Here is a 72,089-nt window from a genome sequence, read left to right on the forward strand (position 1 = left end):
TTACTGCGCATTGGCACTATTTATTCCTTTCTGCAGTAGCCATAATATAGTGTATGCTCTTTTGAAGGATCACAGCCGCAGAAAAAGCTAGCCAGTATAACATTGTCAAAGTACCTCCTCAAGGACATCCCGAGCCTTTCTCCTGATGTGCAGACTTCAAGCTTGGAGGCATTCCACAGCCTCCTCATCAGGTTTGCTCCAAAGTCTGTTGGGTATGGCCCCAAAACCATGAAGTGCAGGTATGTAGGCATCATCAGAGAATGTTTATTGGTTGTTAATGTGTAGGACATATCTCGCAATCCTGCATTTCAATGAGAACTCTGCCAGGGCGCATGCTTTCACGGAGGACGGGGAACTACGCTACCTCCTGAAACGGTCCAAGGTGTACTCTGGAGAGTATGTTGCACTGCCCATCAAGGAGGAGCCTACCTTCAGTATGTAAACCATACATAAGTCAGACATCACTATTAGTTAAGTCAGTGGCATGATATCCAGCTTAACTCTTGCATTCTTGTTGCTTTCAGACTATGTGCACAAGCTTCTCAAGAAAGTGGTAGAGCTGTGCGATAGGTGGCCTACGTTTGATGCAGCATGGGCTGCAAACCCTCCTGAGGAGCTCCCCAGCCTGACAAGCAGCCAGCCCCTCATGGATAAGCAGGCACTGATAGAGGCCAGGCAACACCGCTTATGGACTTGTGCATGCTGCCTGTGCTGCAAAACTCCAGGTATGAGACAAAAACAAGCAACATTGTACTGAATAGGTTAGAGTATATATTTATATATACATCCTACTACTATTGTGCAGGTTTGAACCCTGTATAAAACGTAGACGGAAACTTGTCCCGGATGGCCCACACTACGCAGGATGGCAGCACACGCCTATCTCCCTCTTCGAGGCGCCCCCAAAGCCACGATGCACATTGTTTGTAGGCAACATGGCGGTATCTCCTGTAATGGAGAAAAAGCCATATCATTAGGTGAACAACAAATTTGTTTCCTTTATAGCAAGGAAAGTGTTTGACGATCACACAAGAAGCAGCACAATTTGAGATAAGACATGTAAGGTGAGTGATTGCTTCGGTAGTCGGATACTCAGTGAAGAGGGAAATTGTACTTCATGCTGACACACTCACTCTTCAAGAACAAACTCAAGAAAAAGACTGCATAGTGACAACTCAAAGAATAAATACAGCCACCGATGAGGAGCAAAAAGCAAACTTTACTCAAAGCTAACTCAATGGCATTTCTTCTCTCAGGCAAATATTGGAAACTGCTAATTTTGTTTTCCACTTTCCTCGAGCGTAAGAGCCCCAGAATTCCAGCAAGGCATCAGTACCAAATTTGTGCCAAATTATTTTGGGGTAGGCACTTTTCAACCACGTTGCTTGTTACGCTTCCCCTTCGCAGTGCAACTGTATGTCCCTAGACTTATGATTATCAATACCAGATTTCATCAGGTGTCACTGCAACTAAGGAACAGCATTTCATTGCCTGGAGAAAGGCATACAGCCACCGATGAGGAGCAAAGAGCAAACTTTACTCAAAGGTAACTCAATGGCATTTCCTCCCTCAGGCAAATATTGGAAACTGCTAATTTTGTTTTCCACTTTTCTCTAGCATAACATCCCTGACATTGCAGTCTTCCAGCAAGGCATCACCTGCATTATCACCTGGAGTTGAATTTATTCTAATGTGCTTGATGTTAAACATACCTTATGACGGTACATTTTGTTTGTTGATAGTGTAACAAAGCCAAAGTAGGCTTTAGGAGCAACAATAAAAAATAAAAGTCAATAGTCTCTTGCACTCAAACTAGCAGCGAAATATCTATGAACCTTCATATAATTCGTGGCGTTATGTTTTGAGGGAAATTTTATCTGACTTTATGCATCCAAACAAGCGAAAGCGATGCTGACAGCAGCACAACATAAGTATCGTACCATAATGACAAGATGAGCAACCTACTTTACATTGGGAACTTACTCATGCAGTGGGGTGTTCCTGAAAACTCCCTGGTTTTCAAGCATCTGCAGTGCTAATTGCACCACAATTTCTGTGAGGCACGACGCCTGAAATTCTGCGGCTGTTGCGACGCACCCCACGGGCATTTTTTGCATTGCTGCCGGCACGTCCTGACAGCAGACGTCTTCGCGTCCCGTGTCCATTGAGCGGCACGAACCGCATGTGCACCTGTGACGGAGATGAGAAATTACATATAAGCCAGTATAAAATGCACGTATGTTACGTCGACTTACCACTCGGCCGCGCTGTCTCGGCGTTTTCGCTTCGTAGCGGCGGTCGCTGTCGCGGACGCCGGCAAACTGAACCCGTGCCGGCATCACAGGGGTATCGCCGTACGGCCGTGTTTTTTGTGCCGCACACCGCCGCAGTGTGCGAATTTCCCAGAGGGAAAGAGGCATTAGATGCCGGTACTCTGGCGGGACCTCGAAGTCGTCCATTGCTGCGGCCGCTCCTTCCATCCCCGATTCTCCAAAGGAACTGTCAAAACTGGTTTACGCCGGCAAAGGGACAGGGCGCTGACCCCCATTGACCAGCGAATCAGAACGAGCCCCCCCTATCGCGTCATCATCACCTCCTCATCCTCGTTTCACCCGGAGTAGCGAGTTAAGGGTGAACGCGCGCAGCTATGTTTATGTGAGTTTTTTTCTGGGAAACAAATTGCACACATCAAAACTTTTCGCGCTGTTCGGTAAAATGACACACACACTTTCATCCGACGTCTTAATCTGAATTTTTTTTGGATGGCCCTTTGTACTCCTTTAAGGAGAACAATGATAGAACCAGATACCTTCCAGCGTCTAAATCTGAAACCTAGTACTAAATCGTCTGATTATATATCACAACTACCAAGTGCAGGAGCACTACAATTGTGGCATGGTTCCAAGGATCTCAAGGCATTAAGGAACAGATTGCTCGGTACAAATGGTATAAAAAACTCCTGCACCAAAATATTCCCCAAGGAGAAGAAATCAAATTCCTCCTACTGTGACGTGGTAAAATGCAAAGATTTATAGGACCAGGATCTCATTTAATCTTACCATCTCAACAGCAGTTAAAACTAAAAAGTGAAGTATTGAACAAAACAAAGTAAATGCAAATGCCGAACGTCTATGATAAATGCTGTGTGAGATCTTGCTGAAAATAGAATCGACCGCAAAACTGTAGGACTATTTCTGCTGTTGAGACTAGAGTTCTGAGCAGTTTTTCATTCGTACATTCCGCCGAAATGTTTGGTAGTCCTCCGAGGAATCCTGCTTCAAAAGTTTTGGCAGTGGATTCGTTTTTAGCGGAACCCCCTCTAGCCGTGCTACAGAGCGTGAGAGATCTGCCCCAGCTATGGTGGTCGGGAGCAGCGCGCTCGACAGATGGCGCTATATCGCATATCTCCTATTGCTGCTCAGAAACAATACGCTTGTATTATAACTTCTGATGTAACTCTTCAGTTGCACTGCAAACATTCCACACAGCCAGCGAGAGAGAGAAATAGGAAGAAAAATAGTACTGTAGAGATTTTGGCGTCGACAAAACTGCTCTTATCGCATGAATGGCAACCATTCTTTTGGCATTCAACTACAAACACTATGCACACGTCTTCTTATTGAAAGCATGAAGACAGTAGAAAACAAGCATCATTTCAATGTGTTCCGGTATAAAATTCTGTCGCCTATCACTACGAACTGTCCTACATGATGACTACCGATGAGATCTCCAACGAGGACGACCTATTTGATGATGCATGCCTGTACAAACACAAGGACTCGCGAGAGATATCGTCGTGAACAGAAGGAGCCGATGCGTAGTCGGGAGCGACGGCTCAATCTCCTTTGAATAGACAGTTGCGCATGATCATATGTTCAAATTACTGGGCATTTCCCCCACTGAAATACAAGACTTTGACAGGACCAGAGCACCAGTTGAAATTAAAATACGTATTTCGAATTAACGGGATCGCACTTGATATTCTCAGACAGCTCGCAAATACCTGTTATACTCCCTGACTAAATTTAATACGTTTTTTCCGTTATATTGTGCTTTTTCAGCTCCTGTTGTTGGCAAGTAAACTTCACTAAATAAAATACAATGAGCATTCATAAAATGCATTTGTATTTGCATAAACTTGTAAAATACACATCAACCTCCCACTCACGTATGAAGTGTGGTGTGCTCTAATCAAACATTAGTGACATATTAAGCAACATAGTTGAGCTTGAATTAAAGCTCAGCATGCACAGAAGTAAATGAAGCTGGTAGGTAATGCCTTGATCTGTCACGCAGCACCATGCTTCTTGATTACACAGCTTCACAACCTGGCTGAGAGAAATTGAAAAGGAAAAAAAAAATCATTCACTTGACTCCAGTTTGAAATGCATGGCTGATGATGAAGCATGCAGTACTATGTACCACGATTTGACAATTTCAAAATATATGTCCCTCTGTGACCTTGATAGTCTTTTGAAGCATGAGGGTACAAAATCACATGCAGGGACAACTTTCATCTTGGCTTAACACAAAAGAGTAACAGAAAATGATTAACAAGGCAATGATTTGATGCAATGTACAGGTTAGATTAAAGGGGCACTAAACAGGTTTACAAGGTGGACTTTTTGCTAATGCATTGTCCTATGTTGCCGGTGGTGAACGTTTTCCAAAAATTATTGGCATAAAAAGTAAATAACGGCTCTAAACCGACACAATATTCGCTGCACCCTTTCGTGCTCATGTTCCGCCCTCCGATGCCCTGCCAAAAATAGCCACATATCATTTTGACGTCGCGCTCCATCAACCAGACAAAATACGAGATGCTTATACATTGCTTTACTGTAATATCGGGAAGTGAGGTAAGCATCTCTCCACTTTCAAAGCACAAGATAGCCAGTTTAAACTGTACCAGATGTCCACAATGTTCCATATCATGTGTGCATTGTATCTTCAGCGCGGTATTGCTCCACGAGTTCACCGCAGTGTTCCCACGACCGGTTCTTCCCATGCACCGCAGCTTGTTTCAACAAGACCCGTCATTGACTAGGAGCCCGAGATCTCCCCGACCTCCAGTGGTTGAAATGGAGATTTATGGGTACCAAACATCTCTGTCAAAAGCCCTTTACGCTGCGCTCCCACGTCACGGGGTTATGGCATTTTGAATATGATAAGATCCTTTCACTCTTGGCTCGCCTCTTCCTCACCCGATTTCGCTATGACGTAATGCCGAGTGCGCAACGGAAGTGCGTATTTCCCGTCCTCATGACGACACCTGTAAACAGGGACGCGGCACTGAGAAGTGCTCGGAACGGAAGCAGGAATAAATGGAAGCGCTATGACGTAGAGCCACAGAGCAACCGGTCAAAGCATCACCTTTTGCCTATTTCATGAAGCTGCTCGGCACCAATTGGCACGGTTGGCACGATCAGCGGAGGGCTCAAAAATGGGAGATTTTTAAAACATAGCATAAAAAATATTAGGACGCGAGAGGTGGTACTTTGCGTACGAAGTGTGTGAAGTGAGGCGTACAGACCCTGCCAGAGACAAAGTTCTATCCATGTGTTTTCTCAAATCCTCAAACTTTACAAACCCTTGTCATGTTCAAGGGTTACGTTCAGTACAGGGACAGTCAATTGGTCAGTTGGCAACATACAAGGGGTGTTCAAGTCAAACCGGGACTTTCTGTCTCCTGAGTGTACAAATGGCTCACGCTACTTCTTTTTTGTCATTTTCACACGCGACAGGCATTCGCGTTCACCACGTGGTGGTCCAAAGTTTGTGCAAAACAGAAGACACGTACTGGACAAGATGGATGACCGACAACGAGGTGAGCTCGAACAGCGAATAATCATGAAGTTTCTCGTGAATGAAGGCGTAAAGTCATCTGAAATTCACAGAAGACTTCAGGTTCAGTATGGCCACGATACACTTAGCCGCAGCAAAGCGTTTGAGTGGTGCAAATGGTTCCGAGACGGCCGTACATCAGTGCAGGATGATCCCGGACGGCTCAGAGTCCAGTGTCAGAGTTCCTGAGAACATCCAACTTGTGGAGCGCCTGATCCTGAAGGACCGACAGATAACATGTCTCGAACTGGCTCGAAAGACGGACATTTCTGTGGGAACGTTGAACACCATCATTCATGAAACCCTCCAGTTTCTGAAAGTTAGTGCCCGTTGGGTCCCAAGGCAGCTCTCCGTATTTGACAGGCAGAGAAGACTGGAAATCTTCCAAGACCTAAGGTACCGTTTCGACACTGAAGGACAGCCGTTCCTTGATCGGATCATCACGTGCAATGAAACGTGGGTGCACCATTTCACTCCTGAGTCTAAACGCGCGCGCATCAAAACGGTGGAAGCATCTGGGCTCGCTAGTTCCCAAGAAGTTCTGAAGCACCCTGTCTGCAGGTCATGGCCACGGTTTTCTGAGATAAGGCTGGCGTTGTTCATGTTGATTTTCTGCCCAGTGGTACCACCATCAATAGTGCATATTACTGACAGGTTCTCAGGGGTGTGCATAAGGCGCTGAAGCAAATGTCGCCGGGCATCATCACCAAAGGAGTCTTCCCCCCACAGGACAATGCACACCCGCATCTCACGACACGCACCTTACACGAACTTGGCTGGGAGTTGCTGCCACATCCCCCTTACAGTCCAGACCTCGCCCCCAGCGATTTCCATCTCTTCGGGCCACTGAAGGCGTTCCTTGGGGGCCGCCACTTCAGCTGCGACGACGAGGTCAAGAATGCGCTCCGATCATGGCTGCTACGCGCCGGTAAGGATTTCTACGCTACTGGCATTCAAGCCCTCGTGAAACGCTGCGACAAGTGCATTAGTGCAGCTGGAGATTATGTTGAAAAATAAAATTTAAAATAAAAAATTACAAATAAAATTTCTCGCCTGTAAGTTCATTTTACTTTTGCGAAAAATGAAAAGTGCTGGTTTGACTTAAACACCACTCGTAGATACAATGCACAGAACTTTCCTGTAGTACATAATTTAATTCTATGTTTATAAACATATCTGTACACATTTCTAATGAGCTAATTGTCACCATTACCCATTTTCCATTTGTCTTCACTCTACAGGTGCTCACATTTGTAACTGCATGTGTTTTGTTTTGGTGTCCAGCTTGGGCATGTGTCCCAAATTTTATTACAGTAGACTCTCATCAATACAAGCCCGGAGGGACCGCAGATTTTTGTTTGAATTATCAAAAGTTTGAATTAGCAGTATTTTGCCTAGACACATGCTGCATGACAAAATTATGATTCCTTATGTATGTAACTGCACATATAAAGTAAATTTTTCAATGTTTCCTAAACACGTCTATCACGGTATCATCAATGTCCTCACTTGAAGTTGAGAACGAAACTTCAGTACTTCCAATACTCAAACATAGTTTAGTCGAATATTAAAGGGTCAGCTCTTGCAACGAGTCTCAAGCGGAGCGTTCAGGTCGGTTGCAGTAGCGCACAAATAAGCTCTGCCTTTTCACAAGCGCATGGTGCCCCTCTCCACATGCACCATGTCGGGAAAGGCCTTAGTTTTAATACAGTACTAAAATGTGGGGAACATCGGGCATTCGAGAGAGACGCAAGTCCCAAAGCCACACAGGTTTCAAGCTAGATGAGCGCAGCCAAAGTTGTTGAAGGCGGAAATACGCATTGGTTGTATGGAGCGTTTACGGTGCCAACAGTTATGTCCGAAAAATCAGTCGGTGGCTGTATTTCCCTCGTGAAGACAATGTGCAGCACACGTGAAGTAACCCAGTGAGGAAGCAGGCAGTGGCAGACGATGTCTGTGTATGGGCAACCTAAGCAGCCAAAGTTTTGTTTTATGCAGGCATTTTGTGCTCGCGCATTCGGCGTATGGTTCACGGTGCCCCGTGAAATCGTGTAACCATTGAAAAACAGAAGTCGCACTCGCACTTCGCGGCATTTTGTCGCTTCCTGCAGGTAGAAACACGTTGCGAACGAATGAAAAGTTTGAAGTAAGCAAAGGGAGCATTCGAATTAAGAAGGTTATCATTACATTGAAAATATTGCGGGCGAAACAAAAATTCGAAATGTGTTTGAAGTAACCGAAAGTACAATTATTGGGTATTACAATTACAAGTATTGGGGGTCTGAATTTTTGCGAGTCTACTGTTTTTCTCGCAAAATTTTTGTGAGCACACATTTGTACCTGCCTCACTACACACATTACATCCACCATGCATGTCGTGAGGTATTCAAGCCTACATTACACGAGATAAATCACATCTGCAACACTTTGTTGCGTTCATCTAGTACAAAGCAATGTCCCATCTTTCTTGCATGTGTATTTCCCATGGGTACCTGAGATTTTGTAAAATGCTGTGTACAGCTATGTGAATGATATAAACCTTGCAGGTGCCTTGTTCTGATATTCACTTTGAGCTAGCTTCACCATTTGTACACTGCTAACCCTCACTTTTCTTTTTCGTTGAAAACAAATTGAAGTTTGGAAGCAATACAAAGACCTAGGAGCATACCTGCAGAAAGTGGTGTACTTTCTTCTGGGCCATACTGTGGCCAGATATTAAGTATGCTTCCCTTGCCCGCAGTAGTCGGCATAACTTGGGATGCTTCAGGAGCTTGCAGCAATGTATGGCTCATACTGTCTGCATGATGTTCGTAGCCGTCCCAGAAGTCCTTGTGCCAGCGGCCCAAGCTAGCCCATGCCCAAGCTGCAGCCTTCCCCAAAGAGGTGGTCACACCTTTGACTGCATTGCACAAGTTGTTACCCAAACTGCAGAGCTCTGCTTCTCCCCACTGGCTCCTGGGAAACACCTGGTTAAGAGCAGACTAGTTACTGAATACAAATGTTACCACTACTACACATCATGAGGAACAGTGCATAACTTTTCTAAAAAATAAAAAAAAAACACTGAATACAATATAACTACTATTGCTCAGAGCACCAACGATATTTTTCTTTTTGAGTAACACCAATCGAATGAGTGCATAGTCTGTTCACTATTTTCAAAGCTGGTATAAGTCAACGTCTGAAACTACAACCACCTCTGATGTTTTGATGCTGGTCAACGCGCAATTTCTGAACAATTAACGTTCCTGGAAGAATCGTTCAGAAATCGAGGATTGGAATTGGCACGGGGAAGTGTCCTGTCCCAGAGGGCACCGTTGATATCGCGACGAAATTTGTACACAGAGAGTTGACTATACACTGTGATGGAAATGATACGTGGTTAACTCTAAAACTGAGTTGGGGAGGCCATATATAGATGAATTTATAGTCTGTAAACCCTAGGGTCAAGGCCCACTATCAAACAGTGTTTCCACAACACCAATTTGAAGCATTTTCCATGAGTTTGAAGCGAAGACCGGATTTCTACAGTAAACACAACAACACAATCTTCTCATAATGAGTCACAGTTTGCATTTGTGATCACACTATATTGTGCAAGTTCATAATCATGTTAGCATGTTATCTGCTAGCTACCAATAGAAATGTTCAAAGCTACACCAGTTGCATGCAGCAGTTGCTGGAATGTTCTAATATCAAATTGGAAAATTGGAAGATCTATTTTACTTAGTGCAGAACCTGGAAAGCGAATTGAAAAAGGCAGGAGAATGGTTTGATTAAGTAACCTTGGCCATGTAAGCAATATTACCTGGAAGGGCTCAATACCAAATGGAACTTTGCATGGAACTTTGAATGGAAGTTTTGCAGTACAAGGAATGTGTCTCCCTCACATTACATATTTGTTTATTTCACATGCATTTACCATTACATTTGAGCTATTTCAGAGCTGGACTAACTAATACACTAAACTACTAACCAAACCCTAACTAAACTAACCCAATAAACCAGCTAAAAATATTGTTGTCATTTATATTTTTTTCTACTTAGTTGGCCTACTGTTACAACACAAAAGCATGGCTTACAAGAGCTGACAAGGAGTTGCAACTCAGCTGAAATGCCAACAATTCTGCAAGAAACAACTGACTTTTATGTAACTGCACTGCTGCAAACGTAGCTTCCGTTGAAACAACTCTTTGTGCAACCAAAGTCACTCCTCCGAATAACTGCTAGCTGAACACTCAGCATCAAGCATCATGCGTCGACCGGTAGTGCAGTGTTGCCAACAGTTTGCTGCAAAAAAATGTTTCTTTAGGAGCATGCTTCAGGAGCTTACAGACATCCATTTAAGGAAGACATCTAATGATTTGAAGGAAGTGGTACAAGTTGCTAAGAGAACAGGCAGCTACAGCCTTCTGTTCCATAGTGTCGATGTGGACATACGCCACACGAACAGTGCCATGAACAGTGTTCCCGTGTACAGTAGTGTAAATTGGATATTGACATGGGAAACAACTGTTAGAGCGAAGAAGAATGTGTTAAGTACGCAAATTATTTTTGGCTACGCGTGGCAAAATGTCTGTTATGTGCCCCTTTGTAGGTATGCGATACTGTCTGTACGAGAAAATCTGCCCAAACAACACGATTTGGGACCTCCTATACACGAGTGCAGATGGGAACCAGATCAGAGCCAATGGTAGGTGACATGCAGTACAGAAACCCATCGTCCCAGGGGAAAATACTCAACTATTGCAATGCAGCCAATGAAACACAACACAGACAAGCCACAACTTTCAACAAACTTTTACTCACAGTGAAAACCAAAGGTACAACAAAGCAACGCTTGGCAGAAAAAATACAGGCTTCCCCATTCATTGGTTCCTTCCCTCCAATCCATCTCCCTTGTACCCGAACGAAACAGAGCTATTGATAAGCTCAAGCTGTTCGCCCATCAAGGCCCCTGTCAGTTCAGTAACACACATTTCACCGCGTTGTTTAAACACGGCAGTCTCCACCACATGCCTCACGTGCACGTCTCATAATCAACGAATCACATCTATCGAATCTAATGCTGGCGCGCAACCGCACTTCTGGACATGACGTGCCAAATGGGACTCACTGATATCGATTTTTTTTACCTTACCCCAATGCAAGCACAGCCTTTCATTAACGTATTTCCCTAACGTACGTTTTTCCACAAGACAATGGAGTGGAATCAGTGTTGTACATATTGCCGTTACCGTAATCGATACTTTGTTCGGTATTGAAATGCAGATTGCGATACTTTTTTAGATCAGTATCGGAAAAGTATTTCCTTTACAAATGTATGGTAACACGATCTCCGTATCGTTACCAATACTTTTTTAGTGTCCCACCCTTTCTGCACCAACCATATTTCTTACTCTTATTCATTGTCACTGGTCTGCCTAGTGCTTGACAAGAAGCCTGTGGACATGCCTACATGCTAACGGGAAGTATACCAAATTCATTTCATTTGTTTTTTGTTTTTTTTTGTCTACGAGCCTTGAGGAAATAACCACACTGGGCACAACAAAAGAGTTGAGGTAAATGAACAGAGGTCAAGTTCTTGACAGTGCGCTCAGGATTCCACTGCTAAGCTGCTGTGTCACACTGAGTCACGCTGCCATATACAGTGTACTGTGCTCTTGATAACTTCGGATAACTTACAAGACCAGAATTTTCGCAGTTTCCACTGCATGGCTATTTTGTAGCGACACAAGTATTTCCTGCGGGCACTGCGCTTCGGTTCAGTCCATTGAAAAGCTGCGCATTCGGAATATGGCTTGTTGTTTGGGCGCCCCGTTGGCTTTAAAGATGCGGAAGTGTATATTTTTCTATATATGAATTGCGTTTCATAAGGCTTAGAGATAAAACAGAGCAAAAACCAAAGTCAGCAAAGGGTGTGCCATCAGGAAACTTCTGCGATACCGGAGGGGCTACATGCGATTCCTAGTTTGTTTAATCATATATCGAACATATGTTCTATGTATGTTTTTTTTATGCACACGTGATGTAGCGCAAAGTTTTTGCAGTGTGGCGCAACAGACTATAACATTACGGCTAGTATTCAATGAACTGTTGAGGGCATGACACGCTTTCGTTCACGCTTTCATCTGTCACTGTTTCCCATGTTCACCGTTCTCACTTCCAATTAAGTACAGCCGTTCTTGACTACCAGAATATTCCTGTCACATACGAACACATACAAACAGTTAAATTTGTCTCACAGGAAGGCTTGCTAGTGTTGCAGTGAAAAAATGACTGCTTTACAGAATAAAATAAGTACACCTGTTAAGCAAGGATCCCACACTCTAACAATAATATCAACAGCATCATTATTACTTATTGTTGTTAAGAGTTCATGGTAGAACAAGTTGTTAGCTCATAATGCCCCATACTTGGATTTTTTCATGATGGTCTTCGCTGGAAGCAGTCCGCCCACCGACTGGCATAACAGGGCAAAGTTACACTGACCAAAGCGCTCAGCGGAACCAAAGAAAAAATGTTTGTTATCACTAATCCACAATATAGAATTTAAAATGCTCGCTAACTCTGATACATTGCATGAACAAGATTTTCATCATTTCATTTTCGGCGTTGCTTACTCAAACTTGTTTGTGCCGTGCACACTAGGAATTTGGTAGTCTGCGATGAAGACCGGGCAGTTCGCTGTGGATCCTGAGTTAAAATTCGCTTGAAATTTAAACGATGACGACTATTACGGTGAGCTTAATTGGTGAAAGCATTGTCTGTTGTGTACACATTTTGCATTGAAATGTGTAATGATTTACTAATGAAACATCTTCGAACTTGAAATAACTGTTTGGCGGACGCGGGCAAAATTAACTCGTTATTAATTTCCTTGACACACTTTCCTTAACACAATTTCCTTAACACACTTTCCTTGTGAGCAAATACGTAAAACAGTGTGCATCAACATGAGAGCAGTTACGAATTCCCGACGCCTTTCAAGAGCTGCGAGAACTCTGTGCAGCTGGTGTACATGCAATGCAAGTAGGCCTTTTGCCTTCATTCGCATTACAAATCTTGTCCAACTGGACATTTTGCTTGCGTTAATTGTTCGTAGAATCAACCACAGAGCAGTGCCATCTAGATAAATATATGTTGTTGATTGAGAGTGATTCAGACTGTACAAAAATAGCACAAACCAATATCGCGCCCACAGGGAACTTGCATTCTGACAGCTTCACACGGAACCCCGTCACCGAACATGCCCGCAGGTGGCGCGCTGTGTCGAGAGTACAGGGAGAGTCTCATTCGCGCTGGTTCGTAGCTAAAATTCTGGTCTAACTAGTGTTAGACACTTTTAGTGTGCACTAGTGTTAGACACTTTAGTGTAGACACAGTCACTAACTCTAGTGTCTAACGACACTAACGTACACTGACACTAACATAATTGGCATATCCGCTTCTGTCAGCTGCTGGAGAGACCACGGCCTGCTAGGATAACAGAATAAAGCTTTGAGAACCAGCTATTCATAAAAGTCGAGCAAAGTCTCCAAGCTACTCCAAACTACTACCAAGCAAATATGCCGTCGTTTTGCTGCAAGAACTGTCTTCTAATTTGCTATTACACAAACGTGGTGTTCACGTAAGCGAGATTTTGATGTTGCATCTCCTTTGTATTTCCAACAAAAGTACCGGGCAAAGTATCGTGTTACTTTCTTTCAGTAACAGTTGCGGAACTCAGTTACTTTAAGAAAGAAGTATCGATATCGGTATTTCAATACTTTTTACTCAAGTAACTAGTACTATAGGTATCGCGATACCATATTTCGGTAATGGGTACGACACTGACTGGAATACACTATGCCTCCTACACACTCAAAGAAAATTGCTCTCTGTAAAGGACACCACATGACAAAGGACACTACAAAAGGACATGTCAAAGAACACCCATTCTCCCCAACCTTCCCAGGCAATGATCCTTACCTTTTACTGAAGGTTATTATATCTCAACCATACCATACCTTTCCAGCATTCTTAAGGGAGGGTCACACCATATACATATGGGATCATCACCTGTTTAAGTTCCACCCCATTACTACCCTCAGGAAAGGCAGACCTTTTCACGTACCCTGTCTGGGCGCACGTCATGAAGCCCCTGCCAGCGAGCGTGATCCTAATCATGAACTTCTGAAAACCCGTTGCATGGTGTGCCTTGCACGTTGCAGGCCACCGTTCTTTGGGAGGTCGCACAGCCTTATACCCCTGTCAGACGGGCACATATACGGCCTTAACCGTCACGACCGTAAATGCATACTGTCATTAACTTCCTGCCAGACGGTCAGCAATAAGGCCTTTGCGACAAAACTGAGGTAGAAGGGCAATGACGTTCCCGCGAGACAGTCTACGGCATTCCATCGAAACTGCCCAAGCCTCGTTACCAAGCACACCATAAACAGGGTTTAGCACGTTTAATTCAGTTCGAAATAAAATGCTTTTTACCCAACGTAATATTGTCATCTTTTTGTTTTTCATGTTTTTCTGCATTTCTGCACTTTGCTTCGCTTTTTATCCAATCCGTACAAGAGCTACGTTTGTAATTACACCCTCGAACCACTGCACGCGGCATGGCACAGTGTCGTCTGCATCCAAAAAGTCAGACGCCACTCAAAAAAATATCCAAAGCACTTAAAAGCAATTATAGTTTGCTGTTGTATTTTGGAAATACCAACAAAACGTTGTTTTCGTGTACTTTCAGTAAGAAAAAGCGTGATTTCGCTACATTACATTCAACGTTCACAGACTTGTTTATCGACGTGGACATCAGCAACAAAATGCCTTCATGGATACCGTCTGGCAGCTCCTCAGAGCTTAGGGCCGTATGTAACTTACGGCCATTCCTTAATGCCGTAACTTTAAGGGCCGTATATATGCCCGTCTGACTGAGGTATTATCTCACCGAAAGGAGCAACCGGCACATGGAGTTCAGGATCGGAGGCTTCGATGCTCGGAGAGATCGTAGAGATGAGAGAGTCCCCACCCGTTGGCAGGGCAGGAGAAATATATGGGGTTCCCACAGCATAGAAATTTTACGGAGAGAGGATAGAAGGAAAGGAGGGGAGGGGGAATTGGAGGAGAGCAAAGAACTTTTACGGGGCTCTTCCCTCTCTCAATGTATGCGCTCGGGGGCAGACATATTGAATCAGCCGAGGGAACATCGCATATTTTTAGCTCATGAAAGCAGGTGCCATTCCGAAAACTGTTGGCAACACTCGTTCTGCTGCTTCCATTGGCTACGGACTTTGTAACTCTCCGCCCCTATGTCACTCTCCGGCTTGTAGCCAAGGCTGGTCGGGCTGGTCGAGGCAGCCGGGCAGCGGCAGAGACGGCGTGCCCATGTGGCATCCGTGTCCTGTTCGGGTTACCTCGTGTCTGTTTTTTTTTCTTTCTTTCAACTCTCAGGGTTTCATGAATTAGGTTGTGTGTTACTGTTCTGACAACATTTTTTGGCTTTATGTCTGGTGTATGCTTACCAGATTCTTTTTTTGCATGTGCCGCGGCAACAGTAGCTGTTTCCATATGGCACTCCCCTCGTCCGTATGTCCCAGTTTCTGAGGTTTCCTTCTAGCGTACTTCTTAAGATTTCTATCCTCCACAGGCTTGCCATCGGATCCCATTCGCGGTACGGGTTCAGTAGTGCAACCTCTTGCCATGTATCCTTCTTGCTGCCACTTGGAATATCAGAATCCTCTCTGGTATTCTCTCCAGACTCTCTTTCTTCAGACCTGCCTCCTACCTCAGAGTTGGGAATAGAGCAACTCCGACGGTCTTAGAGTATCCCACTGCAGTCGACGAGAGCAGTGAGGAGAGGAGGGTTCTGTGCAATGAAGCAGTGAGTTTTGAAAACAGCAATGATGATGTAGTCTTGATACTCTGAGGCCTCCAGGAACTCCTGCTTAAAGGCCTCGTCGTCGATTACCTCCTCAATGGCATTGTCGAGACCCTTGAGCTCTTCTTCCAGTTGATGAATGATGTTCACGGTGTCACCAACAGCTGCATCACCAGTGGCCTGTGGCACCTCTGACTTAGTGATGAGACAGATGATTGCGGATCGTAGGATGACACTGGTCTGCCGAAGACAATCCATCAGCTACAAAAGATGGCAGTCAGGCGACGAGGGCTGGGTTGTTCCTTCAAAAACTGATGAGAGTGGGTGGTCCCGGGTAACGAGAGTGGAACCTATCCCGGGTTTTGGCATCAAATGTTACAGGAAGGGCGGACACAACCGGACTCGATGACCCGTGCCCGTCAGGCCACAAGCAACTGATCAAGGGTCAGGTAGACCGCCACATGGCGACAACAGAGCATTTCTTTGAATCAAGGAAAACCCAGAGCTCTTACTCAAGCTGTTAACTAGCTGGATGACAGTGACACAGCACCTAGAGTAGACAGTGATCCCCAGAGCGATCTGACAAAAAACGGATAAAAGAGGGCCTCCAGTCTAGCCCTATGACAAAAAATCTTTACCTTGTCAACCAAAACCTCCTGTACGTCACAATGATAGTAAATATAAGACCGACGGAGACTCTGGTGGACAGTGGGGCCACCGTTAGTATTGTTAACCGAAAGCTAGTTTGTGCCGGAGAAGCTTTTCACAGATGACCAATCCATGTTCAAAAGTATGATGGGTACCGCTGCAAAATGCACGAGTGGACGACGGTTGATGTTGAGTACCAGAACCAGAGACAACCCGCACAAGTGTTGATTATGGACGAGGTGGACTACAATTTTCTGCTATCACGACCTCATTTTTTTAAAAATTCTGTGTTAGTGCCGCGGGAACGGCAGTGGTCATATTAAAAAGGGTTCACTGTAGTAGAAATGAAATTCAAAGGCTGATATTAAAAATGCATGGAGACTGCAACATGGGAAAATAGAAATGTGCCTGTTACCTTTCCCTGGTTGCCTCACAGTATCCCTTTGTATAAATTTTCACAGATGTGTATCAGCACATATCCTACTTTACATGAGGTATTAATTGAACCTCTGTATGCAATAAGGGGATAAGTCGAAAAATCCCAAACTGAGAAAAGGGGCCTGATCTGATTGTCCGTCCCACTGATGCATGCATTTCCGATTTTTTACACTCCTGTAGTGGGCCAATAAATTGCAACACAATCCTTAATTTTCCTGGGCAGGCACATACTGGTACGTACATGCCATTGCTGCAAAAATAGTAAAAAGGGGATAAGTCGACTTATCCCCTTATTGCATACAGAGGTTCAATTGTAGAAACAAGGTTAGATTACGTCACGTATTCGCTCTTTTGTATACATAAGGAGTTGGAATGTCAGTTATTACAACACCTGCACTATTGAATGTACTCATCTTCCTAATAAAAATAATCTTATATTTGCAGCACATATGCACACTGCCCAAAGGTAGCTCACTCCAGGTTAAATAAGTTGTGGACCGAAATAACATATTCTTGAAGTAAATTCCCAGAATCCTTGCTGCGATATACTAGAGTACAGAATAACATGTGTCAATATTACACAGTGCCGCTATAAATGTGCAAAAGTGACACGCGGTGAAATAACAGATCCTGGAATCCTAGCTAATCCCACAGCAAGACGGATTCTTAAATTATTTGTTTAGTTCTCCTACAAATAATACCTCTGCCACTGGCGTGTTGTGGTTACCTTAGGTGTTGTTGGCAAACGGAAAGAGTGAACTTGAGTCAAAACATGAATGCTTACCTGTAACGTGTCACACTCCACAAGTTAAGAAACGTGAGGCGACATATATAATCAGTCACAGGTTCCCAGAAATATGTGGATCCCAGAAAACAAGGCTGTGAACTTTCCAAGCTGGTCGAGCTTTCAAAGCTGTGGCTTTGGTCCAAATTTTTGAATGCGACTTTCTTCCACAACTTTTGTTCCTTTCCATAGGAGGAGAGCGGCTGTGCTGGTTTGGTTCATCTTCACATTCACCTCACTCCCTGCATCCTTTGCAGATAATGGAGGTCTGTCTGTCATGACGCTCTCTAACTATGTTCGTATTTGAACCTGTATTTGTATTTCGGTACTATGTTCTTTTGGCACTGTAGTATTTTAATTTACGTTAAACTAGGATTGTTGTTTTGAAACAAGGATCTTGGGAATAATTTATTTTAGCACAAGTGTTTCAGGAGTTTGTTTTGCTACTATGTTATTTCGGTACTCACCCCTTATATAATGTAGTGTGCAAAGTCTTGTCAAAGTCAAAAACATGCATAACAATAGCAGATACTGGTAACCATGCCTGCAAAAAGAATGCATCCAGAGCAGCTCCAAGGCTTGCCATTCCTTGCAGCCAGGCCCATGCCAATGAGCTGGTCAGCGTAGAGGGAGCAGAGGAATAGTAGGCACCGCAGGTGAGCAGCAATAACAGCCAGGGAATACTTCCACGCCACACCATCAGCAGCCCACACAACACCCCAAGGATCTGTGCTTCCGAGAACCATATATGGCTGCAGCTTTCAGCATGACTCCTGTGCATTACACAGTTTCAGTACTTGCCTTCAAGCACATTTGGTCACCAGAAACATAACTGACAACACTATTCTGTTTAAACCACTAAAAGCATAACGGTGGGGGTACGTAGACTGGAGACAAGAAAACTAAGCCATGCCTTCCAGACCAGTGAAGGTATGTTATAAAATAGGGTGGAGCCTATTGTGTATTGTATGTATGGATGGTAGTGCCCTTAAAATGTGCATCCCTTGCATTACATAGCTTAACTGAAGTTTAACTCAAGTGTTGCCACATCAGCTGTGGACAGTTTTTTGCCTAGCCCGAGTGGGGAATTTGTCAGCAGTGCATCAGCCCACAATGCTTGAGTGTGCTGTGTCAGAAGGTCATGTGCATCCTCATGGTATCCTCACGAGAGAGTGAAAGCCTCACTAGCTGAAGTCCAGATTACAACGTCTTCAAAAAAAAGTCTTCAAAGTCAGTAAACTGACAAAAATCAGATTATATATGGTTGTCCTTTCACATGAGATTATACAAAGTCCTTAGGTGTATAGAAGGAGCGTGGACTCAAATGTGGCCATACCAGCACTGGTCAGCTGTGTTGGCCTAACTGTGGAATCATCAACAGTGCACAGGCAGGACGTGGAATGGCACCAAAAGATCATGTGACCTTCTCTCTTTTATGTGCTTCAAAAGAAAACCACCTTATTCAGCAGACCTCATCTCACAGCTTTGTGTGGCAAGGTGTTCAAGAACGTCGAAGCACCATTACGTTAGTTACTGTTTCATGTGCCACTCTGAACTACATCCCCTGGCTTCACAATCCTACCTAGTTTATGCCAATGTGTTTCTAAAATACTCGCCATAAACATGCGTTACTGCAAAACATGACCTCATCCAGACACTGTTCCTTCAAGGTCACCCTCAGTCATCTCACCAAAGCTACTGACCATCCATCAACATAAGCCTGACAAGCAAGGAGAACTCCTGCGCCATTGTCAGGAGACTGATGCTGGTGCATGATTACATCACATACCCTTAGTGAATCTAGTGAACGCTTTCTGGTTCTTTCGATAACTAGTAGAAATAGGTTCACGGAGAGCTTTTACATTTTGCATAATGAATTTTGAATGACACTGACTTGTAGTACAAAATAATATAATTTTTGGACGGGCCTGGAGTGGCCCCTTGAAGCACTGTTACAACTCTCAGAGGAGCCTGGACACAGTAGTGCATGACCACGGCCCCTCGATCACTCTCTCTGCTTCGCTTGGGGCAGGTACGTTGGCAAAACTAGGCGTAATCAGCAAACCATAATCCCAAACGACATTGCTCCCCTGATTTATTGAAAGCAGGAGGCGTACGCCTTTTGTGACAAAAACGCATGCGCCCTGCACTTTCCACAATTCACAGGTCACAATGGCATTGTTCTGTGCAATGGTTGGCCTTCAGCGTGCTATGTGTAGAGTCAATGGCATAGCGACGGGGGAGCTACCTGCCACAGGCCGGCCCACCCAAACTGTGCGTATCCGAGAAGAAAATAATATATATATATATATATATATATAAGTGAAATAATAAGACGTGGACTACAGATTACAGGAACAGGACAGTGGCACTGTCAAAATGTCGACCATTCTTCTTTAATCTATGTGTTAAATTGCCCATTAAATAAATTAGTTTTTTTAACGTTCCTGTAATCTGTAGTCCACGTCTTATTATTTCACTTTTATTCAACTTCGTAGCCGTCTGATATATTAACCTATTTGTCCTATATATATATATATATATATATGGGGGGGGACAGGTTCAGTGTCGCAAAACTTCTTGCAGTTCCCGGCGTCTATCTAAGAGCAGCATTCGCGTATAGTTTTGAAATGATGAGCTTTTCAAACTATTTCCGATCTTGTGACGCGGTCTCACCAGTCATGACAGCCCATATGCAATTGCAGTCTTAACGTCCAAATACATGTATTGTATATTTTCACGTCTCACCTCGCTGCATGGGGTTGCATCATACCTTCTCCTCCTCATTATACCCGGAGTGGCGAGTTAAGGGTGAACGCACTGAGCCATGTTTATGTAAGTGTTTTTCTGGGAAACTGCACTGCACACATCAAAACCTTTCGCGCTATTCGGTAAAATGACACAAATGCTTTCATCAGACGTCTTAATCTGAATTGTTTTTGGATGGCCCTCTGTACTCCTTTAAGACTGCACAAGCACTTTGTTAAGTACAGTGGCTTACAAGTCACTTGCATATTTTTACCAAACCTTTTGCTCCCCCGTGTATTGATATGTAGGACAGGGGTTCCCTCGCAAAAAGAACAAAAAAGATGAGGTGAACAAAATTTCCAGGAAGAACATCAATGTAAGGTGAGGTGACCAAGAATTTCAGAAAAAGATCGAGGTAAGGTAAAGAAATTTTTCAGTGAAGAGGTTGAGGTGAGGAGATTTTTAAAAGGGACTAAGGTGACAAACCTTGCAGAAAAAAGATTGAGGTAAGATGAGGAAAATTCTAGGAAAAACTCTGGGTGCTAAAATCTCCATAATATTTTTCTTCCTATTCCTCTCACAGGCTCTGTGGAATCTTTGCAGTGCAACTGAAGCCACCTGATTGCCACTGAAGTGCACACGATAGAGTGGTAAGTTACTGTAAAGCAACCAATGCTTTCAACAAGTATTTTGAGTCTGTGTTTACACCAAACAGTGGAGATTTAACCGTGTCATTGCCACGCGACATAGACGATGTCTTGCATATTGACAAAGAAGGAATTTTAAATTTTAAATTAAGGATGGATGTTAAAAAATCACCAGGGCCTGACCAAATTCCTAACGAGTTTCTACGAAGGTACACCGACATGGTCTCCCAATTCCTTACTGTAGTGTTCAAAAAATCTCTTGCTGAGTGTCAAGTATGTACCATGTGATTGGAAGCGTGCCAGAGTGATTCCTGTCTATAAATCTGGCATCAAGCATGACAAAAAATTACAGGCCCATATCCTTAACCAGCCAATCCTGTAAACTTCTGGAGCATGTGGTGGCAAGGTACATAGAAGATTACCTTAACAGTATTGGTTACTTTTTTGTTAATCAGCACAGGTTTCGCAGGGGACTATCTACTACAACCCAGTTTGTTGAGGCAGTGCATGACTTTGCCAGCGCCTTAGACAAGGGACTACAAGTTGATGTTGTCTGTCTGGATTTTCGCAGAGCGTTTGATAAGATACCACACCAACAACTGATAGAAAAGTTGATTAGCACAGGATTAAATGCAACATTAATACACTGGGTTGCATCATTTATCACATAAAACGCAGCAGGTAGATCTACAGGGAAGCCAATCTGATTACGTCAATGTGTCCTCGGGGATTCCTCAAGGGTCCGTTTTAGGCCCATTATTATTCTTAGTATATATAAATGACATTAGTTCTAGTATTGATAGCCCAGTAACTATAGGACTGTTTGCCGACGACTGCTTAATATACTGCCCAATAAAAAATACTGATGATCAGATTTTGCTTGCTCGCTGTTTAAATAACTTAACCGAATGGTGCAACCGATGGGGTATGTATATAAATTGTCAGAAAACAGTTTTTTTGTCATATAACGAATAAGAAATGCTCAGCGGAGTATAATTATTCCATACAGGGTTGTACGTTAAGGCGGGTTTACTCGTTTAAATACCTAGGTGTGACTATAGCAGCTGATTTGAAATGGGATATTCATGTTAAACAAATTTGCTCCAAGGCACAAAGCAGACTATGGTTGCTAAAGCACAAGCTGAGCCTTAGTACTAGTAATGTTAAACTAACAGCATATAAGACAATGGTTTGCCCGATCCTTGAATATGCTGGTGTTGTGTGGCATCCGTACACCGCAAAATTAACAAATCGAACTGAGAGAGTTCAGAGAATGGCTGCACACTTTATCACTTCGAACTACATGAGATTAGATTCTGTGTCTGGCATGGTAAACATGTTGGGTTTAGAAAGCTTAGATGAAAGACGAAGGATGGCTCGAGCTAAATTTTTCTTTTTGCTCTACCGCAACCAGCTGGGTTCTGATAATACTAGGATCTACATACAACCCTTCTTATCTCGCCCTTTACGCTCAAAACACTGCAATGCCGTGGAACCCTTTGATGTAAGGACGGATATCTTTAAATACTCTTTTTTCCCGCACATAATATCAGTATGAAATGTGTTGCCTGAAAATGCCGTACGTGCAGAAAATCTAAGCATGTTCTTTAACCAGATGGGATGTCCTTCGTAACACATCTATAGGTTCCTTTTGTTATATTTTCTTGCTGTATTGTACTTAGTGCTCTGCTGTTGTTCTGATATCTCTTCTCTCACTTCATTTTGTTGTATTGTATTTACTGGTCCTTTATTTATTCATCTTCTTTTAATGGCAGTACTGTTATTGCTGTACACCTTGCATGGGACAAGATGTCCCCCCCCCCCCCCCCCCGTAACGGTCTGTAAAGACCAACAGTATTTGAAAATAAATAAATACATAATAACGCTGGTGGCATTGCTCTTAGTGCCGGTAGTGCAATATTGATCGTGTCTATTCCGAGAAAACTCGTGCCTTTTGGGGCCTTTTCTAGTGCCTTTTTAGGAGCCTAAAACAAGTGCTTTTGGTGCCTTAAAATCAGCTCCCTAGTCATGAGTTATCACAAGACACTGTTTCAACCAGCTGTATCGCACGCAGTTGAGTTATGACCTGCATGTCCAAAATAGTTGTTAAAAGTCATGAACAAGCAGTAGTCATAATTCATTGCTTAGCATTGTTTGAACCAGCTGTAATAGCACAAAGTCGAGTTATGACCCCTACGTCCAAAATGGTCCAGAATGTCATAATGACATGCAGTAGTAATGAATCATCGCAATACATTGGTTGAAGCAGCTGCAGTCGCCTGAAGGCGAGTTAGACCCATGTAATGACAAGTAAAATTCATTAATTTCTATGTAGCATATTGCAGAGAGCAATATTCATCGAATTTGTAGTCACAAGAAGAATGCAACAAATTTTAATGCAAATTTCAGTCTGACAGTGTATTATGAATATTGTTGCTTGGATTAAATTGGGTAGCACTAGGATTAAATTGGGTAGCACTAGGATTAAATTGGTTGGCATTTGGATTAATTTGGTTGACCACTGGATTAAATTGGATAGAGCTTGGATTAAATTGAGTGAGTGATTAAAATGAGCAGGAAAACCTGAACGCCTGTCATTATGAGCAGCAGACAAGAAAACAATGGAAGAAGAAATAAAGATAGGGGTGCCCATTAATAGAATTCAGAATATCAGAGGAGAGCAGTGGCAATGCCACCTAGATACAGAGGGCCTGCTTATTGCCTCCTCTCCCTCCTTCGCTACGTGGACATATAAAGTCAGAATTCATCTGCTACTGCGATTTGCCGTCCTGTGAATTGAAGAACTCGCAAATGATTACAGCTAACTTGGATCCTGCAGACCTAATCTGTAGACAAAAAGTGCAACACGCTTTCCAGAAAATCAGTCTTGAGAAAGATATGGGACCATTTTGTGCTTTATTTTAAAGTTTTCCCATTTAATACGCGGGGATGTTCAATCACTACTCGCAGACGACAGTAACCAATCACAAATGTGCTTTCAGCGGTTGTAGCCATGAAGATGAACCACCGTCGTCTGCGAGTAATGATTGAACGTCCCCGCATACTAAATGAAAAATTTTAAAATGAAGCGCAAAATGGTCCCACATCTTTCTCAAGGCTGATTTTTTTTTTGGAAAGTGCGTTGCACTTTTTGTCAACAGATCCAGGTCTACAAGTTCTAAGTTAGCTACAATCATTTGCGAGTTATGGAATTCGAAGAATGGTGAGTCGCAGTAGCAGATGAATTCTGACTTTATATGTCCATGTAGGAAAGGAGGCAGAGGAGGCAATAAGCAGGCTTCCTGTACCTAGGCGGCAGATCCGGGGGGGCATGTAGTACACGAGGAGCAGACAAAGGCGACAGACATGAACACTAACCAGGGGTGGACATATCTTTTTTCTTCATTCCATGTTAGCGCCCAGTGTGGCTGTGGGCGGCGTACAGATGGATTGATGGAAAGAGGACAGCAGGAAGGAGTATAGGACAGCGGGGAGGGGGTTAGTATGCGTCCTTGGCAGAGTTCAAGGGGAACTGTGGCAACATTCGTCTTGACAGTCTTCGGAAAACCCAGAGAGAACCTCAGACAGCACAACTGGTGGTAGGATTCGAACCCACCACCTCCCAGTATTCAGCACGACCTTGGTTACCACCAACGAGCGGGACGCCTTAACCCGCTCGGCCATGCCGCTGGTGCATAAAGTTTCTGTGCACGAATCGCATTGGTTTTTCTTCGGGGCGCACGGTATACATCCATGCGTGTTATACATCGGGCACTTTTCAAATTCCTGCAATTTTGGGGGCCACACATTACCAGTGGCGTAGCCAGGGACCGATCCACACAAATCATGGGGAGAAATTAAGAAAGATATACATGTACAGTCATGTCTCGCTTATCCGGAGTTCAGATATCCAGAAAACTCGTTATCCAGACTACATTACCGGGAACGAACCTGCTACCATTGGATTCTGTCTCGGTTATTCGGAATTCGTTTATCCGTATGCGGACAGCAAATACGGGGACCAGCGTTCCAGAACCTAGGTCATCCTGATTTGCTTATCTGGAAAAGTGTAAACATCCTCTGTCCCTGGCATGTGCTGTGTTCACATTGTTACGGAAAAGTGTCACGTCTCACAGAGACATTCTGTACACCTTGACTCTCCTTTCTTCAGAGGTCACTTTCTTTTGGTGTGTGAAGCACACGGTAGAGATGGTAGACGATACGCAGAAGAGGTGTCCTGCATACACCGGGCACAAGAAATCTACATGTGAACGTCAACGTCCAGGCTGTCCGAAAGCGTCACCTGTCTTTTGACCTATGCCAAAGAAATTTGCAAAAAGACAAAAACATGTGTCCCGGGACCAACTTTCTGATAAATTACCCTTCTTTGAACATCAGGGTGACGGAGCGGGTGCCGTGGCTGCGACCAAAATTTTGTCACACGCGTACCTACTAATTTCAAGCAGCTCACTTCGCATGGATTTTTGAAGTATCAATCTTTCCCTTGATTTCTTTCCTGGAGCTATGTCTCCCAAATTTTTCAGGTTTCCCCGGAAGTTGGTTCAGTTACCAGAAATGCGTTATTCGGCTGAAAAAGGACGCCTTCCGAGGTGTCCGGATAATTGAGACATGACTGTATATGAGGGGGGAGTCCAATTTCACGATCTCAAAAGTTCTTGCAGTTACTAGTGTCTATCTAAGCAGCATACTTGAAATTATGAGCTTTTCAAGCTACTTCATATCTCATGACGCGGCCTCACCGATCACAACAGCCCATATGTAAACGCATTATGAAACGTTCAAATCTTCTATATTTTCATTCCTCATCTCACTGTATGCGGGAAGCATACCATGTCATCATCACTCTTCCATAATTTATTATTGTTGTTGTTCGCTGTATGCAAATTTATGTGTGTTGGCATACCCAGGATCAGCGGTGTGTGGGGGGGGGGGGGGGGGGGGGGGTTGTAGTGGGTTTTCATATCCAGCCCCCCCACCCCCCCACCTTGGAGGTCTGGCTACGCCACTGAACACGACACGGTGCACACACAAGGGGATCTAAAACTAAAATGTAATGTCTGCTTATTATTATTTCATACCAAAAGCCAAATACCACAACAAATAACACAATAAGATAGGTACGCATAGTGTACAACTTGGAAACGCATGTGCGTGAAGATGTCCCTCCCCGAATTTTGATATGCAAATGAGCCGAAACTGAAAAAGTGCGCCTGAGAAGCGCATCACTTTCGCCGACGAAGGCTTATCTGGCCCGCAGGTCAGCACCTACTCCAATAACCTCCATTGCTCCAAATCATGTGGCCCTCTGACGTGAAATGTCACGTGCTGTCACGTGCTGACGTGCTGTCATTTTTCCACCCGCAATTTATTTGTATTGCGCGCCGACAGCCGACAGCAAGCGCATGCTCTGGTTCACCTTTGACCATGCACGGCGCCAAGACGGGAGAGGAGGCATTCAGGCGTCTCGAACCGCGCGGGCGCCGACGAGGTAGCGTTCCACGCGTTCCAGAAGTCTCTTCATATCGCGTTTGTTTAAAGGTTTACCTTTGCTTGTCGTCATGACTGAGTCCTTCCGTGACAGCATGGAGGCATCCGAAATTATACCAACATGCTTCCGGCGGTCTTTACGCGTCTTTCGAAACGTGCGGATTTTTGCGGATCAGATGCGGATGGTGCGTTTTGCTCAGCGGATCGGATGCGGATGTAAACTCTTGTGTATGGTGCGGATGCGTATAACTTGTGCGCGGATGCGGGTCGGATGCGGATGCCAAAAACCTCATCCGCGCAGGGCTCTAGGCTGTACCCCCTGCATTCCAGGTCGCCGCAGTTTCGGGTCATTTGCATGTAAAAATTCGGGGGTGGATATCTTCACGCATGTGCGTGTTTCAGGATTTTTTAAGCATGGAATGTCTTTCAACTAGGATGCTCTCATTCTGATCTCCGCTTTTGCCTGAAATCCCCTAATTAAAGAGTTAATTAATGAATTTTAGGTAATAGACGAGTTCAGAAAATCCCAGTGCTCTTTGCGCACGCATTGCATTCTGGGTGCTTGCTTAGCGTGGGAACCAAGAATAATCCTTCACATTTCGCTTTCGCTGACCTTGACACGTCGTAGACAATGTACCAGTAGGGAAAAATCGGAACAGTTTGGAGGCCACCGGTTTCTTTCGTATTAGTAAACTCCCACAGTTCAAAGCGATGCTAAGCACTCTGGGATTTTCAGAACTCGTCTATTAGTCATCTTGTAGTTGCATACTTTCTTCTAGGGAATGTCAGGCTGGCCGTAGAACCCAAATGCAAAAACGGCATCTATTTTGTTCTGCTAGTTTTTTAATAGAATTTCTGTAACGAATAAAAATAAACACAATGTACATTGTGGTCGCTATGAGTACTCTACACCCTCCCTTTGCCATCAGGCATTCTGTATATCACTGGCCACCCTCAATAATTTTTGGATGTTACACTATACCTAGGGAGTGACTTTTTCGGGTTAAATGCCTTCCTCAGATTTGGGGGGTAAAAATCGGGCGCTATTTTTAAATCTGTAATTCGGGGAGAATATCGGGAGATAATTGTGCCTTCGGACGTTATCGTGTGTTTTTGTTTCTCCTCTTTTCTCCTCTTCTCTCTTAAAGGAGAGAAAAAATCTTCAGATCCATCCAAAAAATTTTCAGATTAAGACATCTGATGAAAGTGTGTGTGTCATTTTACTGAATGGCGCTAAAGGTTTTGATGTGTGCAATTTGTTTCCCAGAAAAAAACTCACATAAACATGTTTTTTTTTTAACCAAGCGGTTTGCAAGCTTATTAAAACGCACCATGCGAAGTAATTCTATCAATAGCTGCACAAATATCGCAGAATTTTAAAAATTGCGACCGTGCGCAACGGTGGCAATGCCCGGAACAAGCCGTTGAGCCGCTTGCGTCATTTTGACGTCAAAAAAGTGAAGCCGCTGATTGGTTTCGAGGAACGTCGTCTGCTATTTTTCACTCGGAATCCCGCCGCAACGGTGGAAGACGTTTCTTTTTGCTTCTTCTTTGGTTTATCAAATACAGTAAACGAAGATTGGTCTACAGACACTGTTCAAGGTTAGGCCGTGAGATTGTGAAGGCCATTCTCATTGAACTCCCCAAGCAAGGTCAACCAAAAATCGGTCAACCTCTCCCCGCTCGACCTTGCTTTCCCTAAAGCGACCTTCCGGAGTAGGTGGATTATGAAAATAAACCTCAGGTGCCAGTTGAACGCTGTTCTGTCCATGTCTATGTTTTGTACGCTGTTCGTTATCGTGGTGACTGTTTGTTGTTGTGTTGTTGGCGACAATACGTATAAACACAGTGCAGCACTAAGTGCTGCTTCAGTTCACGCCTCAAAATGATCGCTGCATCGCTATGATTACTAATTCCGTTCGCTATGTCACTACATCAATATTCGCTATACCACTAATTCGCTATGATCACTAGTGCCCGTCACTTCGACTAGCAACTTTGTTAACCATTCAGTTAATTCCTTATTCAGCTGGAGGAGTGTTCTTGCCCCTACGTTGTCAGATACAATCCAGTGAAATCTATCGCAATATGTTATCGCCGGCACATCGTGGCATCAGGAGTTGAACACTGATTTCCTGAATTATACACCAACATTGCCAAGAAGAGAAATAAGACCATCATAGTTTATGGCCAACTTACCAATCATCGAGCTAAACGAGAATTGGCCGATGCAGACTACAAATGTGGACGACGCCTGACATGCAAGTTCGGGTTCATCCGTGCTCGGCGCCTTTTGTTTCGTTACCATAAAGTGCATCAGTTTTATCCACCATATAGTGACCGACAACGGCGGTTAAGTCTGCGTCCACCATCATATCAGCCTGCACTAAAATTGAGTCACTAGAAGCGAAGATTACTGCTCTATCCAATAAACACGATGAGCTCGTCTTGCATGTGGAAAGAAATTCGGCTTCTTTGGAGGAGGTTACCAAACACGTTAGTACGCTCGAGGCTTCGGATAAAACACATAAGGTTGAGATACAACAATTGTCCACCCAAATTAACGAGCTGGAACAGTATACGCGCCGGAACAATATCGAGATTCGTGGCTTGCCCCTCCTGGACGGTGAAGATTTGTCAAAAGTTGTAAACGAGGTTGCTGTCAAACTTCAGCTTCCCCCGCTCACAGAAGTGGATTATGATGCCGTCCATCGTTTGCCATCTAAGTCAAAAGAGCAAGCACCCCCTATACTCATTAGATTCCAGTCAAGGCAAACAAGAGACGAATGGCTGGGTCAAAAAAACAGGTTGAAATCTCCTTTGGAACGTGGTAGTTCACTTTACTTGTGTGAAAACCTTACTGCTTTAAATAAAAAACTGCTCTGGCAGTGTAGGTCGATTGCTAAAGATAAAGGTTACCAGTACGTCTGGGTGCGGAATGGCCGTATCTTCGTTAGACGCGAGGATGGCACCAAAGCTGTGCAAATAAGACACATTAATGACCTCACAGCACTGTAGGTTGTTGCGTTTTGCATCCTGGAACGCAGCTGAGATACAGTACTGCATTACTTCTTTATTGTAGTACATCACTTTTTCTGTTTCTTTTCTTTCTTTTTTCTTTTATTTGCTGTATGGCTTATGTTACTCTGGATCAGTTGTCCAACAGTGACGTAGCTGACCCGTTTGCACTGCATCTAAATGTACGCAGTCTACCTAAACATCTAGATGATATAAAAAATGTTATCTCATGCCTAAAAAGCAATCTGTCATTTCTCGCTTTATCTGAAACCTGGACAAGTGTAGCACATGAACCCTTTCTGACGTTAGAAGGTTACAATTCTGAATTCTGTCATAGGGCTGACTCCCACGGAGGTGTAGCACTATATATTGACTACAATGTTGTCTACTCTGTTAAGCGAGACCTGCATTTGAATGTATTGTTAGTTGAGTCTCTTTTCGTTGAAGTTGTTAGCTGTCCTCCCTCTATTTGTTGTCTTCGCAACCGTCCACTTATTGTAGGTGTAATATATCGGTCACCGAGTAGCGACCTAACAACGTTTTTGAGTGCGTTTACTGACTTGCTTCACCAATTGTCGTCGTCCAAATATAACGTTATTATTCTTGGTGATCTCAATATTGACCTTTTGAAAACCGATACTATGTCTCTGTCTTACACTGAAACATTAGCATCTTTTGGCTTTAGACAGTTAATCTCTACAGCAACACGTTTTGGTATGACTAACCAAGGTACTCTACTTGACCATGTCGTAACCAATTTGATGGAACAAAGCCTCACACATGGTGTTGTGTCCTGTGATATATCCGACCATGAGATGATCTACGTTGCCTGTAATAACGCTACACCTCCTTCACCTTCGTTAAACACTCGGCCCCACCTGAACTTCAACGCTCTTGAGAGGTGCCTGTCCAAAGTTTCTTGGAACTTTGACTCTTTCATGAATGTACAGGAAAAGTTTAGTCTCTTTTTCTCCACACTCACGGGTATAATTGACAGCTGCACTATGCCCATTGTGCAAAGTCGACGTGCAACGATAAGACAACCCTGGATAACCAAAGGAATTTTCCGAAGAATAAAGCGCAAGAACAATCTGTACCGTAAATTAAGATTGTCCCCATTGAACAGTAACCTTCGAGCAAGGTACTCTAGGTACAACAACGTTCTTAAAAGCATAATAAAGACTGCAAAACAATGTCACTTTGCATCTGCTATCAGTCACTCGGCTGGTGATCCAAAGCGTCTCTGGCGTACGATAAACTCTGCTTTATCTAGGAAAAACAATGTCGATACTCCAGGTGCGCGCCTACTTAAGCACAATGGGGCTCCTGTGACTACGCAAAGTGATATCGTCAATGTATTCAACGATTACTTTTGCAACGTTTCTACACGTGTGTGCCCGGGTAACGTATCTAATCTTAGTGTTCCGCTTCCTTCATTCAACCCCGCCTCCTTTTTTATTGCACCAACGAGTATATCAGAAGTTACTTCGGTTATACAAGGGCTAAAACCGCTGAAGTCAACTGGGTACGATGAAATTTCCCCCGAGGTCCTTAAGAGACTTTGTCATCTTCTTGCTGAGCCTCTTGCAAAATTGTTCAATGAGTGTCTGGAACAGGGTGTTTTCCCAGAAGAACTGAAAATTGCAAAAGTTCTGCCTATATTTAAAAAAGGAGACAGCACAGTAACATCCAACTACAGGCCCATTTCACTGCTGTCGCCGATTAGCAAAGTATTAGAAAAAATAATCCTGGCGCGTCTTGAATGTTTTTTCGAAGCAAATAATCTATTTAGCTGCTCTCAATATGGATTTCGCAAAAATAGGTCAACAGTACTAGCCCTAGCACATGCGACAGAAAAAATTAGAATGAACATCGAGGCAAAGCTTTTAACCATGGGCATTTTTATTGACTTAACGAAGGCCTTTGATCTAATTAACCATGAGATACTCTTCCAAAAATTACATAGATATGGTGTGAGAGGCACGCCACTCAGGCTGCTTCGGGACTTTCTGCACAACAGGAAACAGTTTGTCCAACAGGATGGCACGAAATCTCGTTTGGGTTCCTTGTCCACAGGCGTCCCACAGGGTTCCATTCTTGGCCCCTTTCTCTTTCTTGTTTACATTAACGATCTGCCAGATTATTTAAACACTACCAGCTTTCTCTACGCTGACGACACGAACATATTTGTGGAGGGTGAAACGCTTGCTTCACTCTTCCATAAAGCGAACCTTGTTCTTGGTAAACTTCATCACTGGTTGTTATCGAACAGATTAGCTGCTAATCTTGATAAGTCATGCTACGTTGTCTTTCATTCCCCTCAAAAGCGTGTCGTCCTAGATGATAATCAAATTTCGCTAGGCAGTCACGTTCTTACTCGTGTTCCCTCTGTTCGTTTCCTGGGCCTCGTTCTACATGAAAACTTGAGTTGGCATCATCACATTGATCTTGTTCGTCGTAAAATTGCGGGAGGTTTATTCGCACTATCCAAGCTTCGGCACCTCGCGACCTCTAATACATTGTTAACTGTGTATTATGCCCTCATTCATTCACACATTAGTTATGGCATAGAGGTTTACGGTCTCACTTATCCTTCCAACCTTGATCCCTTGTACATGGCACAGAAAAGGGCCTTACGCACTATTCTTTTCATTGGTCCCAGGGAATCGGTGTCTTTTGCCTTTTCTGAGTTAGGTGTTCCAACCATATCTAATCTGCTGAGATATAAAGTCTCTCAACTGATGCATGCCGCATTCTACGGATGTTCTGTTAGATATCAGATGCAGCTCCAGCATCTCGCCACGCCTTACCCTCTCAGAAATCAGCTCTTATCACTTCAATGTCCAACATATCGTACTAACTACGGGTTTTTTTCTCTTTCATCTTTCGGTGCTCGCCTTTGGAACAGTCTTCCGATTTCCATACGCTCGTTAGGTAGCTTCCAATTATTTAAACGCCATTGTAAAATGTATTTTCGCGACACATAGCACATCCGTCACGGGTCCTGACAATGAGACTAGTCCGGTCTACTGTTCACATTTCCTTGTGTTAATCCTTAGCTGACACTGACATATGTTTTCTTTTTTTTCTTTCTTTTTTTCCTTTTTTCTTCTTATAGCAGCATTGTAATATGTATAATAATATGTTGTAGCATGTAGTGCTGTCTTATGTAAACGATGAATGTAATTTTTACGTGTAATAATGTTTCCCCACACGTTCATTTTATGCATCACTGATTATTTATAAGGACCGATTTACAGGGCCTGTCCTCTCGGTCCTTTACTTGCTTATATGTACGTTTTTGATGTTTTCAATAAACTATTGAACTATTGAAACAACACGCGACTAGCGTAAATTTTTGCTGACTATAAAATGCACATGTCGCGAGCGAAAAACTGCCAACGGCAAACTGTGACTAACCCAGCCATAATATTGCAAGCACACAAGTAACTAACCAACATGCCCCCCTGCTAAGCCAAATGGCTGCTAATACGTGTCTTTCGTTTGCTAAGACAACTTGGACACATATAGAAAACCCCCGAATTTGAGTGGTTAAATAGTGACATTATGTTCTTAATCGCGGCATATCATCGTACGAAGCAGCGTTTCCCCTGGTTTTCCTTGTTCCCAGAACATGAATTTCAAGAACGGGGGTTGCACGACCAGGACTATCGAGGTCCTCCCTTATTCATCCCGTGACAGGGAGAAAGCAGGGGGAAAGAAAACGGAAAGGAAGAAAAGAAAACCAGTCAGCATTGACCCGGATAGAAGCGCGGTCGCCGCTTTCAACTTTTATTATGCCACCAATGAGGTTTTTTTCATTCTCCTCCTCGTTTGACCCAGAGGAGCGAGTCGAGTAGGAACGCGCGCGGTGATGTTGAAGTGTCTTTTTTTCTACGAAAAACATCGCGTACAGAGAAAATTTTCGTGTTAGCCATCAAGTCAAGTTACCTGCTTCCACAACGCGTTCGGAACAGAAAATCTTTCAGAGCTCCTTTAACTCGTCACTCCGGGTATTACGAGGAGGAGAAGGTATGATGCCACGTCACCGATGACGTTATAAGGATAACTTGTTCTGGTTCGCCGGTCAGTGGGGATCAGCGCCTTGTCCCTCTGCCGCCGTAAACCTGTTTTGCCAGTTCTCCCGGGGAATGGGGGATAGAAGCAGCGGCCAAACCATTACCGAGCCAGGAGAAAGGCCTTTTCAGAACCCCGAACAGCGGAGTAGCAGACGACAGAGGAGTGAGTAGCAGGCAACATTTCTCGAGACCAATCAGTGAGCGTTCTCCTATAGCGTCAGCGCGAGGTTCCAGGCAGATCTCAGTCTGGTACTGCTCTTCGCCGCCATTGCACAGAGTCGCTTTTTGCGACATACTTTAAATTCAATTTCTACGATAATTATGACTCTGTGGTGTGAATTACTTCGCATGGTGTATCTTACTGGCCTACGAGGGTGGTTCCGTAAGTTTCTGGCCCGACCAACTTTTAATAGTCATAGAGACGAAACAAGTGTATCACTTTTCGACATAGTCACCCTTAACTTCGATGCACTTTTGACACCTTTCAACCAGCATTCTTATACCCTTGAAAAAATAGCCTGAAGTTTTGTCCGCAAAATGCTGGAAAACTGCCTCTTGCACCTCACTATCGTTTTGAAATCTCCGTCCTCTGAGATCCCTCTTCAATTTTGAGAAAAGGAAGTAGTCACTCGGTGCCAAGTCTGGACTGTAGGGTGGGTGGTGGATTTCTTCGAAGCCGCACTCCTTCAGTGCAGCCTTGACAACAAAGGCCGTGTGGACAGGGGCATTGTCCTGGAGCAATCGGACACCTCGACTCAACCTACCGCGCCTCTTTTCCTTGATGGCGTCTCGCTGTCGGTGCAGGAGTGAAGCATAATAAGTCGCATTCACTGTGGTGTTCCTCTCTTTGAAGTCGATGAGGAGGATCCCGCGACAATCCCAAAATATTGTTGCCATGATCTTCTTTGTGGATTGTGTGACCTTGGCTCTTCTTGGGTGTGCTTCTCCTGGCTTGCGCCGTTCCATCGACTCCCTTTTCAAAAGGGGATCATAGTAGAGCACCATAGTCTCATCCCGTGTGACAATTGACTTCAATATTTCTTCTTCGTTCTCTTGACAGAGCTCTAAAAACTCTTTGGCACAGACGACACGCTGTTGCTTTTGAACTGACGAGAGAAGTTGTGGCACCCATCTCGCACTGACCTTTTTCATGTGGAGGCCCTCGCCGATGATGCAAAAAACAGTTGTTTTGGAAAGCCCCAGCCTTTCTGAGATTTCCTTCACCTTCAGACGCCTGTCGCTCAGCACTTCCTCCTCGACAAGAGACAAATTTTCTTGTGTCACCACTTCCACTGGACGACCATCGCGTGGATCATCTTCAATGGACTCTCGCCCCAGTCGAAACTGCTTAGCCCAGTCTTTTACCGTTGTGTACGACGGAGAGGCTTCTCCGTACGCGTTGTCTAGTCGCGCTTTAATTTCTTCAGGTGAAAGTCCCTCTTTTGTCAATAATTTTATCACAGCGCGGTACTCAATTTTTTCCATTTTAACTGAAGAGTGCGCCCTGGCTGTTTGAAATGCCGCTCTCCAACCGACAAAAGCATGAAGAGGGTTGAGGGTGGTGCTCCGGCCCTCCAACAGATGGCACCACGCGTCCTTAATAGCATTTTCTACCTCGGGCCGGAAACCTATGGAACCACCCTCGTACTTAAAAGTCTTATAGGAAGAAAACAGGGTGTGTAAAATTACTTCTGTGCTACTTGAAGTCATTTCCTAATCTCTCTCTCTCTCACTCTTTTTTTTTGCGGGATCGTGATCTACCAGCGGTAATCCTCGAAGGCATAGACAGTGTTGACATAGATGGGTGTATTGCTGGGAACGCAAGAGACCCATTCTTACATGTGTTACACGTGGCGACCTTTGTTAGTCTTCAATGGAAACGTCACTCGAGGATTTCATAGTGACTGGAATACAGGGAGGAATCGGGTTTAACCCGAATTGGTCGGAGGTAAATTCGGGGGGGAATAACCGGGCGGAATCGGGTTTAACCCAAAAAAGCCACTCCCTAGCTGTAACTTATAACAATGACGTATACCTGTTATTTCATTTCGCATTCGCCTGCATTCCAAATGCAGCGCAAAGGATGTCCAGGTTCAGGGTTCGTCATGCAATTCTCATTCACGTGGTTTTTCATTTTATTACATATAGTTACGGTGCAGCTCCTAAAGAAACTAATCGTATAGTCAGTCTAAAAAACGCAGCTCAAAAATATTCCACTGGTAAGAAGTAGGGCATGACGTCTAGCCTGCGGTGCGTGCGGGGACAATGCGGGGCACTAAAATGGGTCAGCACGTTCACTCATCCACCATGCTGCTTCATCCATCGTCATAAGTCATTCACAGAGTTGATAAATCCAACCCGTGCCATGTCATCCCCCGAGCGGTCTCATCCAACACGATATGACATCCACATGTGAATGTGTTGGCATGGTGGATGACCTGGAACAGTGAATGAGGCTACATGGAATTGTAGGAAATGTATATATTTTGCAATGCAATGGGGTAAATCCGATGCGCGCTTTCTGTTTCTGTAAAACAAAACAAAACAAAAAACACAAAACGGGAGGTTGACTTGTCAAGTTTCGAAGATCATTTTGGAAAATTCAATTTCTCGCAAATTAAATTTGAACTCAAGGAAATGTTACCTCTTCCTACAGTACACCAGCTCGCTTGCACCATTCTAATTTGTTCACTGATAAGAAGTGTACTCTGGTTCTGGAACATCACATGTAGTACTCCATGTCCGATACGAATAATGAAGTCCTGTTAACTGAATACAAAACCAATGGTCGCAAGTTTGTTCCCCCATCATGCAGATCGGGTAACGAGCTTCCCATTTAAACGAATTACTGATAAGCGAGACATGACTTGTAATAAAATCGCTAAAAAACCGAGGAAGGAGACGAACAGAGAGCAGGCAGACGCAGCCCACTTTCAACAAAGTTCTACTCGACAAAGGGTTACACAAGCTTTAAAAACAGTCAAACCACTCCCTTTCTTTTCTAGATAAAATCACAGAAGGCATGCTAATGCAGTTGTCACCCAACTTGTCAATGAAGCGTTAGCACCCCCTGTGATTTTATAGAGAAAAGAAAGGAAGTGGCTTGCCTTCTTGAAGCTTGTGTAACCCTTTGTCGAGTAGAACTTTGTTTTAAGTGGGCTACATCTGTCTGCTCTCTGTCAGTCCCTTTCCTCTGTTTTTAGTGCTTTTATTACGAGTTCAAACCAACAGGCCCAAAAAATTGCTCTACTCTGAGACATGACTGTATACGCTTTATGCAACCCAAATCACAGTTGACAATGAAGAAAAAGAATTATACATATCTCAACTGAATGACACATCATTATCAATATATCCTACGAAAGGATGGAAGCAAAGTGGGACATTGTCCTAAAATCTACACTACTAGGCACCGAGCTTCCGAGTTTATGTGAATCTCTCCAGGTCACGAAGCATCCAACTTGCTGCAACCATACACTGCCTGACTCATTCCACTGCACTTAATTCTGGCCCACTGCTGTGTGCGATACACAATGCAGCTACCCTACTGCAAGGTAACAAACTATACAAAAAGAACGCAGAACAACAATGCCCTGTCTCATTCATGAGGTATATAGTTAGGGAGTGACTTTTCAGGTTAAACCCGGTTATTCCCCCTGGTTATTCCCCTCGAACTGACCTCAGACCAGTTCGGCTTAAACCCGATTTCTCCCCGGATTCCAGTCACTATGAAGTCCTAAACAATATGGAAACTGCGTTACATGTCTCGTGAGTCAGCCTATCAGCACAAGTGTAATAAAGTGAAACCACAGGTATGTAACAGATGTACAACAAATTAACAGCATCAGCAATAGTTCTCAACTACAACGCTAACACCGAAAGTAAAATGACTAGCCCTAGTAATACTAAATGACAGATGCATCACTAACGACAACAATATCATACAGTAAAACAGTGACAAAGGTAGCGATGTCTCAATGCCCAGTTAAATGTGCTCGTAGTCGCTGTCTAAATAAGAAAAAGTTATTTAATTGCCGAAGCTCTTTTGGTAATTCATTCCATGCTTTTGGTCCACAATAACTAAATCTATATATACCAAAATTAGTTATTGGGAAGGGCATTCTGAGGTGCATGTATGTTCTGCGCGACGAATAAGTTGTTGTAATATGTAAGAGAAACAGAACTAAGGACACAAGTGGAGTACGCCAATCTGTGTACTAGTGAAATTAATTTATATTTGGTAAGTGTAAAGACATCCATAATCGAAAATAGGGAGAAGGCGTGTGTGATCGAGTCCCTGGGACCCTTGGCCAGTATGATTCTCAGTGCACGCTTCTGAACTACAGTCAAACTCCTTTATAGCGAACACCTTTTTAACGAAAACATCTTGACTTGAAACTTGAGCTAAATCTTGTCGGCGAAGTTATAACTTGCTGAAAACCGTAAGAACAATAAATTTCCTTATATGCTATCGAGTAAGGGTTGTTACTCAAAAGATCAATGTTACAGTCTCCCAGAAGAATCAGATTGTACTTGTGTGATTGACAAAAGTGCAATATTCTCTCTAATTCCTCTAGAAAATGAGGAATTAAATTCTGGGGCAACCTGTACACTACCCCAACTAGCAAAGGGCGGGACATGAAGGATAACGCTTGTTCCCCACATTGATAGAACGCATGATTCGTGTCTGTAGGAACCTCAATAAGCAGGCCTTCGCAAAGGGGTGTATTAAATGAAATGTAATGTCGACAGACATATGGAACGTGATTCTTAATATATAATGCTACACCTCCATGAGCATCATTTTTCCTATTAACAAATTTGTGGGCATAACCATCAAGCTTACAAAGTGCTTTCTTAGTGCTCTCCAACCACGTTTCGGTTAACGCAACAAAGAGTGCCTTTTGTTTCAAGATTTGTGAAACTAACACACTTCATCAAGGTGTTTTATCATACCACGCACGTTTAAGTGTACAACTGACAGGTCAGGGTTAATCACTTCCGCCAAGTCAGTCAATGTCGGTCACTGCTTTGGAGGAGGGGCTCGTGCTTCTGTAGAATGGCTTTGATGTTTGGAAGTGCGTTGGAATATCTTGTGATGAAGCTTATTTGGCACGCGTCAGGATTTTTTCGGTTTTCCAGAACCTCGTCTCGATCGAGTGTGAGTGCCTAGCGACGGAATTCGGTTAGGAGGGAGTCTGGATAGTCCCTTTGGGCAAGTGTACTGCAGAGTTCGTCAAGCTTCTCAGCGTAATCTGTGTCGTTTGAACAAATTCTGCGTAGTCTTACACTCTGCCCATTAGGAATTCCAACCTTACAGTGACGCGGGTGGTGACTCTTGAAGTGAAGGTATTGTTGTTTGTCAGTTGGCTTTTTGTACAGGGTTGTGATGAGGTTGCCGTTGTCTAGTGATATTGTGGTGTCGAGGAAGTTAATTAAGTGAGTTGACTGTTGTGATGTGAACTTTATGTTGCTATGCGCGGTGTTCAGTAGATCTATGAACTTTTGAAATTCATGTTCCCCGTGTTCCCATATTATCAGTATATCATCGATGTATCGAAGGTACACCGTGGGTTTCAATGAGAGGGCGCTGAGAACTTTGTTTTCTAAGAAGCCCATGAAGATATTTGCGTATGTGGGTGCAACAGGTGTGCCCATACTTGTACCGTGTACTTGTAGGTAGTGTTCGCCATTGAACTCGAAGTAGTTCAGTTTAAGGACCAAGTCCATTAGAGCGAGTATGGTTTCCGTGTCTTTTCTGGTGTTTGTTGTAGAAAGGGTATTGCAGAGGGCTGTGATTCCGTCGTTGTGTGGGATGTTAGTATACAGTTATGTCACATCCAGAGTGGCTAGTATTGTGTCCCTACCAAATGTATGAGTGTTGTTTATATCTCTGATTATTCTCAGGAGGTGGGGTGTGTCTTGTACATGCGATGGCAGTGTTGTCGGAATATGGTTTAAATAGTGGTCCAGGAATTTCGAGAGTCTTTCTGTTGGTGTGTTGTTATTAGATACAATTGGCCTGCCGGGGATGTCAGCCGTATAGAGCTCGTTGGCGTGTACCTTGTGGAATTTGGGCAGTAAATAGAAACAACCTGCGCCTGTCTTTGATGGGGTGAGATATCTGAGGTCATCACGTGTGATGCGCTTTCGTTCGTGGAGGTCCTGTATGGTATGGGTTATTAGCGCCGTGTACTCCTTTGTTGGGTCATGGTCCAGTTTGAGGTAGTGTTGCGTATTGTTGAGTTGCCTACGAGCTTCAGAAATATATTTATCTGTGGGCCAGATGACGATACTCCCACCCTTATCTGCGGGCTTGATAATGATGTAGCGGCCTCCGCCGACGATGAAGAAGCGCGTGCTCCCGCCCACGCTCTCCACCCGGAGTTCATTCCATCCGCGGCCACCGGCCAATAAACATCTGCCTTCCGCTACGCTCCTGGCCTATCTCTCTTAGCCGCGCTCACAATGATATCATCTCTGTCAGCTAGCGCTTTGATGATGTCACGCTGTGTTTTAGTGAGGTTGTGACCACGCGAGCTTTGGGAAATACTGCGAAGGATGTCGTTGCTTACTTGTTTAATGTACAGGTCTAACGCGGGTTCTCGGCCGTGATTTGGTGTCCAGGTTTATGGTAGTCGGAGGTCGTTGTTGTTTTCTTGTGTTGTATGAGCGAAGAATTCTCTAAGGCGTAGCCGTCTCGCAAAGTCTGATATGTCTTTGTGGATTTCGTATTCGTTAACAGAATTGAGTGTAGGGCAGAATGTTAACCCCCTAGAGAGGACTTGTAGTTCGTCGCTGGTTAGTGAGCGTGATACATCTATTACGGTGCTTGCGTCAGCGTTTTCTCGGGGTGACTCAGCGATGTTGCGGAGAGTTGTGGTTGTGGTGCTGGAAATTATTTGTTCGGCTGCTGCGTGTGTCGTGTTAGTGGGACCGGTATCCGTGTCGTTGTTGGAATTAGGTTTTCCGAGTTTTGAGTGTTCCTTGTTAGCTAGCTCACGGTTGAGTTGTTGAATGTGTAGTTCGAGAGTGTTTGCCTCCGCGTCGGTGAGACTGATATTGTTCATATGGGCCTGGATCGTAGCGAGTTGCGCGTGGCACTGTTTCTTTAATATTTCTAGAAACGTACGGGCTGTGTTGTTAAGGGCTGATGCCCACTCTAGCTCTAGTTCAGGTGTCAGTTTTCCTAATGCAGGAACTGTTTTAGGGGTGAGGGCTTTAGGTACTGTGTTGTGAGCCAGGTGGTGGGTGTAAATCCGTAGATGATGTAGGTATCGGCTACGTTTCTCCATGAGTTTTCGCATTCGTAGAAAGTTGATTGACTGCATGGTAGGCTGGTGATTAGATAGTCAACGGTGTTTTCTGCGTGATGTGCGCGTGCGTCGTGTCTGTGGGGTCGGTGGCTGTCGGGCAGAGTTGTACGTAACGCGTTACTAGTAATTGCGTTACTAGTAATCAATTACTTTTTTCAGTAATTTTTCAACGTAATCAATTAATTTTGTGAGCAAGTAATTTTCCAAGTAATCTGATTACAATTTTCGGTAATCAATTACTGAGTAATTGATTACTTTTTTAACCTTCTGTCAACAATGGCAACCATTTTCAGCAAGGCAATCTGTCCTTCTGTTCCACCACGAGTTCGACTGAAGCAATGACGCAGCGGTCACTGTGACGGCCGTCTCTAGTCCACACGTGTTCCATGCACGCCACAGTAATATGATAATCTCTTAAAACCGCGACCAACTGAAGAAACAGTAAAATAGGTTACTGTATTGATAAATTGTGCGTGCTGAACATAACAATAGTAACAAAACGAAGAGGATGTTTCGATGTTGTTTTAAATGTGTATATAAATCTGTAATAAACGCGTGTATGTGTTTTGTATGTTGCTCTCAAATGTATTTGTGAATTTCATTGACAGAATGGCGTAAATGCAGGCTAGCTGGTGGATAAATTCCATGATAGGCAAACAATGCGATGGGCAAGACACGTAAACAAACAGCCTTAGTGTTTGTGTTTGTTTACCTGTCTTGCCCATCGCTCAGGCTTGCCTATCATGGAACTTGTGAATTTCACTTAGCATGTATGTCGGTGTCTCATTAGAATTTGCAACAAGAGCTGCATGTTTGCACACTGCAGGCTTGTTGGCTTTGCTATGACCCACAATTTAAAAGTAACGGGAAAAATAACGCGTTACATTTTTAATCGGTAACGTATTACATTTTTGATGAAGTAATTTGTAACGGTAAAGAATTACTTTTCGCGCAGTAGTAACAGTAATTGTAATCAATTACTTTTTTTGAGTAACGTGTACAACTCTGCTGTGGGGTCAGTGGCTGTGGAGACTCGCTGTGTTCCTCGATGTCATCTGTCTGTGTTTGCGTGCTTGTGGTTTTCCGTGTCACAATTTGCGTGAACTTTGTGTGTGTGCGGGTTGTGTTCGGAGTGTTGTCGTTTGCCGCGTGTTTATGCGTGGGTGCAGTGGTCGTTGTGGTCCCCTTTGATGCCATCGTGTGTTCTGGCGTGTTTGCGGTGCTGGCACTTAAAGTGTAAGCTGGTTGAGGATGTTGTGTTTGAGCGTTTGTCAGTGCAGGACGGCATCTATGGACCATTAGGTGTTTGATGTTGTGTGCCATAGTTCGTACGCCTGCGTGGTTTGGGTGGATGCCGTCCAGAGCGAGATGTGCTTCAGCGTGGTATTCGAAAGCTGCGTGTGTGATAACCATAACGTTGGTGTGTACCTGACGCATGTGGATGAGGTGGCTGTTGACAGCGTGCGCCTTCCTGTCGAACTCGTGTAGCCATGTGTCCTGGTATATGTATGCTCGGTGTTTGTTCTGTCTTCGGGGAAGTATCGTTGTCAGTATACTTTAAAAGCGATAAAACCCCCGTGCCGGGGAACAAGTCAACAGACGACACAACACACAGGCACTGTGCCTGTGTGTTGTGTCGTCTGTTGACTTGTTCCCCGGCACGGGGGTTTTATCGCTTTTAAAGTATGCTGTACCGAACAGCCCAATTTTTAACCATTTTCGTTGTCAGTACTATTTCAGCGCCTGGTCTGTTGTTTGTGATGAAGGAAACTAGTGCTTCGAATTCGTGGATGACATGTGCTGTCGACATGCGATGTCGTTGGTCCCTAGGTGGAGTATGAAGTGCGTGATGTGCGGTAGGGCGGCGGTTACATGTGTCATGATGTCTCGTATTCTTGTGCCTCTTGAAAAGTGTATGTGAGGTCCGTGTTCTCCGTGTGGGATGTGTTCGTGTATGTACTTGTAACAGCTATCCCCTAGGAGTGCGACATGTGAGAAAGAGAGCACGGGTTGCTTACCTCCTGAGGCCATCGGATCGTCAGTAGCGAACGTAGATGGGTAGAAATCCAGCGAACCGGTAGAATGTAGGAAGGGAGTTGCCTCAGGACAGAAGCCGCCGATATTTCGAACAGAGACTGTTCTTCTTCTGGGCACCGTCCTCATCATTGGCATGGTATTTAAAGGGTTAGGTGTGACGTGTTTAAAGGTTCATGCGAATTGTGGGTCAACAGCCCGGAGGGAAGAAAGGTTCCGTACGGGCTTTTACGGCCGGAGTGAATAGCTGCTTTGTTAGAGTGTGGAGGGGATTATGTGAACGTAGTGATCTAGGCTACAGACCGGTTACAGAAAAATGGAAGGTTCACGAACACGTGGACGAAACGGGACAACAGGCAAGAATTGGCAAGCATAGCGAAAGATAAGGAGGTTAGTGGTTACGTGGGGAAAATTCCAGAACCAGCAAAGGGTTTCGTTTTTTTTTTATATATTTGCAATGCAAAGTTGTGGCATGCAATAAAGAAAGTAGAAAGCAGTGGCCATGCAGAACATAACAGATGATAATGGAGGTAGAAGGGAAAAGCATATTTTATTTGTGAAGTGTTTCTAGGGTGCCTTGTGATTTGTTGATACCGGACGGGTGAAGAGCGTTGAAGTTGTATTTGAGATAAGACTCCCTATCACGTCTGTCACGTGTGGATCTAAACCCGGTTTCTAAAATATACAGTTTAATGTTGTCAAAATTGTGACCAGGAACGTTAAAGTGTTCGGCGACTGCTTTGGGGAGTTTGTTGGACGTGTCGGTTCTGTGTCCGGTAAGACTGTTGTTCATTTGTTGGCCGGTTTCACCAATGTATTGCATAGAGCAGTCGCCGCATTCAATGCAGTATATGACATTGGAGCTTGTGCATGTGAATGTGTGGTTAACAGGGTGGGTGTAATTGCTCGCAGTGCTTTTGATGGAGTTAGCATGTTGAACGTGCTTGCATGTTTTGCAGCGCGGGAGGTTGCAGGGTCGTGTTCCCGTGTACGGGGTGCTTGTTTTGCTGATTTTGGCATTGACCAAGGAGTCTGCAAGGTTTTTTGTGCGTCGGTATGTCACCTGTATGGGATTTGTGAATATATTGCTAAGTCGGTCACTGCTTTGGAGGAGGGGCTTGTGCTTCTGTAGAATGGCTTTGATGTTTGGAAGTGCGTTGGAATATCTTGTGATGAAGCTTATTTGGCACGCGTCAGGATTTTTTCGGTTTTTCAGAACCTCCTCTCGATCGAGTGTGAGTGCCTTGCGACGGAATTCGGTTAGGAGGGAGTCTGGATAGTCCCTTTGGGCAAGTGTACTGCAGAGTTCGTCAAGCTTCGGCCAACAAATGAACCGCCGCCTTACCGGACACAGAACCGACACGTCCAACAAACTCCCCAAAGCAGTCGCCGAACACTTTAACGTTCCTGGTCACAATTTTGACAACATTAAACTATATATTTTAGAAACCGGGTTTAGATCCACACGTGACAGACGTGATAGGGAGTCTTATCTCATATACAAGTTCAACGCTCTTCACCCGTCCGGTATCAACAAATCACAAGGCAACCTAGAAACACTTCACAAATAAAATATGCTTTTCCCTTCTACCTCCATTATCATCTGTTATGTTCTGCATGGTCACTGCTTTCTACTTTCTTTATTGCATGCCACAACTTTGCATTACAAATATCAAAAAAAAAAAAAAAAACCTTTGCTGGTTCTGGAATTTTCCCCACGTAACCACTAACCTCCTTATCTTTCGCTATGCTTGCCAATTCTTGCCTGTTGTCCCGTTTCGTCCACGTGTTCGTGAACCTTCCATTTTTCTGTAACCGGTCTGTAGCCTAGATCACTATGTTCACATAATCCCCTCCACACTCTAACAAAGCAGCCATTCACTCCGGCCGTAAGAGCCCGTACGGAACCTTTCTTCTCTCCGGGCTGTTGACCCACAATTCGCATGAACCTTTAAACACGTCACACCTAACCCTTTAAATACCATGCCAATGATGAGGACGGTGCCCAGAAGAAGAACAGTCTCTGTTCGAAATATCGGCGGCTTCTGTCCTGAGGCAACTCCCTTCCTGTATTGTTCAAGGTTGCCCAAACTAGACCTTATCATTTTGATTTCATCTTCCTTACTTTTTAATGACGCTGTTGCTTTTTCTAACTGTTCATTTAGGTGCATTATCTGAACTTCATTGTTTACAACATGTGATGTTAGGGCTTCGTGTTTTGATGTTAAGTCGTCTACTTTATTTTCTAGAGCATCAATTTTCTCGAGTGCCAGGTTCATTTTCGCACCATTCTGACGAACGTCAAGTAATGTGGTGGATAAAGACGGTTCTCCCGAAAATAACTTGGATCCCCGCTTATCGCATGTGTTACATGTACCACAGACCTATTCACTTTGTTCTGTATCTGTCAAGGCTTTCAAGGCGGTTTTGGTCATATTTGAACATTTCCCGCCGCGATACAGACTGTGGCACCTAGAGCAACAGATACCATTCATATCCATCGTAACACCTTCGGGGTCGTCGCCTTCGGGGATTAGAGCTGATAGGTCACACCCCCCCCCCCCCGCCCACAAAAAAAATTTAAAACAAGGATTAGGAAACGACTTAATGGACAAGAGGAGAAACAAAAAAACAAAAACACCCGATAATACCCGAAGGCACAATTATCGCCCGATTTCTTCCCGAATTACAGATTTAAAGGGGCCGTAAACAGGCCACCAAACATTTCTGAAATAATGATACCCTATGGAAGAACGCAGATCATAATACCCAAATATACATTTCGTTCGGCTCTGGCCAGCTCATTGACCCATATAACGGCTTTCAAAGATGAGTAACCAGCGAGGCTCTCTCCACCACGCATACGTCACATGGCTATGTAGCGTTTTGCCGTCCAATCGGGGGGCCGAGCTGCGCACATGACGTTTCAAATTACCAGCCAATACACATACTTCGTTATCAGCTGTGAGTCGGAGCGCTCAGTTTGTTTGTGTGAAACGACGTTTTGCGCTCCGTGGTTCCAAAATTCAACGTCATGACTTCTTCAACATCTCCGGCTGGCGCAAACGTCAACAGTTGGGCTGCTATCACATGACACGATTCTAACCCGGGTTCCTCCCAGTCACGACGTGACATGGCCAGCACGCTATCCACTGTACCACGCGAGCTGGTGACGCGATGCCGCGTCGCTAAAACCAATGTACGGCAGCCCAGTTGTCAGAACCATTCGAAGATGACGAAGATGTTCCATCGCGCAGCTACCTATGATTCTGGAACTGTAGTCCCGGATATTCATTCGCGCTCATGGTGTGCTGCGTGCTACTGCCCAGAAAACGTAGTGCGCGTATGATACTTAAATTAAACGCATTTCTTTCTCAGTTTGAGGCTGTAACTGTTTAGATTTTGAATAGAAGAGTTCATTCTACGTTCATCTAGTCCAATTCCGCATTTGAAATAGAATCATACGTGAAACACTCGATCGTAATTGGTGAGGAAAGCTCTGCGTCAAAATGACGTAAAGTTAGAGCGCGGGGCGGAGCTAAAATGCGAAAGAGTGCAGTGAATACTTCAGCCGTATGAAAGCGCCTTTTGTTTTTGAGCGTTAGTAATTGCAAGGAGTTTTCACTGCATAAGTTTCAATAATATAACATAAAGAAATGTGCACCTTTTGTGCCTGCTTACGGCCCCTTTAAAAATAGCGCCCAATTTTTACACCCCGAATCTGAGAAGGGCATTTAACCCAAAAAAGTCACTTGCTAGGTATACTTCATTACGGCTTCAATCCTTGTCATACAATGTATGGCTTGCTTGCAAACCCCCCCGATGCGCATCATACAGGGGCGAAATCTCCAACAAGATGGCAAAAGAATGGGGATGCATATTTCTCTGCAGTTCTCACCCTCCTGCTTTTATGTTCAGGCCTTCGTTTGCTTTTGTGACTAGAATGTAAGGCATACAATACAAATAGTTGATAGAGGAAACTAATGATAGTTTTGTGAGGAGCTAACTGTAGTGTACTAAATGGCTAGCAGAACTATCAATAGTACCGCCTGTAGTAGAGCATGTTTACGGCTATTGTCCATTACTAGCACTGGAGGAAAGCAAGTGCATTTACCAAGCAACAAATCACATGTTCAGGCTGAAACATCCAGACAGTCTGCTGCCAACGCATCTTTAGGACGTGGTCCATGTGCTCTCGCTCTCACTAAATTTGAGCAAGGAAAAATAGGCGAGTGAGAAGATGATCTCTATGATGAGGCATGCATTGCAGAGCCATGGGTGCATGTACACAATTATATGTCATCCGCGCATTGACTTTGCATTTCTGTCTCAGGCTTGGTATCACAGAGTGTGGAAGGTGTATTTTGAAATAATTTTCCTTGGACTGTCGCTGGACACATCTCATCTCAACATGGCTGTGTACTTTAATATGGAATATGCAAGTAAATTATGCACACTGAACAGTCTGTGCTATGTTTAATAGTGTCAGAACACTGATACATATAGCAGATATACAAAGATACAGCGGTGGGCAAGTATTATACAGTAATAGTAATACTGAAATGTGTCTTTGTATCAGTATTAAAATATCCAAAAAACCGTATTACCAGAATTAGTGCACTACTTCATAAGATGGTAATAGTCCTTGGTCTTCACCCTGACAACCGCCCCCTGTATGACCCAATTCTGGTATGCATGGATAACTAGAGCTTGGAATTTCATGCAAATGCTTTTTTTTCTTGATATAGTTTCATATCTGGATGATGAAGATGCACAGGTGGTCTTGGTTTGGGACAAATTAGACTGGTTCTATGGTGCATATAAACGCATGTTTTGCATGTTATGACTAGGGCCCAAAAATTTAGGCCCTCAAAAATACAAAAGTAGACAACAAAATGCAAAAATAGGCAAGTTAATCTGGTACAGGCTTTGTTGGTTTTTCAGAATACTCCATCAAGGAAAGCCGTAGCCCAAGCATCAAGGAAAGCCCAGACCCGTAGCAATGGGGAAAGGTGAGCCCGGGACGGCTCTGCCCCAGCCGTCCCTGGAGCTCTCGCCAGAGAGGGCACCGAATGGCAGACCCTGGTAGGTTCTTTGTACAGTATAAAGCTGGAATTAAGAGAATTTGAATTTATGATCTCTGCAGCGCAAATGAGCATTTTCTTTTCTTTGTTTACAGGGCTTCTGACGGCAGGAGAGGGGAGGGGGCTTCACGTTTAACCTATCCCGGACGCAAACTCGCCTCGCGACGGCTCTGACAGTACCATACAAGCTTTGACGTCTGGTACAATGCTGAGGCAGCCTGGAACCACGTTTTATTGAATAATGCTTTTCCAGATCTTTCCATTAAATGTACACGAACACCTTCTAGAAAACCCAGGTCCTGAAGGTGCTGAACATGGAGGAAGGAAACACAAGGAGCGGCTCTTCGACCCAGACTAGCGCAGCCACCCTTTAGCGATCGCTCGAGTCAAAATCGCCATTACGTCCTGTCCACCACGTGATCCCCTCTAAAGTTTCGGTATTGCAAGGATATGTTTCTCGCATTGCTCTCCATGTGATTTTGCCTTTCGAAAGTAGTTTATTGTGAAAATGTGAGCACCATCGTAGAAACGACGTACGGTACTGTGTTCCTGTCCCTGCTGCGGCTCTCGTTGAACTGAAAGCAGCTCTGTCACGGGAACACTTTTTGTTCCAAGTACACGGTCAGTCGTTTTAGTCGCCTGTGTGTTCGAGTCATCTTGAATTGTTCATGTGGGACCTGACACTGTGCCGCAGATTCATTTCCTATCCTCTGTTGTTGTACAAACCTAATTAATAGTGTTCTGAGTAAGGCATTCTTTACCACTTAATCAAGGAACGTACATATGTTGGAAGTCACTGTTGCCGCAAGTAATGTTTTCAGTCCTGAGTACTCCCTTTGCATTCCGCACACTGTGACTGGTCTTCTAGTAGAAGAGTAAACATTTGAACATGCAGAAATAAAGTGCAAGCACGCGTTCAACGTAATACTGCCATCTGAACTGCTACACAACTACAGCTCGCGTCGTCTGCTCCGGTGGCGCCGTGCTGTCTGGAAGGTCACGTGAGCGGTCACGTGGTAGACAGGAGCATCTCAGAATGCAATGCAAAGCCAGCTACGCTCGTCCCGATGAAAACTATCGGAGGGGCTGCTCCTTGTGTTTCCTTCCTCCATGGTACTGAAGGAACTCAAACGCAAAAAAGGAACAAAACGCACAAACACACAGTAACAAAAAGCAAAAATCAGCACTGAGCACGGGCCTGAAAGGCACACTCACACTTACGCCTTTAAAAAAAGGCTGTTAGCGAGTTATGTTTAAAATGTTAGAAAAAAGGCTACAATTCAATAGAGCCGATAAAAGGGCAGGCAACCCAAAATGTCGCATTTAGGCGTTTATAGCCAAATGCCTAAGAATCTGGGCCCAAGTTATGACATATTTCGATTGAAAATGGATTAATAGTGCGTATTTATGCAGAATTGCAGAATGCCAGGTTCGAGGCAGTGGTTTCTTATCCAGAACATGGAAAAATGTTGCAATATATTCAGCTTTTTATGGCAATTTCAAAGACTTTTAGTGCATCTTTTGGGAGTTTTTAGTGATATTTATTTATGCTCTGCTCACAATGAAGGCGACCTCGGCCTTCAAAGCAGATCCATGTCACTACATGTTTGTACTGTTCCATTTTCCCCTCAGGCTTTATCAGTATAACGGCGTGTAAATGCCTATTGTGTAATTGCATGGGAAATGTACATTGAAAATAAATTTTGCATGTGTCCCTTCTGAAGGAAAGTTCTGAAGGAATATATATTACTACCAATGTTTGATTAGTGCCAAGGTATTACAAATGTACTACCATTATTATACAGTATTCCATACTACAGTATTGCATACTATGGCATATTATAATCAGGGATCAGAACCAGAACTAAACCCGAACCAAAGACTGCTAGAAACCCCCATTTGTTTGTTGAACTGTAACTGAACCAAATCACTTTTTTTTTCTCGTTTTGAACCAAACCGGAACCGCACAACAACAGATTGAAGCAGTCACCGGTTCGCTAAACGGTTCAGACGTAATGTGCATTGTGAGAGATCAGAAGTGCAATTTACACAGCGGATTGAGCCCCGTTGGCAAACAAACTCGAAACCGAAACTGAACAAAACAAAACTGCAACCCAAATGCGCGAGGTATATGGTGTTTCGTCCTCACAGCTATTGCGTTCGTTCAGTTGTGTTTGCTTTGAGGTCCGGCGGTGCTCGATTTCACCAGCTGAAGGAACACTGATTATTTATCGGGTACTTCAGACACCAAATGTAAATTGAAATGACATTCTAAACACAACTATGTTCGGGATTGTGCTATTGCAAGTCAAATCTCTTAGACCCAAATGAGAAAAAGTAGTGCCTGACTGCACGTTCGGGAAGGCGCAGTTTGGTCCAATGGGCCTGAGCCAGCACTGAGCGTGCACGTTATGTAATGTTAGATGGCACAATTCAATATATGAATATATGCGGTCAGAAAGGACAAGAAGTGCCATTGGTCGTGTTTTATTGTGGCAGTTGTAGTCATTACTGCTGTAGGCTTCCTTGCGCGCAAGTCCAGCAGCCTCAAGTTTTCCTTTTGGGCTGTGAAAATAACGGCCAGTCCCTGAGCAGGATGTGAAAGGATGTATACAAAACATAGCTATGTATGCTACCATTACATTGCACCTGAAATGCGAATTGGTAACATGCAGTGTTGCTGGGAGCTTTTTTGGGAACAAAATTTACTTTCCTGATCAGGTTCGAACCGATATTTTGCACTGCCGCAGAACTGAACCCGAGCCGAACTGAAAAACATAATGGTTTCGATCCCAGATTATAATTTGAAGTTTCAAAAGTGTGATTTAATTAGTATAATACCCATTTTCGTTCAGTAGTACATGGTATTGTAATAGGGCCCACGACAGTCACATAGCGCCCACCCGTTACAAGATAACATGCTCCTACTTTGCGTCACACAATCTTCACCACATTATGAAAACAAAATCTAGAGTCGCTTTACAATTTCAAAAAGATATTACAAACCAGGATAAAAAATGTTGTTCTTGCCAGTTGCACTCACTGCTGTAACATGTGAAATGCAGGCTTTCCTTTGCTGCAAATTTGCATTTCAAATCTGTACATATGTAATCACTGTACATATGTACTATCTGTATGTCACGTAAGTAAATGTAATTTTATGATAATTCTTGACTTTACGTCGCGAGACAAGCATATATCTAAGCTTTCCCAAACCTACCACATATTGCAAATATTCTGTGCATGTGTGTATAATACACACATGCACAAAATATTTGCAATACATCTCAATACGCAAAGTTCCAATATGTTCTTACACAAGGTGCAAGAACACACTGGAACCCTAAAAAGACAGTCGGGACTCAAACATTGGCTGCAACGAATGTGTAGCTGCCTTATGTGAAGCTTCGTACAGAAAACTACGCAGATTTTAAATAACTAACATGACAGCAACAGCGACTTTTGTATCCTGAAAGAAGCTGTCATTTTGTAAGGGAAACCGTTGGTAATTATAGTATAATCAGGCTTACCTATGGGCCCTGATGGCGTACTTGGTCCACACATCAAGAGGCAGAAATAAGCAGTATTCCACGAGGATGTCCAAGAGGAAATTTTGTATACTGTGGACAGTGAACATCGAGCGGTTTTCGAAAGGACATCACAGCCAAACCCAAACGAGCTAGCCGCGAACACTGAACGCTGGCGGCTGGATTGGATTGGATATCGCGGCTGTGATAGTGATAGTGATAGTGGCACCTAATCCTAATCCATTTTGATACAGGGCAGACGTCCCAGACTTGCAGGATGGAGTCACAGGTGTAAAAATAAAAAGAAAAGAAAGTAGTTCTCGATGAGTTTAATTCGTTTCTGTTTGTTACTTAGGTCACTTCTGTGGTTGTCTCTGGTGTCTCGTGGGTCCCGTGAGTCTGTGTTTGATTTTCTCCCAGTGCACTAGGCGGCTCTGTATCTGCTTGAAGGGCTCGTTTGATGGTGGGTCTTCCACTTCGCTTTCAGTTTCTGTTTCAGCTTGTTTGAACAAGCACTGCATGGTCTCATCCATTTTTTTTTTTTTTAATCTTGGGAGCATACTCTTGGATTTTTTCGCACTCGGTTAAAATGTGTCTTATGGTTTCCGCCGCTTTTCCGCATAACTGGCACGTAGGATCAACGTTTTCAAATAATTCACTCCTTCGCTGGTTCTTTAGAAGGCATCCGGTGCGTGCTTGAAAGAGAAGTGCGCTTGCCCTATCTTCCTTGTATTCCTTGCAGGTCTCTGGCTTCTGCTTGTGTTTGCTGTAATACTTGAGGCTCTGTTTTTAGTTACTTTCTTCCGCCAGTCGTCCATTTCGATCGCATTTGTCTCTTCAGTGGTGATTCTTGTCCACTGTGCCTGTTGCGTGCTGTCTGTCGCCTCGTATTTCTACTAAATTTTCTGTCATATTGGTTGATCTTATTTATCCATCCAGATTTCAGTCCGCAGTACATCATATGGTGGAATACTCTCTTTGCCAGTGATGTTTCTGGAAGATGAATCAGTCGGCCCAGGTAGTGAGTCTTGGATTTTGCATCTCGTGCCGCGAAAGTAGACCATGCCATTTCCCCTCGTATTGCTGCGTTTGCCGTGGCAAAGTTTCCTCCAAGAATCCATCTACCGAGCTCCCGTTGGTTTTGATCTAAGGATTTAATTGTAGGTGCCGAGAATATGGCGTCATTTGCGAAAGTGAGGGCTGGGACTGCAGTTGACTTCCAGAGTAACCTCCCCACGGAGGACCTCCCCACGGTGTATTGATTATATGAGTGTCTTGCTAGGTTCCAGATATGACCTTTGAGGCGATTTGATTTTTTTATGACATATAGTTCGTGTTTCTTAAGATAATTTTCTTCGCACGTGATGGTTATTCCTAGGTACCTATATTCTTTTGTGCGTGCTATTTGTGATGGTCCTGAAGTTTGAATGATTGTTCACGCTGTTCCTCTTTTCCGAAAGACATCCATAGTGTTTTTGAGTAATTGAATTTAAATCCATCTTTGTCGGCCTCTTCAGAGCAGATGTTTAGCATGTGTTGTAGGGCTTCTTCTGTTGGCGCTAAAATCACGATGTCATCTGCGAACGCCAACGCGGATATTTTTGTTTCCGTCAGTTTTCCTTTCACTGATAATGTTTTCAGAGTAATACCTTCAGACTCTTCTTGCAGGCGCATAAGCAGGTCGTTTATGTAAATGTTAAACAACGTAGGAGACAGGGGGCAGACTTGTCGTAGTCCAACCTTGATTTCAACCCCCTGTGACTTGTGCAGTCCCAGATGATACACCGTTTCGCAACCTTCGTATAATGCCTGCAGTATTGTTACCTCTTCTTCAATGAACCCTATTTTTCTTAGCTTTTCGAACATAATTCCGTGGTCTAGTCCATCATATGCCTTCTCCAAATCCAGGAAGGCGGCAAATAAGCTTTCATTTCTTTTTCTTGTTAGTTCAATGAGTTGGGTGAGCACAAAAAGGTTATCGCTCACACGTCGGTTTCTTCGAAATCCATTCTGGCTCTCATTGTATATTTTGTGGTGTTCACAGTAGTTCTGCAGTCTTGTATTCAAGATTGAGGCGAAGAGCTTGTACAGATTGCTGTGTACTGCAATTGGCCCATTGGAATCAATTTCGGAACGTGGTTTGTCAGGTTTGCATATGAGTCTAGTTCTTGACACTCTCAAATCCTTGGGAACTTTGTTTGAGACGATGACTTCATTGTAGCATTCCCTCAGTGTCTCCGGCGCATTGTCATCTAGAGCTTTCAAGAGCTCGTTTGGGATATTGTCGGTTCCTGACGCTTTCTTTCTCGGGGCTTTCTTTATGTGTAGCTTGAGTTCCCCAGTGGTAATTTGTCGTTTAGTTGAAGGGCGTACGTCACGTCGCGCTTCGATGTAATCGTGTCCCTGATCGCCTGTGTTTCCTCGCCGGGTGTCCTCTTGTTCCTGCCATTCAAGGTGTCCTGTTGTTGACGGAAGTAGACGGCGAGTAGTTCTTCAAATCCGTGGCCTTTTGTTCCTCCCGGAATGTTGACTGGTCCGTGTTCTCTTACTGTATCTTCGTCTTGCATCGAGTTGATGTATCGCCAGAAATATTCTCCAGCTCTCCGCCCCGCCTTTTTTACGGCATCTTCGATAGTTTGATTATATGATTTGATTTTTCTGGCAACGAGCGCGTTGACTGTCTTCTTTTGTTCCACGTATTTTGTCCAGGTCTCTTGGGGGTCTCCGCGCGTTTCTCCGCTTCGACCTGATTTCCTGTGCTCTCAGTTTAACAGTTTACGTTTTTGTATTTCCATTTTAATCTCCTCGTCGAACCATGGTGTTTTGTATTCCTCGGCAGACGCCTTATGAATCCTATGACGGTTTCCGCGGTTGCCTTAAAGTAGCACAGAAGTCATTTTTAACATCGTTTTCTTCCTATAAAACTGTTAAGTAGGCCAGTAAGATGCAACATGCGAAGTAATTTACACCACGGAGTCATAATTATCGCAGAAATTGAATTTAAAATACGCCGCGAAAAGCGACCCTGCGCAACGGTGGTGAAGAGCAGTACCAGCCTGTGATCTGCCTGGAACCTCGCGCTGACGCTATAAGGAGAACGCTCGCTGATTGGCCTAGAGAAATGTTGTCTGCTACTCCGCTGTCGTCTGCTACTCGGCTGTTCGGGGTTCTGATAAAGCCTTTCTCCTTGCTCGGTAATGCTTCGGCCGCTCCTCCTATCCCCAATTCTCCGGGAAAACTGGCAAAACAGGTTTACGGCGGCAAAGGGACAAGGCGATGACCCCCACTGACCGGCAAACCAGAACGAGTCTCCTTATGCCGTCATCGGTGACGTGCCATCATACCTCCTCATCCTCGTTATAGCTGGAGTGGCGAGTTAAGGGTGAAGGCGCGGAGCTATGTTTATGTGAGTTTTTTCTTGGGAAACAAATTGCACACATCAAAACCTTTCGCGCTATTCGGTATAATGACACACACACACTTTCATCAGATGTCTTAATCTGAAATTTTTTTGGATGGCCCTCTGTACTCCTTTAATGTTCCTTGTTAATTCATGCGGCCGGTAGGTGGCGGCACGTATAGAGGTGTGCGCCGTGGGAATTTTTTCCGGCGGCGGCGTCAGCCGATGCTGTCTTATCGGCGTCAATATGTGTCCTCTTCTCCAACGCACAGAGGGACGCACAGACACCTCAGAGCGGGGGTATTCCATCATAGACACCGGGGGGGGGGGGGGGCATCATAGACACCGAGACGGTAGCAGTACTTATTGTAGCTTTCGCCAAACAAGTACATCAGCACTGGATAGTATTATGAAAGAAAAACGAACACACAAAGGAACAGTAGGAGAAGTAAAGCACTTCAATTTGGTCGTAGCCCAAGAACTTCGACTGGGCACGTTAAGGGCCGGTTTCTTTGGAGAAAACAACATAGCTAGACAATCAGAACGACGAGCCATCCCTTTAATGGTAACTACAAGTAACAGTTATAGCGAGAGCCGAACGTTCATAGGACGAGGACGCGTCAACCCAAGTGAAAAACGTGCTTGGCCCAAGGTCGGCTGAGAGGAATTGACCAACTAAGCCAACCTTGGCCCAAGCTAAGACAACATGGTTGGGCCGAGCTTGGGGATTCACAATGGCCTGAGACTGGTCACCAACATAGGGCCAACCTTTCTGGCCAACGCTGACCCATATATGGCCCTATCACAGCCCAGTGAGAAATTTTGCATGACAACGCTACCTCCCTGTGGGAAAAGCAATATTGGCGAAACACCCCAAGCAGCACGCCAATATTGGTCCAATATTGGACCCATATGGGCTGCCAAGATTGCCAATATTGGCCCAATATGGGCTGCCAATATTGGACCAATATGGGGAGTGCAACCAGGCTCCATATTGGACCAATATGGGTTGCCCATATTGGCAAGCCCATTTTGCGCCAATATTGCCAATATTTCTGTGATAACACCTTCGGGGAGCCCGTGTAATAATAAAGCATTATGCTGTATAATATTCACTACTTTTGTATGATTTTTGCTTTTTTATTTCTGCGGATCTAATTGATCCACATTCACATCGCTGCAAAAAAAAAAGAACGAAAAAAAAGGAAAGAAACACGGCGTTGCCCAAACCCGCCCGCGCTGAAGCAGTCCCACAGAACTGCCAATACCTAAGATCCCTCAGAAGCCTTCATTGGGATCGCAATATTCTGGGGACTAACAATTTCCACACCCGCTCCGAGAATACAAAGCAGCGAAATACTTTTGTGGCGGTGACGGACACACGCCACAGCAATTTACACTGCTTGCAGCAACTTGAAATCATTTAACTTTACAGAGTAGCCATCCCTTCTTATCAAACATTGTGCTTTTTACTTGACCTGCCGCAATTTCGTTACCATTACAGCACCCAGCGACATTTTAGCCCTATGAAACGTCCGTTCGGGCTGTCGCGCATGCGCATTAGTTGTAGGACGCGTGATTACGCTCAAACAACTCGCTTGCTCACAGTCGGCTCGACCGATTGGCATTGGCATCGCGAAGGAAGATGGCGGCGACTTTCAAGACGTGAAATGTTGAGGTGTCGAACTCTAGCGAACTTCACGTTGGGAATGCCAAGTACGTTGACTGTTTCGAACAATGTGTATCATCTGCGGGAAGTTGTTTAATGTAACGATGTAGTGAATAGGGTATTTCACACGCTTCAACGTTCAATCTTGCCGTGCTGCTTGGGCATTTGTGCAACAGGGCTACGTACCCTGTTCAGTCAATGGTGTACGCGTGCAATATGGGGCCCATATTCCCAAGATTTTCCCAATATTGGCTCAAAGTGGGCAATATGGGGCCCATATTGCCAGGATTTTCCCCATATTGGCTGAAACTGGGCAATATGGGGCCCATATTGCCCATTTTCAGCCAATATAGGGAAAATCTTGGCGAAACGGGTCCCATATTGGACCCGTATCGCCAATGACCAGCCAATATGGGTCCAATATTGTGTGCTGCTTGGGACTGGGCCGACGTCTGCTTCCAACCTAAAAGTTGTCGGGCCAAGCTTGCAAAAAAAAGCTTGGGCCAAGGTTGGGGATTAACAATGGCCTCACTCGGGCCAACTTAGCCGGCACAAGCTTGTGCCAATGTAGAGGGCCGACCTGACAGACGTAGGGCCGATGTCTGGCCAATAAGGAACCAAGCTTGGGTACCGATTGGGTAAAAGTGGGCCCTATAGTGGCCTACCTGTGCATGGGCCAACCACGGCCCGTTACAAAAAAATGCATGACCCAACTATTAAGCAGCGCGCCGCAACATGCAGCTTTGGCTGCCCGCCAAGGAGAAAAACAATGTCGGCAAAATGCCGGACCGACGTGCTTCCCCCCTAAAAGTTTTTGGGCCGTCCTTGCAAAAAAGGTTGGGCCAAGCTTGGCAATAGCTGGGCTGGCCTACTCGGCCTTGGTCGGTGCATGATTGGATAATAAGCTTGTCTGATGACACGGATCTGTACTTTGGCCAATGAATTGCCAAGCCTGCATTGTGTCAAGTTAGGCCAAAGCAGTCCTGTGGCGTCGCTCGTATTCATACTCAGGGCCAGTTCTCACTTGGCGACGCCCGACGCGGCGTCGTGAGCGGGCGGCGGAAGTCGGGGCCCATTTCCGCGGCCCCGTCAACGCGCACGATTTTCATGTTCCCACCACAGTGGCATTCCGTCATCCAAAGCAGACGAGAAATCAGGAGGCGTGGCCTTTCTGTGTCACCTAATTGGTCGCCAGCTGTCGTTCTCGGCAGCTCTCGCCAACGTCGTGAAAGAAGGTCGGCATGGCAGTTTTTTTGGCTCGACGTCTCTCTTCTCCCGACTCCGGGAATGCGCGTCTATTTCCGCCGCCTGCTCACGACGCCGCGTCGGGCGTCCCCAAGTGAGAACTGGCCCTCAATTGTCTCGCGGCGTAGGGTAACGGCGTAGGGGGAGAATCGTAAAAGCTCGCAATATGCCCGAGATCACTACATCAAACAGGTCAGTATAAAGAAAAGAAATTGCATTTCTTTCCTGCGGAAGAACAGCAGATACTATACATAGGTTTGTCTCGCGAGCTTCCACAAATTCGAGAGTCCTGCTCGCGTGTGAGTCAAAATGAAGGGTGAGGTGTCTAAGTTTAATTTGATGCGTACACAAACAACACTGAAATGAGGAATTGCTTGTCGTATTAGGTCACCATGAAGATAATGTCTCTGTTTCTTACTGCTTTTGGTTTGAGACAATCACTTGACCAATCGAAAGTTGAACTTATGGAGTGCTACACCATTCCGCGTTTCCCTCTCCCTGAGGCAACATACCGAGACTGAATCAAGCTTGGCAAGAGCTTGGCTGGCCAACCGAGCCGTGCTTGGCAAGTGCTTGGCCAACGAGCTCGTTTCTTGGTACAGATCTGCCCCCTGGCCGACGGCTTGCCAAACCTCGCTCTGCCTATCACTATGCAACATTGCGCCAACGTTGGCTGGCCGAAAGAGTCGTTGGCCAACTGTCATATCCGTCTTTTTGTCAACGGTCAAATCGTATTTTCTTTCTTTTTGTTTCGAGTAGTAGCTGAATTGTTTTCGGGTTTGTTTGCAGCCTAGGGCCGACATTGGCCCGTCTTTATTATGCCGAACTCTCAATAGCATGCCCGCAACACGTCTCACAACGTTCTCAGCCCAACATCGATCACCAACCACCACAGTGAGCGACATCAGACCGATGTTGTCCAAGTTGCGGTGGCCGACTTAGTCGCTTGCCGACCAAAACCGACCACTGGCCGATGGTTGGCAGTCGTCAATTTCCACTTGGGTTGTACTTCGTTATTTGTACATTAAATATACATGTCACAACATACCATATGGCATGTTGTGGCATTCAGCTGATGCTGAATAGAGCCCCAATCCATTTTTACAAGGGAAGTATTGTTTTATAACGTATAGATACCATTTTCGCAACTGTTGGCTGACTTTCGTACCGCAATAAAGACAAAGGCGAGGAATTTTCATGAAAAAGGCGGTTTATAAAACCTGTCTAACATGCATAATGTAAAACCCTGAGACTAGGGAACACGAAGGGACAAACACAACAAGAAGTCTCAACGAAGTTTCGTGTTGTGTCTGTCCCTTCGTGTTCCCTAGTCTCGGGGTTTTACATTATGCACCATCTTCACCAGCTCGCTTGCTTCCTAGCCGTTTTTTCACTGTCTAACATGTCTACAAGTTAACAGTTGTAGCGTGTTGCGTTTCAACAATTTTAGGCGACATCACAATTACAGAATTCGAAACCAATATCAATTTCTGACTTGTATGGGTGCCGTGAGTTATAGGACCCTTTCTCTTTTTTCATATGGTGTATATGGCTCTTCCGTGACAGTTTCAACGACTACAACAGAGTCTACGTGACTGTCTCAATCTTAGGTAATATGTGCACCCCCGAGGACTGATTGAAATCGTCATAAAGATACATCATTGGCCAGTTACCTTGGTACTACGTGAAGATGAGTTCGGTAACCGACTGACGGCAAGCTACGGTGGCGTCCCGTCGACACGGGCTGTTGGCCCAACGTCATTGGCCAGGTCCTCGCCGACGTAGTTGGCAGCTAACGTTGGCCAGACGTTAGAACATGACTGGCTGGCCGACTTAGTTGGCTGCCAACTGGTGCCCGACTTTCTGCCGACAGTCGGCCAATTTCAATTGGGAAAGCACTGTCCACTGATCCAGTTGCTCTTTTTGAGACAAATATATGTAAATATGCAAACCTTAGCAAACGATATGACATAAGGCGCACCCACCACGTCATTGAATAGTATTTTTGCAGAGGCTGTAGTTATCATGAATAAATACTGTAAAACCCTTTAATTTCGCAGCCCTAAATTTTCGCGAATCGAGTAGGGATATATTCGCATCAACTAAATTTCGCGCGCTCTCGAGTTTCTCGAGCTCCTCCTTCTCTGCTTTCAAATTTTAGCGTGCCCGTAAAGTTCGCGTATTTTCCCGGTTCGCAAAATTCGCGAAAATTAAGGGCTCGCGAAATAAAAGGGGGGGGGTATATTTATTAGACGAAAGGAAAAAAAAAACGGGGGAAAGGTCAGCCAAACGGGACGTCGGCTTGCTATTCCGGAAATAAAATAAATAAATAAAATTTAGAAATAAGGAATAAATAAAAAGAAAAGAATTAGAGAAATAAATAAATAAATAAGAAGGAATAAGAAATAAATAAAAAGAAAACCCCCTGTTCATCACTCCTTCCTGCCTGCTGTCCTCTCTCCATCTGTCCACGTCTGTGCGTCGCTCATAGCCACAGTTGCTTCGCGGCGCTAACATGAAATTTAAAAAAATGAAAGAAAAGGAAAGGAAGGAAAGAAAAGGATTAGGAAATAAAGGATAAACTAACAAAGGATGAGGCAGATTAAAGACAAAGATGAAAAAAAGATGACTAACAAACGATGAAAGAATGATGAGAAGGATCACAGAAGTTGACTTTAAAAGGAAAGCGTGAGGTTATTGCGTTGAAGGTTAATGCGTCACAGGCCGCTGTGTGTGATGTCGTAGTGGGCCGAGCAGAGTGACCAGAGAAAAGTCCGTGCACCACAGCTCGAGTAGGCGTCGTCTCAGCGTGGCTCGAGGGGTGTCGAATCTGTGAAAGTCGAGGAGAAGGTGTGGAATATCAGCTTGGAGGAGGAGGAGGAGGAGTGTCGTTGGGAGGAACCCGAGAGGTCTGCCTGCCTGATTAGGCGGCATGTTTCTCGGGTAGGGAAAGGTGGTGGAGAGGAAGAGAGGAAAGGGTGAAGTGGAAGACCGAGCGGAATCCGCTCGGGGGGAGGATAGCTGCGTCCATGGGCCGACTTTAGGGGAACTGTGCCGGCATACGCCTATTACACATCTGAGGGAAACCCAGGAAAAACCCCAGACGGCACAGCCGGCCCGCGGATTCGAACCGCGGACCTCCCAGTCTCCAAGCGCACGCGTTACCGCTGCGCCACCGGAGCTGGTGGAATATCAGCTTCAACAGCGCAAGTGGGGCATTTGGGCGACTGGAGAAGACCCATTTTACAAAGAAGCAGAGGTGTCCTGGCGGCATTAAGTCGTAGTCGGTGTAGAATGGACGCTTCTTGACGCGAGCAGTGGTGTGTGTCAACGAGAAATAAAAGAGTGTTACAGTATAAGCTTGTCTAGAGCGAGTGGGTTGAGGCTGGCACGCTTCGCGCGCATTATAAGCCCTGCAATTCCGCGATTGAAAAAACCCTCTCTGACTGGGTGCTTTTCGCCGGCACACAAACTATTTGCTACGCACTTTTCGAGCTCAGAAAGAGCGACGGGCAATCCACGTGAGAGGACCACGTGCTTTGGAGCGATCGAGCTGATTGGTGTAGGCGCTAATCTGTTGGCTCCTCCGCTAAAGTTAGGCTCCTCCTAATGGCCAAACTCTCCCTATAAACGGCTCTGCTCCAGACCAGAGCCGTTTATAGGGAGAGTTTGGCCATTAGGAGGAGCCTAATTTGAAGCGCGTCATGCGACGTCACGGCTAAGCCACCTCCCTCGCCGTGCTCTATTGTTGTCCCGTTATCAGCCGGTCGCCGACGCCATATTGATACTGATCGTTGTTTACGATGCAAGGAGGGAAGACACGTGCGTACATTGTCCTTCAAAAGCCCTTCGTCCTTGAACTCTTTCAGTTTGGCAACAAAACCCGCCTTATCAGAGGCGGCTGTGGGTCATAAGCCGGTCATTCTTGTAGATTGCATTCATTGCGACAACAAAGCTGACGTACAGCATCGGAGGAGGAGGAGGAGGAGGAGTGTCGTTGGGAGGAACCCGAGAGGTCTGCCTGCCTGATTAGGCGGCATGTTTCTCGCGGTGGAGAGGAGGAGAGGAAAGGGTGAAGTGGAAGACCGAGCGGAATCCGCTCGGGGGGAGGATAGCTGCGTCCATGGGCCGACTTCAGGGGAACTGTGCCGGCATACGCCTATTACACATCTGAGGGAAACCCAGGAAAAACCCCAGACGGCACAGCCGGCCCGCGGATTCGAACCGCGGACTTCCCAGTCTGGTGCCAGGAGCTGGTGACGTACAGCATCAATATGGCGCGCATCAGATTGCTGATAAGCGGACTCTGCTTGGATTCAGTCTTTTTGGGCGGCGCAACCACGACCTACTTAATAAGAGAGCGACCAGGTCACTTTCCCAAATCCCTATGGAGCGGCTGTCCGCGGAACCTCGTCGCAATTTCCTCCTCTCACAGGTGAAACGCCCGCTTGGCGCGCTGCCCACATTCCCTAAAACAGGGGGACTCCGCATTGGGACATGTGACGAGACGGTGTTCGTATTGACTCGTGTACATCTTTTCGACGTCCATATTGATTTGTAGTGTACAACATCGACTCCTGTGCTCGTTTTGTCGGGGTATACTTTACATGGACGCCGTTTATTTTGTTTTCTCGTGCGATGACATATTGGTACACAGTACAAGGTACTTCATTTGATACCACGCCGTCCTTGAAAAGCAAGTTCCCCTATACCTGGGAGAACTTGGGAGGTACCCGGGTTCGAGTCCCGGAGCTGTATGTGCAGTGTGGATTTTTTCGTGGGTTTTCATCAGACACTTTTAGACATATCTCCGCACAATTCCCTTGAAGTTGCCCCAGGACGCGTTTTCCTCCAGGGCTTTAGTCGTGACGTTGCCCACATCTGTGAGGCAGATAACAGTGAAACCTTTCACCACCCCCACCCCCATATCGCTGTAAAAAACCAATCAACTCATTGGCGATCCAGCAGTGGAGACAATCATGCTCTGGCACGTGGAAGTGCGCGCAGGGACTGAGACCGGGGCGAAACCGAAGACGACTTGGAACCCAAATTTCTTCCATATCCACATCTGCAATCCACCATTCGCAACTAACCAAAGCCGCAACCTGAACCGAATTATGTGATTTCGGTTACCGGTTCATAAGAATATGCTCACGCGTGAACACGATCAGCTTGGGATGCTATATATATTTCTTTACAACTCTGATTAGTGGCGTTGAACGTGCTTCTGCGACATCCACGCAGCCAGCAGATACATCCTACAGAAAACCGAAAAAGTACCGGTTCAACTGCTTGGTTACCGGTAACCACAAGCATTAAAACGGCGAGCCTCCTACCTGTAACCGCTTTCAGAGTTCTGACACTGAACCGTAACCAAACCGATATCCGCTTCGGTTCCAGTCCTTCAGTGATAGACTAAGTCCCGGTTTCACCATCATCAATTAGCATTTGAACCGAGAACAACGGTGTCTTAACTTGAATTTAACGCTTAACTATGCTGCACTAAAGGAAGTTACTGTCACTGGAATATTCATCAGATCACGCAACGCTGGATCTTAGTCCAAAGTTAACCACTGTTGGTAAAAAAGGGCCATATAGGTTAAGAGCAGTTCCTGCTGCTCTTCCTGTGGCGATACGCTCCTGTATGCCGTTATTTATATTTAAGATTAATTTAAAGTTGCACGCACTGAACAAGTGCGTCTGTATGTACACACTCGGTATCTCCAAAGTGAATTGTTGTAGGAAATCTCTTCTACATGCTCAAAAAGAAAAGGAAGAAATGTTAGTAATATGTTAAGGGGCAAAGTAAAAGTGACCGCAGCTGAATTGCAAGGTTTTGGAGAAATATCTCAGATGGATGACAGCACACTTTTTCGCTTTTCACGCGAGGAAGGATCTTGCCTTGCAAAAAGGCACTACAGAATAAACCATGCTCATGTGAACTGAGGTCTTCGTGGCGGTTTGGTGCGTAAAAATTACGATATGTTTGGCAAAAAAAGAAGGCACAAATATCTGACGCGGATGCGAAGAAGTCCGTAGAAAGCTACCGCATAAGCACTAGAACCCCATTGAAGTAGGGAATGTCGGCAGCGCCACCAATGCTCCTGCGGCAGACATGTGAAACAAAAAAGCAGGCGCTGGAAGGGGGGTCAAGTGAACTGGTCGTTCTCTTATTAAGTAGGTCGTGGGCGCAACGACGACTCTGACGTCAAAATAGGCTCCACCCACGAGGCGGTAAAAGTATCAGAGAATGGCCAAACTCTCCCTATAAATGGCTTCTGTCCAGACCACTGATCAGTGGTCCAGACTAGCGCCGCCCCCCTCTAGCGGTCGCTCGAGTCAAAATAGCCATTACGTCCTGTCCACCACGTGATACCCTCCAAAGTTTCGGTTTTGCAAGGCTTTGTTTCTCCGTGTGATTTTGCTTTTCGAAAGTAATTTATTGTGAAAATGTGAACACCAGTAGAAACGACCTATGGGAACGTGTTTCAGTCCCGGCTGCGGCTCTACGTTGAACGGAAAGCAGCTCTGTCACGGGAACACGTTTTGTTCGTAAGTACACGGTCAGTCGTTTTAGTCGCCTGTGTGTGTGTACGAGTCAGGGGCGGAGAGTTTCTATTTTCACGGGGGGGGGGGGGAGCAAGGGCGCACCGCGGAGTAAGCACTCTAGCGGGGAGGGGGGGGGGTGGCTTTGTTTATTAAGAAAAAAAGAAAGGTAAGGTAAGCCAGATGGATGTCGGCTTGTTATTCCCCCAAAAAAAGTGAAAGGGGGCAGAGAAGAGAGGCAAAGGAAAGAAAGCACAACAAAACAAAAAGGAGGAAAGAAAAGAAAATTGAAGAACACAAAACTAAAGCTGAAGAATCACGCACTCTGGCGGGATCCTATGATGTATGCAGAACTGGTATAGAAATAAGAGGAAGGAAGCACAGAAAAAAAAAAAAAAAAGAAAAAACAGAGAGAACGTAAACAGTGAACTGAAGGCATTACGCCTTTGAAAACTGAGTGCAAAAGGAACAAACTGCATTGAATCCTCGGTGTTTGACCCGAAATGCGCACAATATAATGAATATGGTCAATGAAATGGAGCAGCGGGAGTTGAACCCGCTCCCAACGGATATGAGTTCCGAAGATCCTACCGTTACACCTTACTGGCAGCTGCTGGTACCTTTTCGACTGCTTCGTTTCATTGATCTGATTGCTTTGGGCGAAATTCAGGCTATATGTTGTGTCATCCTCTGTGTTTCTTCGCCTCACCTTCTACTGTGATAATGAGTATGGTGGGCGGATACATATTTTACAAATTGCAAGATACATTTTTGGGGTTGGTGCCTCTTCGCTCTTTTGACCCGGGCGCGTCGAGCCCCAAAGGTTGGTATCAGTCTCTTAACGGGACTTCCCGGGGGAGGCGGCGCCCTCTCCCTCTCCCTCGCGCGCCCCGCCCACCCGGAGCGCGCCAATGGGGGGGACGCGTGGGCGGGGGTCCCTCTATCGCTCTTTGAGAAGTAGCGACAACCCTTGCGGCGCCGACAGGGAGAGTTCGTTGGTCGAAGGCGCTCACGTGGTAGTTTTGCGCCACTTCCGCCGTGTCGCTTTGCTTCCGTCCGCCATGATCTTCCCAAGTTCGCTCCTCGCTCAGTTCGTGCGTTCGTGCTCTTTGCGCGTAGTTTTTGAAACAAGACGCTAAAACCTGACGGGTATCATTGCCGTGTTACTCCATCCCTTCATGCTTCCGCGTCAAAACGTAGTCCCTGATACTCATTGGCTGGTGTGTGTGAGTGCTGTGTCAAGATGTGTGTACTGTTTTGCTGCGCGAGAAAAAGGAAGCCGTGATTTTACTTCCTGTACTTGCTGAGGTTTTAAGCGTCGACGGATAACATTACAAGGGAAAATGACGAGCGGTGGTTACGATAACTTGAGAAATGATACTGTCAGGTTATAAGAAGATCGGGACGTGATTGAACAGAAATGATACCGTCAGGTTATAAGATCGGGAAGCGATTGAACAGAAATGATACCCGTCGTATGTTATAAGAAGATAGGTAGGCGATTGAACAGAAATGATACCCGTCGGGTTATAAGAAGATAGGTTGGCGATTGAACAGAAATGATATCCGTCAGGTTATATGAAGATGGGAAGGCGATTGAACCGAAATGATACCCGTCACGTTTTAAGCGTCGACGGAATTTACAAGCGAAAATGTCGGGCTGTTACGATAACTTGAGAAATGATACCGTCAGGTTATAAGAAGATCGGGCGGGAAGCGATTGAACAGAAATGATACCCGTCAGGTTATAAGAAGATGGGAAGGCGATTTAACAGAAATGATACCCGCCAGGCTATAAGAAGATCGGGAAGCGATTGCACAGAAATGATACCCGTCAGGTTATAAGAAGATGGGAAGGCGATTGAACAGAAATGATACCCGTCAGGTTATAAGAAGATGGGAGGCAATTGAACAGAAATGATACCCGTCAGGCTATAAGATCGGGAAGCGATTGCACAGAAATGATACCCGTCAGGTTATAAGAAGATGGGAAGGCGATTGAACAGAAATGATACCCGTCAGGTTATAAGAAGATGGGAAGGCGATTGAACAGAAATGATACCCGACAGGTTATAAGAAGATGGGAGGCGATTGAACAGAAATGATACCCGTCAGGCTATAAGAAGATCGGGAAGCGATTGCACAGAAATGATACCCGTCAGGTTATAAGATGGGAAGGCGACTTAACAGAAATGATACCCGTCAGGTTATAAGAAGATGGGAAGGCGATTGAACAGAAATGATACCCGTCAGGTTATAAGAAGATGGGAGGTGATTGAACAGAAATTATACCCGTCAGGCTATAAGAAGATCGGGAAGCGATTGCACAGAAATGATACCCGTCAGGTTATAAGATGGGAAGGCGACTTAACAGAAATGATACCCGTCAGGCTATAAGAAGATGGGAAGGCGATTGAACAGAAATGATACCCGTCAGGCTATAAGAAGATCGGGAAGCGATTGCACAGAAATGATACCCGTCAGGTTATAAGATGGGAAGGCGACTTAACAGAAATGATACCCGTCAGGTTATAAGAAGATGGGAAGGCGATTGCACAGAAATGATACCCGTCAGGTTATAAGAAGATGGGAAGGCGATTGAACAGAAATGATACCCGTCAGGTTATAAGAAGATGGGAGGCAATTGAACAGAAATGATACCCGTCAGGTTATAAGAAGATGGGAGGCAATTGAACAGAAATGATACCCGTCAGGCTACAAGAAGATCGGGAAGCGATTGCACAGAAATGATACCCGTCAGGTTATAAGAAGATGGGAAGGCGATTGAACAGAAATGATACCCGTCAGGTTATAAGAAGATGGGAGGCAATTGAACAGAAATGATACCCGTCAGGCTACAAGAAGATCGGGAAGCGATTGCACAGAAATGATACCCGTCAGGTTATAAGAAGATGGGAAGGCGATTGAACAGAAATGATACCCGTCAGGTTATAAGAAGATGGGAGGCAATTGAACAGAAATGATACCCGTCAGGCTACAAGAAGATCGGGAAGCGATTGCACAGAAATGATACCCGTCAGGTTATAAGAAGATGGGAAGGCGATTGAACAGAAATGATACCCGTCAGGTTATAAGAAGATGGGAGGCAATTGAACAGAAATGATACCCGTCAGGCTACAAGAAGATCGGGAAGCGATTGCACAGAAATGATACCCGTCAGGTTATAAGAAGATGGGAAGGCGATTGAACAGAAATGATACCCGTCAGGTTATAAGAAGATGGGAGGCAATTGAACAGAAATGATACCCGTCAGGCTACAAGAAGATCGGGAAGCGATTGCACAGAAATGATACCCGTCAGGTTATAAGAAGATGGGAAGGCGATTGAACAGAAATGATACCCGTCAGGTTATAAGAAGATGGGAGGCAATTGAACAGAAATGATACCCGTCAGGCTACAAGAAGATCGGGAAGCGATTGCACAGAAATGATACCCGTCAGGTTATAAGAAGATGGGAGGCAATTGAACAGAAATGATACCCGTCAGGCTACAAGAAGATCGGGAAGCGATTGCACAGAAATGATACCCGTCAGGTTATAAGAAGATGGGAAGGCGATTGAACAGAAATGATACCCGTCAGGTTATAAGAAGATGGGAGGCAATTGAACAGAAATGATACCCGTCAGGCTACAAGAAGATCGGGAAGCGATTGCACAGAAATGATACCCGTCAGGTTATAAGAAGATGGGAAGGCGATTGAACAGAAATGATACCCGTCAGGTTATAAGAAGATGGGAAGGCGATTGAACAGAAATGATACCCGTCAGGTTATAAGAAGATGGGAGGCGATTGAACAGAAATGATACCCGTCAGGCTATAAGAAGATCGGGAAGCGATTGCACAGAAATTATACCCGTCAGGCTATAAGAAGATCGGGAAGCGATTGCACAGAAATGATACCCGTCAGGTTATAAGATGGGAAGGCGACTTAACAGAAATGATACCCGTCAGGTTATAAGAAGATGGGAAGGCGATTGAACAGAAATGATACCCGTCAGGTTATAAGAAGATGGGAGGCGATTGAACAGAAATGATACCCGTCAGGCTATAAGAAGATGGGAAGGCGATTGAACAGAAATGATACCCGTCAGGCTATAAGAAGATCGGGAAGCGATTGCACAGAAATGATACCCGTCAGGTTATAAGATGGGAAGGCGACTTAACAGAAATGATACCCGTCAGGTTATAAGAAGATGGGAAGGCGATTGAACAGAAATGATACCCGTCAGGTTATAAGAAGATGGGTGGCGATTGAACAGAAATTATACCCGTCAGGCTATAAGAAGATCGGGAAGCGATTGCACAGAAATTATACCCGTCAGGCTATAAGAAGATCGGGAAGCGATAGCACAGACATGATACCCGTCAGGTTATAAGATGGGAAGGCGACTTAACAGAAATGATACCCGTCATGTTATAAGATAGGTGGCGATTGAACAGAAATGATAGCCGTCAGGTTATAAGATGGGAAGGCGATTGAATAGAAATACGATACCCGTCACGTTTTAATAAGCGACGACGGAATTTACAAAGGAAAATGTCGGGCTGTGGACAGATCGAGTCGATCGATAACTCGAAAAAGAGATACCGTCAGAATAAAAAAATACGAACCTGAGTTGCATTTTGTTGCCCCCTCTCTGTTTGTAGTTTCAGTAACTGATCGGGCTTGAGTTATGTTTTATTGCTAACGTCATCCTGGGTCTTTCTACACTCGCAGAACGCGATCGAGCCATTGTGGCAGATATTTGGTGGCCCTGAAAAGGGCCGTATTTTCTTTTTTTCTTCTGTTGCATTCTTCCTCTTAGTGTGCTCGGAAGGCGCCACAAATTCCCTCTCCATGGCCACGAGTAAGCTTCCTTGCGCCGGTTTTGCCGCAAGTTGCACAACGTGTGCACCTGAGGATCCTGGGCATCAGGTGCGTTGGCGCAGGTGTCAATGGGGTACCCCTATCGCACCTATCGTAAGTCGCAGGTACCTACCAGTCGGATAGCTATCGTAAGTCGCAGATGAAGATATGCAGCTCATAATTCCCTTCACTGGAAGATTAAAGAAAGCATACCCCATGGCCACAAGGCAGATGAACAGCATGTTGAGAGTGCTCCTGACAGAATGATGTAGTTGATGCTGACGTTTCTCGCCTTAAGTTTTATTTCACCGATGAGGGATGGCAGTGTGTCATGCAAGTGTTGGACGCCAAGCGGAAACACTTGGCTTGCAACTCTTGATCCTCAATGATCCAATGTGACTCATGTGAGAAATGGTACCATTACTGATGCGCTCTTATCAAACGGGCTCCTCGGTCTAACTGGCATTGCAATGCTTGCCTAGGTAAAAACCAACATAAATTAACATAATTTAACTGCTGTTGGCTTTGTATATTTGTGATTGTATTCCTTTTATACTGACCGTTCACATGAGTTACATTGTGAACATATGTTGTCCTGTAAAGGTTGAACTTGCGATCCGACGAAAATGCCCGTTTTATTTCCGTCATGTTTGTACGCTAAGTTACCGCCATAGTGTCCGTCGTTGCAACTCCGAGCGACTGTGGGATTAGCTTAGAGCTGGCTGCCCAATGTATGGCGTTCTCAGAAGACGACGACCTAGAAAGTGGGTCGGCCGAAGCTTTTGTATAGCGCAGTCGTCATTCTTACCGTTGGTTGTATCCATAAGTGTTTCTAGTACAAGAGCTGGGTTTTGGGGGAAAGTGACCCTGACAGGTTGGAGAAAGCTTAAAATGAAAGAGATAGTGAAAGTTAGAGTGCTTTGAAATTGGTTTGCTTTGTGTCATATCCTAAGACGGATATTGATTCCGAGAAGGCAAGCCTTGAGACAGTGTTGTATGAGAATGTTTTAACACGTGGGGTGTATTTCCAAGAACTGTGAATTTCGTCACAGCGCTTTTAAAAGCCGCGTGCGAACGATTGAGGTGGACTTGGCTGCCGGACTCCGTAGCGGGCGGACCGGCCAGGCTGTCTCGTCGAGTTGTAAGTTTGTTCCTGTAAATATTGTCGTTGTGTAAATAAACAAGTTATTGTTGAGTATCCCGGACGTCTTTTACCTGGGTTACCGAGCAAGCAGAGGGAAACGAGGAAAACAACCACCACAACTTTACTTGTCCCACCCCAGGCGTATGCACTGTTACAAGTGTTTCTTGAAACAATTTAGCACCACTTTGTACAGAGTAGTTCCAAGTGACAATTGCTTCATGAACCACTTGTAAATGTGATATGAGACTTGCTTGCAACATTAGCTGTACTTTGTAGGTTATGTAAGTATGGCTCATCGACCACTGTCAACATCAAATGGGACTTAGTGCTGGTGCTGGCAGGGCTTCGGGCTCTTGCAATAGAGCACCTCACCCTCTCTTTTGGCCTTTGCCCATGTGTCGCTCCCTGTATTTAGTACTGTGCAAATAAATGTGCTAATGCCTCTCTTATGCATCCTTGTACTGTTCCCTTGTCGACATTATACCCAAGAGGAGTTAGTGCTGGCGGGTCTTCGGGCTCTTGCAATAGAGCACCTCACCTTCTCTTTTGGCCTTTGCCCATGTGCCGCTCCCTGTATTTAGTACTGTGCAAATAAATGTGCTAATGCCTCTCTTATGCATCCTTGTACTGTTCCCTTGTCGACATTATACCCAAGAGGAGTTAGTGCTGGCGGGTCTTCGGGCTCTTGCAATAGAGCACCTCACCCTCTCTTTTGGCCTTTGCCCATGTGCTGCTCCCTGTATTTAGTACTGTGCAAATAGATATGCTAATGTCTCACTCTTGTCCTGTATCAGTCGTGTAAATAAATATGTACGCTAATGTTCTCTTTTTTATAGTTATTGAATGTACGTAAATATATTTGTAATGATTGCATGGAAATGGGTGTGAAGGCTGTAGGGCAGGAACCCTACAAATTGCAATTGTGTGACTGTTGAAGCGATGTGTATGCCCAAATTCTTTTCCTATCGTTTCAGAAATCAATGACCGGTTTGTGCCTTTGTTGGAAGCCTCTACGGATCTTGACGGGCACAAATGTGCAACGTCAGTGTCTTACAAAGTAAAGCTCCCTGATGGAGGCAGTAAATTCCACTCATGACCGAAGCCGGTCAGGGCTTAGAGTCATGCTGCATAGCAGAGTTCGAGGTAACTCGTTACTGTAACTAACCGTGTATTCACACGAGCGCCTTTTCTGACTGCGCAGCGACTGAAGGAGGAGAAGGAGGTAGCAGCATTATCACGCAACCATCCAACCATTCGGTCGCGGGCGGAGCTTATCGCACAGCAGAATCTATGAAGCGCGCACGTTTTTATTGTATTTTTGGCGAGATATCAAAGAGCCTTGTGCAACATCACTGCGCTCAGCAGCTCCGTCCGTCAGAAAGAACCACACGGATAGTTTGTTCGCGGGGCACAGAATCTGACGACTGACGCGCAGAAGGAGGACGGAGCGAAAAAGAAAGCCACCCTCTGTTGCCAATGTTACAAGCTCTACTATTTTTTATCTATTACACCAGGTAGAGCAACATCCGATCTTGTGGAAGCTCGCCGATGAGCAAAACCGAAATGTACCGAGGAAACATGCCATGTGGGAAAAGATCGCTCTTGAAATGGAAAAGAGACACCCGGATGTCGAAGCAACGGTAGATGTGTACATCAAAACACTTTTTAT

The 72,089-nt window shown here is 44.8% G+C and overlaps 2 protein-coding genes across 8 annotated transcripts in view; one reads left to right on the forward strand and one right to left on the reverse strand.

Annotated features, from left to right (window-relative positions):
- Positions 1 to 1,794, forward strand: part of LOC135396523 (uncharacterized) — a 5,318-nt gene extending 3,524 nt beyond the window's left edge. Inside the window, exons 6-13 of one of the 6 annotated variants that reach the window (XM_064627546.1) lie at positions 68 to 239; positions 286 to 434; positions 525 to 725; positions 806 to 926; positions 1,006 to 1,064; positions 1,142 to 1,361; positions 1,448 to 1,546; positions 1,618 to 1,794. In XM_064627546.1, coding sequence (XP_064483616.1) covers positions 68 to 239; positions 286 to 434; positions 525 to 725; positions 806 to 822 — 539 coding nt within the window. In that variant the 3' untranslated portion in view covers positions 823 to 926; positions 1,006 to 1,064; positions 1,142 to 1,361; positions 1,448 to 1,546; positions 1,618 to 1,794. Of the gene's footprint in view, positions 1 to 67; positions 240 to 285; positions 435 to 524; positions 726 to 805; positions 978 to 1,005; positions 1,065 to 1,141; positions 1,547 to 1,617 lie in introns of all 6 variants that reach the window. The other 5 variants (XM_064627547.1, XM_064627548.1, XM_064627545.1 and 2 more) reach the window with 5 other exon arrangements.
- A 2,312-nt stretch (positions 1,795 to 4,106) lies between these two features.
- Positions 4,107 to 51,756, reverse strand: LOC135396524 (uncharacterized). 2 transcript variants are annotated; one of them, XM_064627551.1, is made up of 4 exons: positions 51,553 to 51,756; positions 18,133 to 18,361; positions 8,513 to 8,810; positions 4,107 to 4,328 (listed from the first exon to the last, which is right to left on the reverse strand). In XM_064627551.1, the coding sequence occupies exons 1-4, from the start codon at positions 51,657 to 51,659 to the stop codon at positions 4,312 to 4,314; spliced, it is 651 nt and encodes a 216-aa protein (XP_064483621.1). In that variant the 5' UTR covers positions 51,660 to 51,756; the 3' UTR covers positions 4,107 to 4,311. The 2 variants fall into 2 exon arrangements, with proteins under 2 accessions (XP_064483621.1, XP_064483622.1); XM_064627552.1 differs by having other exon boundaries at positions 4,107 to 4,332.
- Between the last annotated feature and the right edge of the window lie 20,333 nt (positions 51,757 to 72,089).

The sequence above is a fragment of the Ornithodoros turicata genome, chromosome 6 (assembly GCF_037126465.1).
Source record: "Ornithodoros turicata isolate Travis chromosome 6, ASM3712646v1, whole genome shotgun sequence".
NCBI classification, from domain to species: domain Eukaryota; kingdom Metazoa; phylum Arthropoda; class Arachnida; order Ixodida; family Argasidae; genus Ornithodoros; species Ornithodoros turicata.

Excerpts from the sequence above, each read along its gene's own strand:
- LOC135396524 (XM_064627551.1), bottom strand. The coding sequence starts at position 51,659 with ATGTTCACTGTCCACAGTATACAAAATTTCCTCTTGGACATCCTCGTG. Across the intron at positions 18,362-51,552 it reads TACGCCATCAGGGCCCATAG|GAGTCATGCTGAAAGCTGCA; the intron begins GTAAGCCTGATT and ends TGTAATGCACAG. Across the intron at positions 8,811-18,132 it reads TGGATGCATTCTTTTTGCAG|GTGTTTCCCAGGAGCCAGTG; the intron begins GCATGGTTACCA and ends GCTCTTAACCAG.